The 68,802-nt window shown below is 43.8% G+C and overlaps 5 protein-coding genes across 10 annotated transcripts in view; all 5 read left to right on the forward strand.

Moving 5' to 3' along the window:
* Positions 1 to 2,465: 2,465 nt before the first annotated feature.
* Positions 2,466 to 5,930, forward strand: ANKRD65 (ankyrin repeat domain 65). Its single transcript, XM_026681540.2, has 4 exons — positions 2,466 to 2,814; positions 3,542 to 3,770; positions 4,140 to 4,689; positions 5,425 to 5,930. The coding sequence occupies exons 1-4, from the start codon at positions 2,808 to 2,810 to the stop codon at positions 5,875 to 5,877; spliced, it is 1,239 nt and encodes a 412-aa protein (XP_026537325.2). The 5' UTR covers positions 2,466 to 2,807; the 3' UTR covers positions 5,878 to 5,930.
* Positions 5,931 to 7,732: 1,802 nt separating this feature from the next.
* MRPL20 (mitochondrial ribosomal protein L20) lies at positions 7,733 to 11,584 on the forward strand. Its single transcript, XM_026681565.2, has 4 exons — positions 7,733 to 7,994; positions 10,016 to 10,126; positions 10,810 to 10,887; positions 11,340 to 11,584. Exons 1-4 carry the CDS (start codon positions 7,908 to 7,910, stop codon positions 11,511 to 11,513), a joined length of 450 nt encoding a protein of 149 aa, XP_026537350.1. The 5' UTR covers positions 7,733 to 7,907; the 3' UTR covers positions 11,514 to 11,584.
* A 1,324-nt stretch (positions 11,585 to 12,908) lies between these two features.
* CCNL2 (cyclin L2) lies at positions 12,909 to 29,274 on the forward strand. Of its 4 annotated transcripts, XM_026681560.2 has the most exons (11): positions 12,909 to 13,340; positions 16,670 to 16,744; positions 17,795 to 17,904; positions 18,941 to 19,061; positions 20,408 to 20,472; positions 24,574 to 24,673; positions 25,480 to 25,584; positions 26,212 to 26,350; positions 26,573 to 26,693; positions 27,399 to 27,491; positions 27,777 to 29,274. In XM_026681560.2, exons 1-11 carry the CDS (start codon positions 12,972 to 12,974, stop codon positions 28,138 to 28,140), a joined length of 1,662 nt encoding a protein of 553 aa, XP_026537345.1. In that variant the 5' UTR covers positions 12,909 to 12,971; the 3' UTR covers positions 28,141 to 29,274. The 4 variants fall into 4 exon arrangements, with proteins under 4 accessions (XP_026537345.1, XP_087800728.1, XP_087800729.1 ...); XM_087944602.1 differs by lacking the exons at positions 12,909 to 13,340; positions 16,670 to 16,744; positions 17,795 to 17,904 and adding an exon at positions 21,404 to 21,532 and having other exon boundaries at positions 18,987 to 19,061; positions 20,408 to 20,473; XM_087944603.1 differs by lacking the exons at positions 12,909 to 13,340; positions 16,670 to 16,744; positions 17,795 to 17,904 and adding an exon at positions 21,408 to 21,532 and having other exon boundaries at positions 19,008 to 19,061.
* Positions 29,275 to 38,376: 9,102 nt separating this feature from the next.
* On the forward strand, positions 38,377 to 40,814 carry AURKAIP1 (aurora kinase A interacting protein 1). Of its 3 annotated transcripts, none has more exons than XM_026681564.2 (4): positions 38,377 to 38,557; positions 38,794 to 38,856; positions 39,495 to 39,967; positions 40,360 to 40,814. In XM_026681564.2, the coding sequence occupies exons 2-4, from the start codon at positions 38,805 to 38,807 to the stop codon at positions 40,465 to 40,467; spliced, it is 633 nt and encodes a 210-aa protein (XP_026537349.1). In that variant the 5' UTR covers positions 38,377 to 38,557; positions 38,794 to 38,804; the 3' UTR covers positions 40,468 to 40,814. The 3 variants fall into 3 exon arrangements, with proteins under 3 accessions (XP_026537349.1, XP_087800732.1, XP_087800730.1); XM_087944606.1 differs by lacking the exon at positions 38,377 to 38,557 and adding an exon at positions 38,567 to 38,585; XM_087944604.1 differs by lacking the exon at positions 38,377 to 38,557 and having other exon boundaries at positions 38,604 to 38,856.
* An 11,513-nt stretch (positions 40,815 to 52,327) lies between these two features.
* MXRA8 (matrix remodeling associated 8) overlaps positions 52,328 to 68,802 on the forward strand; it is a 19,077-nt gene continuing 2,602 nt past the window's right edge. Inside the window, exons 1-9 of the mRNA XM_026681523.2 lie at positions 52,328 to 52,717; positions 57,305 to 57,328; positions 57,623 to 57,922; positions 58,898 to 58,999; positions 61,263 to 61,721; positions 65,575 to 65,733; positions 66,887 to 66,917; positions 67,227 to 67,303; positions 67,982 to 68,059. Coding sequence (XP_026537308.1) covers positions 52,669 to 52,717; positions 57,305 to 57,328; positions 57,623 to 57,922; positions 58,898 to 58,999; positions 61,263 to 61,721; positions 65,575 to 65,733; positions 66,887 to 66,917; positions 67,227 to 67,303; positions 67,982 to 68,059 — 1,279 coding nt within the window. The 5' untranslated portion in view covers positions 52,328 to 52,668. The remainder of the gene's footprint in view (positions 52,718 to 57,304; positions 57,329 to 57,622; positions 57,923 to 58,897; positions 59,000 to 61,262; positions 61,722 to 65,574; positions 65,734 to 66,886; positions 66,918 to 67,226; positions 67,304 to 67,981; positions 68,060 to 68,802) is intronic.

The following is a 68,802-nucleotide window of genomic DNA, read 5'->3' on the forward strand; positions in this document are numbered from 1 at the left end:
GTGTGTCAGGCTTTGGCAGCCGTTTCTGTTTTGAATTTGGTGCTAGCCTTGTGCTTTGTTAGAATGGTTTTTTTCTTCATCCTGATTGGTTGGGAGTCTCGGTCTGTGTTTATTGGTCTTGGAGTTTGCTGTGTTCTGCTTGATTGGTGTTTCTAATATCTTCTGTCTGTCTACAAAACGCTATAAAACAGACAGAATACCCGAACAAAGCTGAATACCATATATATAGATATAGATAGATGGATGGATGGATGGATGGATAGATAGATAGATGGATGGATGGATGGATGGATGGATAGATAGATAGATAGATAGATAGATAGATAGATAGATAGATAGATAGATAGAGATAGAGATAGATATTTATTTACTTATTTACATTGTTTATGTAGTATCCTAGTATGATTTATGTTGATCTCTTATTTAGTATCCAGGACTATCACCAAGTGTTGTATCTAATGTTTTATGATGAAGGTATTTTTATAATGATTATGATCTATCACTATTGTTGTATGTGCAGTGAGAGCTTATGCACGGGAGACAAATCCATTGTGTGTCTAATCTCACTTGGCCAATAAAGAATATTAATTCTAATTCTAATATTTCTGCACTGCGATCTTTTGTACATGCCAGTTGCCCCAGTCTGCCTCTCCTCCTTCTGTTCCCCCAAGGTCATTCCTGCAGACCATTACAGTGGCTTACAAAATGATTTGTTTTTTTTTAAAAAAAGGACCTTTCCAGATTTTGGATCCCTAGGCAGTTCTGGTGCCCGTGGTGATTAATTCCTGGACATCTGTGCAACCTTTACCTCTCAGGCCCGTAAAGAGCTTGGGTCCAGGGAACTGTTTGCATCCTTTTAAAAAATTCATGGTGTCATTTACAAGCAGGCAGATAATGATTCAGAATGTCGAAGTGTCAAAGGCCAGCTGGCGAGACCCACCGCAGAGAAGCCAAGTTAATGATCGGTTTTTACTCTGCTCGAAATAAATTTCAAGACCCGGCTCTGGGCACCAAGCATAATCGTATTTATTTATGTTTAAAAATTCATGAGTATTCGGCATAGACTCGTTTCTTTGGGTCGTGTTGTTTTTAACGAGTAACATTCATTTAATATATTTTTTAAAGGAATTCCAGGCTTGAGTAACAAAAGAAAACAGGGCATTAAGTAACAGAAGTAACCTCAGAAAGGAGACGTGTCAGAGCATGCCAGATTCCAGAAAATTGCCCACTTGTCTTGTGGTTTTTCTTCCCCTGTGGTGCTTCCAAGGTTAAGTGTCCCTTTGCCGCTAAGCTACCCACTTCAGGGTGGTTTTTTCTTTTCTTTTCCAGAAGCCTCCGGGGCAACCAGCAGCCTGGCCCTGAGTCCAACTGGGATGCTCACGAAGGAGCCTTCCATTCTTCTTTCCCTTCCCCTTAAAACGGTGAAGGATGAGCGAGGATTTGGTTCAACTTATATTTTAAAGGTTTTGTTTTGTTTTGTTTTTAAAGAATCCAGCAATGCAGACCTTTCTGTCTGGATTTGCTGAGGATTTGTAAAAACTGGATCTGATTTTTCAAAACATTACCTGATGGAGAACTTCACACCCTTCTTCAAATCCCAAACAGTGGGATTTCATCTGGGAGGCAGGGCATCTTGGCCTACACCCCCCATCTCCTCTTCCTCCTCTTCCTCCTTTTCTTCTTCTTCTTCTTCTTCTTCTTCTTCTTCTTCTTCTTCTTCTTCTTCTTCTTCTTCTTCTTCTTCTTCTTCTTCTTCTTCTTCTTCTTCTTCTTCTTCTTCTTCTTCCTTCCTCCTCCTCCTCCTCCTCCTCCTCCTCCTCCTCTTCCTCTTCCTCTTCCTCCTCCCCCTCCCCTTCCTCCTCCTCCTCCTCCTCTTCTTCCTCCTCTTCCTCTTCCTCCCCTCCCCCCCTCCCCTCCCCTCCCCTTCTCCTCCTCCTCCTCCTCCTCCTCCTCCTCCTCCCCTCCTCCTCCTCCTCCTCCTCCTCCTCCTCCTCCTCCTCCTCCTCCTCCTCCTCCTCCTCCTCCTCCTCCTCCTCCTCCTCCTCCTCCCAAGTTCTGGCTCTTGCTCTTCCAGCAGCCTCAACCATTGTTCATTGGTGTTGTCGTACTACACCTTTAATATTGCCTCTCCATCTTCTTCTGGGCCTGCCTCGCATCTTTTGATCTTCCCCTCTTTTTATATATGCCTCCCACCCCCCCATCACTACAACATTATTTTCCTAGCTGCCTTCCCAAGCCTAAAAGTCCATGCCTGTGTTGGACTACAAAGCCCCACGTTCCTCAAACATCAGGCTGCTTCAAACCCATACAGGCTTCAAAAGCGTTTCCGTCAGGGTGTCTCCCGTCTGTATGTATACACACAAAAGGGAGACAAACAGCCCAGGTGACATCCAATCACCGATACGTAGGCACGTCTCCTTCCCTCCTTAGGTCTGTACTTAGTTATTAAGTAAACAGCTCTTTGCACACTCAAGCATAGATTTGCAAGGAGCAACCTGCCGGACGCAGCTCCCTTCCTGGACTGACTGGAATATTTCTGGAGCAAATATTGTCAGAATATTTGTTTAGGTCTGATCCTTCTTGCCTTTCTCTCTGTTCCCTTTCTTTGCAGAGCTGCTTTGGAAATTCTGCTTTGTGTATACCAAGAGTAGTTCCAGGCAGTAAAATAAACTCTGGAGAACAGATTTGCCAAGCTTTGCAGCAGCCCCTGAAAAGGAGCAAGTCAAAAGGTGTGAACCCACCTTTCCTACTCACCCTTCGAAAAGCAGCATTGTGCGGCAATCGAAAGTCGACAGCCGAGGAGAAAAATGACTGGTAAGGAAATCAAAATGTCTCAGCCTGCTTTTTAGAAGGAAGCCCAAAAACTCAAGTTTGGATAAGATGAGGGATGTCCTACCTTGGCCATGGTAAGACTCGTGGACTTCAACTCCCAGAATTCCCCAGCCAGCTATGCTTTTTTTTACTATCATGCCAAGGTTGAACAACAGTGGTGGGATTCAATTTTTTTTTACTACAGGTTCTATGGGCATGGCTGAGTGGGCATGGCAAGGGAAGGATACTGCAAAATCCCCCTCCCCTCCTCCCCTCCCCCACAACCTGCTTTCCAGCTCAGTTCTCCTGTGCAGGGCAACCCAAGGAGACCCAGCCGATCAGCTGGGACTCAATGGGAGGTGGAGAATAGATGGGGTTGGTGGGGCCAGTCAGAGGTGGGATTGGCCAGTTCTCCCAACTACTCAAATTTCCACTGCCGGTTCTCAAAACTGGTCAGAACTGCCAAAGACCACCTCTGTTCAAAAGTCACCTTTTCTCAGGGCAGGGGCTGAAAAAAAAGGAGAGAGGCTGAAATTCATGTGGATGGGAGTTAGACGCAGGAGTAGGTGGAGCTTCCCAAAGTGGGCGGGGTCTTCCCCTTTTCGAAACCTTCCTTTCTTCCCATCTTTCTCTCTCGATCTCATTTTTTTTATTGTTTTGGGTTTTTTGCCGGCGCGCAGACTCTAACGTTGATCTGGGTTTTTTTCCCCCCCCATCCTTCCTTCAACAGCAGCAAAAACCCAGGCTGAGCTGGTGAGAAAATGGATGGTGTTGGCCGAAACCCCCGTTGAGGGACTCCAAAAAGAGGATGGCTTGGAACCTGTCACAAAGGGTACCGATAATGGTTTTTTCCCGACAGCCAAGGCACCAGGGTGGAGGGAGCTCCATCAGGCAGCCAGGAATGGAGACCTGAGGCTGGTAAAAGAGCTGTTGAAGCGAGGGGCATCTACGAACAGCAGGTAAGGCCTGGGGGCACCGGTAGAAACTTCCGGCTGTTGCTTTGGTTTGGTCTGTTGTTTTAAAAAATCATGATTGCATTTATAGCCTTCTTTTTTTCCTCTTGGAAACCCCAACTAATAGGGTAGGAGTTGAAACACTTTATGTCCGGGATGTGAGGGGTCTGTAGATATTTTCCCAGCCCTCTTTTTGACTCCTGCAGGATATACAGGTCCTCCATGGAAGGCAGGTTGGTAGTAATAGTTTTTTCTGCAATTTACTACCAGCCTGCCTTCCATCGAGGGCCTGTATACTGCACTTCCCAGCATTCCTTGCTTTCCATCCAAGGCTTTCTTATCTTTTTTTAAAAAAAAAATTAAACCCTTTTTTAGAGACAAAAACGGCTGGACTCCCCTGCACGTCGCTTCCTTGCACAGTTACCTCCCCTTGGTGAAGTTCCTTATCCAGCGTGGAGCAACGATCCAGACCGACAACAGGGCCGGTTACACACCTCTCCACCATGCTGCCTGGAGTGGCCATACCCAGGTTGCGGATCTCCTCTTGGCTCGGGGGGCGCTGGCAATGGGCACCACCCAAGGGGGCCTTACCCCATTTCACTGTGCGGCCGCCAACGGCCACACCCTGATGATGCCGTTGCTTCTACGGCACGGGGCCGATCCCAACGCTGGCGACTGTAACCAGTGGACTTCCTTGCACTGGGCCACAGCTGGCCGCCAGCTTCACATAGTGAATGGGTTGATTTCCCAAGGGGCCAACCCCAATCTCCAAGGCAAGGGAGGCATCGCACCTTTACACATAGCTGCCGAGATGGGGAGAGCTGGAACGATACGTCTCTTGCTGGCCAAAGGGGCCGACGTGGATCTCCAAGACGACTACGGAAGGACGGCACTCTCGATCGCGTCCAGGAACAGCCATCATGAGGTGGTCTTACTTTTTTAGATCAGACTATACTAAGATCAGTGTTATCATCCATCGTGATAATTAATATTGGTATAATGAAGCTGTGGAGGGGTGGTTGTTGACTCAGGGCTGTTTTTTAAAAAACAATCGGTTCTGTGGGCGTGGCTTAGTTGGTGGGCGTGGCTTGGTGGTCATGTTATTGGCTGGGTGTAGCCAACTCAATATCACTCACATTGAGGCACGCATCTCCTCGCCTCCTCTCGTGACTGTGGGGATGCTGGAACAGTTGTTAAGTGTGAAAAATGGTCATAAGTCACTTTTTTCAGTGCCATTGTAACTTTGACTGGTCACTCCATACAAGCAAAGTACCAGCAAAGGAGGGGGAAAAAACTCCAGAGAAGTTCCTGAGTCAGGAAGTCTAGTCCTGCCAAGAACGTAATAAGGGTTAACGGAGAGGCAGTTTCTATAAGCAACACCAGAATGTTTCCTTCTTGCCTTCCTTACAGGATTAGCCCAGTAATTTCTTCTAACAACCGGTTCTCCGAACTGCTTAGAATGTTAACAACCGGTTCTAGCGAATAGGTGCGAACTGGTAAAATCCCACCCCTGCTCTGGAGTGCAGACCTATCTGCCATGGTGCAATTGGCAAACCAGACACAGGTTTAGCACAAAACCTGAGCTGTCTGATTCTTCCATTGGGGTGTTTGTGTGACTTCTGTTGCTTTCTCAAGCTTTTCCTATCTCTCCCCCCTTCAGATTGTGAAGCTGTTGCTCCAGAACCAAGCGGATGGGAACTTAGCAGATTCCCGCGGCTGCACCCCGCTCCACAAGGCCGCGGCTGCCGGGAGCCTGCCGTCTGTCTACCTTTTGCTCCAAGGAAGCTCCCCTGCCAGCGTTACTCGGAGAGATGGCCTCCTGCTTACGCCACTTCACCACGCGGTCCTCTGCGGTCACGCCGACGTCGCCGGCTGTCTCTTGGCGGACGGCGCGGACGTGAACGCGGCTGGGTGGCTGGGCAAAACCGCTCTGCATTTGGCGGCGGAGATGAAATCCGTTCCCCTGATGGAACTTTTGATAGCAAAGGGTGCAGACCTTAGCCGGAAGACTTGGTGGAAGGAGACCGCTGAAGACCTGGCATTGGTGAAGAAGCCGGAAACCAGAATTTTCTCTAGCTGTGCTCTACCTGGGTGCCAGCAAATGTGTAGGTAGTCTTTGACTTACGACCGTCATTGAAGTTCTGTTGCTCAGTAAAACGGCAGTTGAAGTGAGCCTGGCCCTATTTTGCGACTGTGATAAAAATCAGCCATTCAGATATTCAGACCGGAGACCCGTGAACAATATATAAGAGCTTTATTATGAAGCTTTTGCAAAAGGGAATTCTGCCCTTGGGCAGAAGACCTGGTTCTCAGGAGGGCTGGGGTTTATATACAGGTTCAAATATACAGTCTCTGCCCCTTTCCTGGGTTCGCAATCTATCCAACTACGTATCCTCCTATGCAACCCCCCTGTTATTATGGTAGCGTAACATCTGTTTCCTTGTCCTGTTTTTCTCTTTTTCTCTTAACACTACCAAAAATCTTATCTCTTGGAAACCCCCATTCTCAAGGCTTCTTCTTCCTGTTTTGAACATTTGGGTTTTTTTTAAATCCAATAGATCATTAACCAATTCTGTTTAGGTCAGGATGACCCATAATCTTTTCACATATAATTATTGCCAAAAATATTAACATTTCCACGTTCTAGCCAAAAAGTTGACATTTCTACAGCACATATTTTGATAGTTATATAACAATCCAGTATTATTCCAATAATCATTGCATAGTTCGGACATCGGATAAATATGGCGTTACTTAGGTTCCTCAATTTCACAGGTATAATCCTTAATATGTAATTCTTACATATCACCGCAACCTTTCCTTGCCACAGCCGCTCAGTGGGTCACTGCACTTGATACGTGAGGAACCCAGTTGTTAAGTGAATCAGGCTTCCCCTTATCTTCATTAAGATTTAGATGAGGGAATAGAAGGGGAACTTACCAAATCTGCAGATGATACAAAGCTGGCAGGAATAGCTAACACCCAAAAAGATAAGCTTAAGATCCAGGTGGATCTTGACAGACTTTGAACACTGGGCCATATCTAACAAGATGAATTTCAATGTAGAGAAAAGTAAAGTCTTGCACTTAAGGGAAGAAAAACCAAAAGGACCCATACAGACTGGGTGAAACCAGGCTCAATAGCAGGAACTGTGAGAGGGATCTTGGAGTCTTAGTGGACAACCAGCTAAATAGGAGCCAGCCATGTACAGCAGCAGCCAAAAAAGCCAATGCAATCCTAAATTGTATTAACAGAGGGATACAATCAAGATCAAGGAAGGTACTAATACCACTCTATAAAGCCTGAGTAAGGCCACACCTAGAGTCCTGCATCCAGTTTTGGTCACCACACTATGAAAAACATGTTGAGACTCTAGAAAAAGTCCAGAGAAGAGCAACCAGGAGGATTAGGGGACTGGAGGTTAAAACATATGAAGAATGGAATTGCAGGAACTGGGCTTGGCGAGTCGAGTGAAGAGAAGGACCAGGGGAGATAGGAGAGCATCTTCCAATATTTGAGGGGCTGCCCCAGAGAGGAGGAAGGGGTCAAGCTATTCTCCAAAGCACCCAAAGGCCAGACAAGGAACAATGGATGGAAACTGACCAAGGAGAGATTCAACCTGGAAAGAAGGAGAAACTTTCTGACAGTGAGAACAATCAACCCATCAGAACCGCAACTGCCTTTGCTCCGTGTTCGGCCTTTCCTCTTTCCTTCTTTGAGGGGCGACTCCCATTGAAATGGACGGGGAAATAGACGGGACGACGACCGCACGGCGGTGGGTCTCCCGTGCAAAGAAGCAACAACCGCTCTCTTATCTCCCCCCACCCCGACCCCAAGTCCCCACATCTGAACACGGCGTCGCCGCTTCGATCTTCCTCTTTCCCCACTCCTCTCCACTCAAATGGCGAGTTTCTCCCCCCACCCAACCGCACCAGCGCCGGAAATGCGGGGCTGCGGTCGGTGCGCTCTTTCCCCTTTGCGCCCGGGCACTTTTTTTTTTTTTTGCAGCAGTTTGCAAGCCGAGTCTCGGCGGGGAAAGGACGGGAATTGCACCGCGTGGCTCGGTCACCTCCAGCTCGGCGACCCTCCCCATCCTCACCCCCTTCCGCAGCTTCTTTTGCAAAGCGACCAGGGTCGCTGGCAATGGTTTTCCTCACTTTGTCGCTTTGGCTCCGCAGCCGAGTGACCGACCGATTCTGGCGCAAGCAGCAGATCCTCAAGCATGCCCGGGTAAGGCGACAGGGTCTCCAACCCCCTTCCCCACCCTTAGTCTTCCTTCCTGCCCCCCTTCCCTCCTTTTAGGCTCCCGAGCGGGTCAGTAACTTGGATGTTTGGGGAGCCTAGGCGGCCTGGGAGCCGGGGATGGGAGACCACGAGGAAAGGACGATGCTAGAGGTTAAAGAAATACCCTGGGAGAAGGCAAGGGCAGCCCACTTCCGTGTTGTTGATGTTGCCCGCAACGCAACGTGAACATCAGAAGTTGAGCTCCCCTGAAGGGCATAGTTACTTAAAAACTGCTGGGAATTTACTCCTGGTAGATGGTAGAATTATTTTATTGGCCCAGTGTGATTGGATACACAAGGAATTTGTCTCGTGCAAATGCTCTCAGTGTACGTAAAAAAGTTACAGTCATCAAGAGTCAAGAATCATCAGGCACAACACTTAATAATAGTCATAGGGTTATATACTCAGAATATATAGTAAATAGAATATAGTCATAGAGTGCAATAAGCAATCAAATCATACTAGGAAACAGTCAATATAAATCGTAAGGATGCGACAAAGTTATAGTCATACAGTCACAAGTGGGAGGGGATGGGTGATAAGGAGTGATGAGAAGATTCATAGTAATAGTGCAGAGTTTGTAATAGTTGGACAGTGTTGAGGGAATTAGTTGTTTAAGCAGAGTGATGGCGTTCAGGAAAAAACTGTCCTTGTGTCTAGTTGTTCTTGTTGTGCAGTGCTCTGTAGTGTCGTTTTGAGGGTAGGAGTTGTAGTAGTTGTACAGCCCACCAACTAGAAGTCAATGGCTGGCTACCTGGAGGCTTTCAAGAAGAGACTGGACTGCATTTGTCAGAAATGGTGTAGTAGGGTCTCCTGCTTGGCCGGGGGGTTTGGTCCCTTCCAACTCTGGTTAGTCTGTCTGTCTGACCTTGCTGGCGTCCGAAACAGAGATGGCAAGACACCATCAACAAAGGCATGCAAGCTGAGGGCCTGCGCCCCGGAGATGCAGCTGACCCTTCAAAGAATAGAATAGAATAAGAATTAGAATTATCAGAATTAGAATTAGAATTATTAGAAATAGAAATAATAGAATTCTTTATTGGCCAAGTGTGATTGGACACACAAGGAATTTGTCTTGGTGCAAATGCTCTCAGTGTACATAAAAGAAAAGATACACTCATCAAGAATCATCAGGTACCACACTTAGGGATAGTCCTAGGCTACTAATAAGCAATCAATTCATACATAGGTTACTAATACGCAATCGAACATACTAGGAAAATAAATAAAACAATAGAAATTGTATAGATACAAGCAACACGGTTATAGTCATGTGGGAAGAGATAGGTAATAGGAAGGATAAGAAGAATAATAGTAATAAGTGGTGTTCAATGATCCGAAAAGCAGACCTTGCATCTGCGGAATATGGTAGGAACAGGAGGAGGAGGAGGAAGAGGAAGGAGAAGAAGAAGAGGAGAGGAAGGAAGAGAAGGAGAAGGGGAAGAGAAGAAGGGGGGAGGAGGAGGAAGGAAAAGAAGAGGAGGAGGAAGGAGAAGAAACAAGAGGAGAGTACAGCTATTGTACTACTTGTTGCTCCTAGTACTAATAGGATGGCTCTTAGTACTGCATTCGGCTTAGTCTGTTATTGCTGATTATTCTTGGTCTTGCAAACTAAGTCATTTGCTTTCACAGGGTGGGTGGCTTTGCTTAAATTCCCCCACCAGGTGTTTAGAACTACAGCTCCCAGTATTCCCTATTTTCAGCAGCCCGATCTGTTGAATGGGACGTCTTACTACATATGCCCATCTTAGATGGTGCCAGTGCACGATGGGTGGGCTGAAGGGACAGGGTAACAATTTCAGGCTCGGCACAATGATGCCAACTTCCAGTTGTGCAATGTATAATGTCTTAACACACCAAGCCACCTTCAAGGGTGGGCTTTTGTGAGTTGGGAGTTTCTTGTAACAAGAAAGACTGGAAATATTTTTGTTTGCCATCTTTTGTGTCGTTCTTTCCTTTCTCTCCAGCATTTTCGTGGACGGAAGAACCGCTGCTATAGCTTGGCATACCGAGCTGTTCGGAGGGCCTTTGTGTATGCCACCAAGGCCAGGTATCTCAAAAAGAGAGATATGAGGACGGTAAGGAAGAGCCAAAGACATTTGAGATATTTATAAAATATTGTGCATCCTGCAGTGCCAATCTTTTGCTGGGTTTCTGCCTTGTATAATTGCTGGGTGCTCATTTAAGAAAATGTGCTTTATTTATTTACTAGAGCAGGACAAAGTTGAATAACCAACAGAGAAAAGCAAGCAACAATGCAATTACAACAATATTAAATTGTACCCTTAAATGCTTCTTGTACAGTCAAGCACTAGTCAAGGCTAAAAACAGGTATTACAAACTTTTAGAGGAGATGTGAAATATCCCTTATTAAAAGTAAAGGTCCCCCTCGCACATACGTGCTAGACGTTTCCGGCTCTAGGGAGCACTAACTCATCTCCGTCACAAAGCCGAAGAACCAGCGCTATCCGAAAACTTCTCCGTGGTCATGTGGCCAGCATGACTGACCACCGAAGGCACACAGAACGCTGTTACCTTCCCACCAAAGGGGTCCCTATTTTTCTACTTGCATTTTTACATACTTTCGCACTGCTAGCTGGCAGAAGCTGGGACAAGTAACAGGAGCTCCCTCAGTTACGTGGTGCTAAGGAGCCGAACTGCTGACCTTTCTGATCTGCTAGGGATGGCCCGCAGCTATGCAAACATCTTAACTCCCATGTTCTTTCCCAAAATCTTACGAATATTGCACTTTTTCTTTCAGCTTTGGGAAACTAGGATTGAAGCGGCATCACTGGAGCATGGTGTGAAGTACCATAATTTCATAAGTGGCCTTTATAAGGTAATTGGCTTAATTTTTTTTCTTCCTGTTTTAAATTTCCAGGTGCTTTTCAACATTGTATTCTTCCAGATAGCCTATAAGCGATGAAATGACACCAATTTATCATTACTGTTGTTAGTATCGCTTTATTTTATCCTTTTAAATTTATATTTTGAATGTTTTATTATACTTTAAGGTGATTTTTTTTTTTGCCTCATTGATGGCCATAGGGCTGCGGTTCATCACTGTAGGCATGAGTGACTTTAAATCTATTTTTTTTTTAAATGGGGAAGGATTGCAGCAGGCTGTCAAAGTTTACGGATGATTTTCTTTTTTTTGTACAAAGTTTACATCTGATTTTTTTGAGCTTTCTTGAGCTTTTCATGGTTGGATAGGATGAAAGTACAAGAAATGCACATCCAGAATCAGACCAACTCGTATCTCTTTTGTCTTTATTTCTTCTCACATCGCAGTGTCAAGTGGAACTGAACCGGAAATCATTAGCCGATCTAGCCATCTATGAACCAAAGACATTCAAATCTTTAGCTGCTTTAGCCAAAAGAAGAGGGGAAGAAGGACTCCTTGCAGCCCAGGGAGAAGGAAAGGAACCCGAAGGAATATTTTCCCGCCTGTTGAAACATCCGTGAAGGGGTTGCGCTCCCAATGAGCTCTGCTCAAATTAAAAAGAGACATTTTTAAAATAAAAATATTGATTTTTTTTCTCTCTCTCTCTCTTTCCCTGCTTGAGCCAAAGCAATGATTTCTGAAAGTGATCCAGTTTGATCTATGGCTTGTGGCTATTCAACTTGGGGCATATATCCAAGTATGTCTCATCTGCATTAGGTTGTTGGGTAAAATCTAGCTCAGAGACTTCATTTTTTCTAGGTTTTTTATTCAATAAAACAACGGAAACAAAACAAAGGGGAAAGAATACTATATATACATAAAATGAACTTTACAGCAGAGCAAAGGGTGACATGAAAGGGTGTGGTAGATTAACATTTCTCTGAAGCCAAGTTCTCGCACGAAAAAATTCAGAGTAACCATACCAGGACGAATTACACATTGTGAAGATAGCTTGGAGGTGGGAGACCCTTCCAATGTAATCTATTGGATCTCCTGCATGTATATTTGCCTTCATTTTCAGGTGAAGGGTTAGTTTTAACCAGGTTGGGCACATGGTGACTTGGAGACAACCCCCCTCCCCAGTAAATTCACTGATCAGGCCCTGTGCCATCACAACCAGTGCAAGGACCATATAAGGAAATTCACTTTTGATTATGAGCACAACACTTTGTAAAGTTTTTATATGTCAGAAATAATAGGAAATGCTAAAGTAGATCATGGGACCCCTGGATGATTGGGTTCATTCCTGGGAAAGGGGAAAGAGGACTACAATCCCCATAGCTCTGAGCTAGCACGGGAATTATCATCAGAGTGTGTGTCTGTGTGTGTGTTTAATAACCACCAGCATAGATTTAATTCTGCCATTTTGGCAGCAAATCAATGGAAACTGGGAATTCAGAACTTTGCCTTGTATCTGGGTTATACCATTAGAAGGCTTGGGGGGAGCTGATGCAGAAGTTTTCCCCCCTCTTCAAAGGTTAAAAATTACTAAAGATTACCAAAAAGCCTTCCCTTGCCGTGTTACTTCTTCCCTTACGGATATTTGCCGAAACGAAAAGCCGCCAATTCTCCGGAACGGATACACCCCGCCCGTCCCGCCCCCCCCCCCGCATTTTGAAGTGGTAGAACCCAACGTTTCCCGATAAGTTAAAAGAAGCTGTGCGCGCGTTGCATGCTGGGAAGGTTCGATTGTGACGCTTCGCCTCTCCAACCCCCGTTCCCCCGCCGCCGCCTTCGTGCGAAACTTCCGCCGAGAAAAGAAAAATTGAAAATTTCCTGCGTTGCGTCACGCGAGGAATGTTCTTTGGCGCTGGCCAGTCGGAAAGCCGAAGCCTGCTGACGGCGGGCCAATGGGAGACGCCGACGCCTCAAGGCGGGGCCAGGAGCCGGGCGCGAGCAGGAAGCCGGGCGCGAGGAGGCCGGAAGTGGGGTGGAATCCGTCGGAGAGGGAGCGGAGGTGGCGACGTCGTCCGGACAAGATGGCGGCGATGTTGGCTCCCGCTTCGGCCGCAGCGGCCCCGACCGGCTTCGGAGTCGGCTCGGCTCGGATGGCCGTCGCTTCGGCCGGCTGCTCGTCGTCGTCCTCCTCCTCGTCGTCGTCTTCTAGCGGCGGTCCGGGCCCGCTCCCGCCGCCGCCTCCCGCGCCGCCTCCGCCGGGGGCGCTCCGCATCGGCGACCGGCTCTACTCGGGAGTGCTGATCACCTTGGAGAACTGCCTCCTGCCTGAGGAGACGCTTCGCTTTACGCCTTCCATGAGCAACGGCCTCGACGCCGAGACCGAGGCGCCGCTCCGGATCACGGGCTGTGAGCTCATCCAGTCGGCCGGCATCCTCCTCCGGATTCCTCAGGTGAGGAGAAGGCCTCGTTCGAAACCCCCGGGGCCGTTGGAAAGGCGGTTAAAAACAAGGGGGGGGGGCTTCGAATGGTTGGGTGGGGGGGGTCGAGAGAAAGAGCAGGGAACCTTAGTGAGGAAGACGTTTGGACTACAATACCCATCTTCTGGGGAAGTTAGGAGTTGTAGTCGCCCGGGATCTCAACGGATACCAAAAATTTTTTTTGAATAAATCAGGGTAAAAAAATAGAGTCAAGTCAGTGTTTCTCCACCTTGAAGGGGTGGTGGACTACAACTCCCATAATTCTCCATTTTCCAGCTTTCTGGGAGTTGTAGTCCACCCCTCTTGGAAGGGACTCGAGGTTGAGAAACACTGACTTTATTCTATTTCTACCCTGACTTATTCTATATATATTTTTTTATCCTTTATAATCCCGGCCGACTACAACTCCCAACTTCCCCAGAAGATGGGTGTTGTAGTCCAAACGTCTTGCTCACTGAGGTTCTCTGCTCTTTCCTTCAAGCCCATTCAAAGCCCCCTTTTAAATGCCTTCCAAGGTTGCTGTTTATTGGAGTTACTGCTTATACTTTCAGATCATGAAGATGCTTCTGTGACCGTTTGATTTTATTCAGAATGTCAAAACTCTGCTCTTTTATTACTCTTTATAATAATTATAATATAATATAATGTCATCATCTTTTAAGTAGAGAGGGGGGGAGCCCCTGAGAGGTCCTATAGTTGTTTTCTTCCTCTTTGCCACCTTATCTGTTGTAAGGGACAATAGTCCCCATTAGCATTTTAAAGGAGGATTTAAGGCTGCCTTAAAACCTGTATGCAGATGTTCTTAAACAACCTGGCTAGGATCAAGGAGAAAGAGGGGAAAAACAGTGCCTCTTGGGCACATGATCCACCCTCACCTTGTGTGGGTTGTGCTGGGTGGAGATGGAAGGCACAGCCAAGCATTGTGTTGTCATTGTAACCTAATCTCAAATATGCAAAATCTGCTCTTCTCGGGGAATGGAGGAAAACTTAGATTCTCTAAGCTTATTAGTTGTACAAAAAGTAGATGTAAATTAAGGTAGGGTGCTCCTCTTTGTAGGAAGTTAGTGTTAGATAACGATTTGTCCAAATTTGTGAAGGAAGAGAGGCTATCATGAATTTTATTTAATTTATATTGCTGCCTATTCACCCATGGCGACTCAAGATGGCTTACACAATGTAAAACCATATTTTAAACAAAAAAATAGAAAAACAATAAAGACTAACAAAAATTTAGTAAAGTAGAATAGAACAAAATCTGAAGAAAAAAAAAATCACACACACCCCAAACTCCCATTCCCCGCCCCGACAACAGCAGATCACACTAACCATTTGATGGGCTGAATTGTGGACATTTACCACCTTAGCTCATTTTTAATAATAATTTTGTAGCCTCTGGTACTTTTTCGGAACTAATTCCAAAATTTGGATTTTGAGGATATTGCCAATTTGAATCTGTACAAATCCAGACCAGTACTGAACAATACGGAAACTTTAGATAAGGCTCAAAATGGAGACAATACAAGATTATGACATGTACTATTATGACATCAATGGTACTGACCTATATAGCACTAATCTAATTCTCCTATATGATAGTCCTGTAGTAATTCAAAGGTCTTTTTCTTTGCTCAGATAACTGAAATATAATACTGGTGATAATCTTAACATGTGTTCCTCAAGTTTTGTTTCAGTCTGAATGGTTCATCCTTCCAAAATACTTTGGATGTCTGTCACTGGGCGATACTGATCATAGGATATTTGTGAGCCTTCTATGTACAAATGGGGTTGTGGAATTCTTGTTAGTATTTAGTCTTGGTAGGCAACTTTTTTACGCAGTCTCCATATGAATTGGAATAGGGTTTCCTGTTTGGACTAGAAGGCCTCCAGGGTCCCTTCCAACTTCGTTATTGATAGTCCCAAAGGTGCTTTTTGGAGAGGCAACTGGACTTTCTGCTTTTTCTCTGAAGACGTTTCGCTTCTCATCCAAGAAGCTTCTTCAGCTCCCAGAAGGTCCAGTTGCCTCTTGAAAAAGCACCATTGAGGACAACCCTGACCTAAATGACTGAAAATCTCCGTAGACATTGCTGTTGGTATCATTAGGATTGTGGGGAGAGTCTTTCCCCTTGAAGCCAAATAAGGAAAGGGACTTTATACACTTATAACTGTAAAGTTATATTTAAACTGGAAGATGAAACAACACGGAATTCTCTTCTTAGGACAAAAGCTAGTTATTTTAAAGTATTCAAAAACCAGGTCTTGTAGAGAATCTCTGCAGCATGCAGTGTTCTAAATCCAAGAAGTATTTAGGAACTCCCTTACAAACAGGTTGTCTCTGGATCAGTTGTTTCTACTTTCTTTTGTTTTCCAGGCTGATTAAAACTGAGGGCTTTATTTTTTAATCCAACCCAGGCTTGTAAAAATAAAAACTTAAGGGGGAGTCCTGATAAGGAAGTGGGGTGGGAGAGAGAGAGGGAGAGGGAGGGAGAGAGAGAGTGAATACTGGAAGTTTTGTAACACAGCCAGGGCAAGCCGGCATTCTGTTCCAGGAAATGTGTGACGCAACAGCCCTTTGGCCTGGAATGACGGTGATTCCCTCCCTTGCAAGTTCTTTATTGTTTGCCAAGGAAACCAGCTGATGACTGCTCTTTTGAGGGTAGTCTGGATGACAGTATTATGGAGCTACAGTTCCGACTGGCGCTCTGGCTGATTCATCTCCAAATTCCCTTCCCATTGTTGAGGAATCTTGTCTTGGTTTCTCCTCCAGAACTGTCTTTTTAGACAGTGGGTTGTTTTAAATTGCCCCTTAGTTGTTTTTTAATTGCATCTTTTGAGCAATAAAGAACCGCCTGGCCCTTTCATTTTTCAGATGAAGTGGGCGGAAGGCCCTTGAGTGTCTCCCACCTTAGAATCCTTTTAAGTTGTCTGTCGACACCAAACAAACAATGCACTTTTCTCACTTGTCTGCTATTAGAAACCAGGAGTGAAGAGGACACATCCTTTCAAACAAATAGTCTCTCTCTACATCATTTCCTTGGGCACTGGGAAGTTTAGCCTGTGCAGTGTGTGTGTGATTGCCAAAAAAAAATTGTTTTTAAGTTACTTCCCTTAAATAAGGAAAAACCTGGTTACTTTGGAAGTGTTTTTCCCAAGTCGAGCTAGGTATAACACACACATCTAGGAGAAGTTGTCGATGATGGGGAACAGCTGCGGATTCTTTATAGATCCTGAGCTCATAGTCCATTTAAGTTTTTTATTGGAAGAGTATTAATATATATCCTGGCTTTGCTTTTTTTATTTTCCAGGTGGCCATGGCTACAGGGCAGGTGCTGTTCCAGCGTTTCTTTTATACAAAATCATTTGTGAAGCATTCCATGCAGGTACGTAGTTTAATTTTTGAAACGGGGTGGGGAGGCTATAAACTCAGTTGCCGTTTTGATACATCAGACTACTGAAGTTTCTCTGCTTGACATCCCAAGCTGACATTCCTTGCCTGTTGATCTCGAATACAAATGTTCCCAGGCTTTCAGTGTTCGATATGAATCGATATGTCTTATCGATATATCCATAATGTATCACGTTGACTCTAAATTTGGGGTTGATTGAAACATGGGCTCCTTTTCCCTCATTGCTGACATTTAAGCAACTTGTAAAAGATCGAGAAATTCTACCTTCTGCGTCAGAAAAAGATGATTCACCGAAAACATTTGGGAAAGATGTTTTCTTTCTTTCAAAAATTAAAATGAAAGTAAAGTTGAGGTCATTTGGAAAGACCTTTTTTGGAGTTGCACTGGGAGGAGCTTAATGATAAAGCCCCTTCCTGAATCTCCTGTGTGTGTGTGTGTGTGTGAAAAGTTAACATTCCAGATCCCATAATGGCAGAGCCTTTTTAAAAGTGCAGGTAGTCCTTGACTGACAGCCACAGTTGACCCCAAGTTTCCATTGTTATGCTAGAGAGTCATTAGGTGAATTTTGCCTCATTTTATGACCTTTCTTGCCACCGTTGCTATTTGAGTCACTGCAGTTAAGTTAGTAACATGGTTGTTAAGCGAATCTGGCTTCCCCCATTGGCTTTGTTTGTCAGAAGGTCACAAAAGGGAATGGCATGATCCTGGGACATTGCAACGGTCATAAATAGTAGCCAGTTGCCAAGCGTCTGACTTGTGATCATGGAGATGCTGAAATGGCCATAAGTGTGAAAAACAGTCATAAGTCCCCCCTTTCCAGTGACATAGTATAAGTTTTATAAGTTATATAGTAAAAGTTGAGGATTACTTGTGGGGGGGGGGGAGATTGTTTTGGATTGAGTTCAGAAACAAAAAGAGGCAGCTCGGTGAGATTGGATGTGCTGTGTGAAGACCGACTCAAAAGTCAGTCCTCCAAATTGTTCTCTCCCAGCTCAGAATGAAATTTCCGTTGTCTCTTTCCAGCATGTGTCGATGGCCTGTCTTCATTTGGCTTCCAAAATTGAAGAAGCCCCACGGCGTATAAGAGACGTGATCAATGTATTCCACAGACTTCGGTTACTAAGAGAGAAAAAGTAAGTCTGAAATGCGATGGGCTTGGGGGTGGGGGGGGGGTCAGTTTGCGCTGTTTCTAGTTCGGCCTTCTTGCAAGAATTCTTGTAAGCCTCGGTCATGCCCCCACCCCCACCCCACCCACACATCCACTTGCCTTCCCTTTCATGCTCTGGCCACGTTTTTGGGGTGTTTTAAGGATCCTGTCTTTCCTGGATTGTGGAGTCCATCCCATCTGGAAAGGGGGTGCGTAGCAATCCCCCCCCCCCCAATTCACAAAGGAGATCGTCCCTGGGGTTCTTATCTCCAGGTGATCTTGGCAAGAGGGAAGCATCATGTGGCTGAAGGATCTGTTAAAGGGTGAATTCTGTTAAAGGGTGAATTCGGGCTTGCCTGGCAAAAGGATCTTGTGGGTTCCAGGTGGAAATTTTAAACCTTTCTCGATCTGGTTCCCTTCAACTGTTTTGGATTGCACCAAAGGATGAGGTGTTGTGGCCTGCCGGCCTCTTCGGCAGCCGGAGGAGGAGGATGTGTGAGAGGTTCGGCATCAGGGCAACCTGGGAGCTCCGAGGGGAAAGAGGGAAGGGAGCTGACAGAAAGAGAGACAAAGGCAGAGCCTGCGCTGTCTGTCAGCCCTCAGATGGAGAGTCCACAGCACCCAGGAGGTGGCTGATGAGAAAGAGGAGGAACAGCTGGGAACAGTGCAGAGAGGAGAGGAGAGCAGTGGAAATCTATGGGCCGGTCCTTGGGAGGGAAGAAGCCAGCCCCCACCCTAGCTCTGGGGATAAAAGGCAGGGGGCAGAGATGGATAGGTGTGGCAAACAACTGTTCATTTCCCTGCTGGACGGGCTCCTTAGCCTGCGGTGACAGAGCCTTTTCTCTGTGGCTGCCGGTCACGGCAGAGGGTTGGTTGTGGCTGGGCCAGAACATAAGAGCGGTGGCTTCAATTGAGCTGATTTTTCCATTCAGACCGTACAAAAGCTGGCACTAAGACTCCCACTGTGGCGTTAGGCTGTTGAGGTTTCAGCCAAGACCTCCCTCCTTCCCTCCTTCACGCAGGAAACCTGTACCCCTAATACTGGACCAAGAATACGTGAACTTGAAGAACCAAATCATCAAGGCAGAGAGGAGAGTTTTGAAAGAGCTTGGATTTTGCGTGCACGTGAAGCATCCTCACAAGGTTCGTATTGGGTTTCCTGTTTTTCTTTCCTGTATACCTGTTGACGGGGCTCAGACCAAAGAGTTGGGGTTTCTCCCCCCCCCAATCATTTGAAGGAATCCCTTTTAAGGCCCACTGTTTCACGTGTGACTGAACGGATGGCTTCCCGTTTTAAGCGCTGATTACGTTTCTGTGTGAAGGATTGCTCGTTGCAATCAGCGTGACAGGAGTGCCTTTTGTATATCCAGGTAACCGTCCATTTTCTGCATCAAAGCAAATCTCAGTTGTGCATCAAGTCTTCCCATATGCTCACATCCTTGTGCCAGGGAGCGTGTTCTCTGTCTTCCTCTCTGCTTTGCTGTATGGCTTCCTTTTTTTTTTTTTTTTGGACTCAACAACATTGAAGTACTGTCCCTTTGAGAGTGAAACAAGCTGGCAACCCTGGGGGGTGGAAAAACTGCATCTCCTCAAGTGCTTTGAATCTGTAGCCTCTTTGGCAAGGGTGTCCCATCAGAGGCGCTTGAATTGCACTGCACCTCACAAAGAGCTTGGCTTTGGTCTCTGGTTGCGCCAGGAAAAAGAGCACGAGACTTTCCCATTCAGCTTCCCAACCAAATTGCATCCCTCTCTCTCTCTCTCATCTTTATGATCGGAGCATCTTAATAATAAAGTAAATTATTGTCAGTAGAGTCCTGGTAGTTTTTTCGGAAGGGGAGCACGGTGAGTGGACTATTCGTCCTAAACTTGCTGCCTGTCCCTCACTTAAACCCGAACTCAAGTAGAATAGAGGGGAGTGGGGGAAAACCCCGAGGATCCAGATTGTTGGGGGCAAGAGGCTGACTCTGTAAACTGCTCCGAGAAGGCTGTAAAGCACTGTAAAGCGGTATATAAGTGCTATTGCTTTTCTTCTTGGAATATAAGCTACAGCTTCTGGATCAGTTTGAGTGCCTTAAGCCTTCTCCTTCTCTCCCTGGGCAGCTACTCATTTGCAGCCCAAAATAAGATAGATTAGTTCTTTTTTTTTTTCAGCTCTTCAGCAATTTTCAGCTCTTCAGCTCTTCACAGTTTTTGAGGTGGATACTGAAGCACCCCTCCAGTTTTAACTTCCTTTGGGACAGGAAGGCCCAAATTTGAGCAGGCTGGAGAGAGCCAGGGCAGGAAACGTTAAATGCTTTGTGTTACGTCTCTGTCCTCCTGAAGTCTCCCTTCTCTGCTGCTGGAGGGCATACATATCTAGAATTAGCTGTGGCTCAAGACAGCAGCTTGACAAAGAGGACAAGTTAGTTTCAGCTGGCCTCCTCTCTAAATTAAAATACCTCTCTCCGCCGCTTGGCCACGTGTATAACTCCGTCACCCGTATCTTCCAGATAATCGTTATGTACCTTCAGGTATTAGAATGTGAACGTAACCAGCACCTGGTCCAGACCTCATGGTAAGTTGACGCTTCTTGTTTCTCTTGAGGCCAGCGGGGCAGTGGCAGGAGTGTGTCATAGTTGGGGGCTGTGCGTGCACGTTTGCTCCACTGCCGTGTGTTCGTGGCCTTTTTTTTGTTTAATTTAACCCCGGAGCGCCACCTCTTGTCCCTTCGAGGGGACGGGACTCTTTGTTAAAAGAGTCAGACACACACACTGTCTCTTAAATGGTAAGAGGGGGGATTTTCCCCCAACCACCCCATTTTGCTCTTCCTTTTTCTCTCCTGGGGCTTTGAGGGGAATTTCCGGCCGAGGGTTTGGAGGGGGAACATCTGTGCTTGGAATGGGGACGTCCCCCGTCCCCCCCAAAAAAGAAATCCATTTTGCATAGGGGAAGCAGGAGGAAAATAAACTTTGAAGGGCATGAAAGCACATTGCCCTGTGTGGGTCTTATTGTAGGTGTGGGGTGGCAGGCTTAGCACAGGGCTTTAGGCCAGGTCGTGGAATTGGGTCACACCAGCGGTTGGCTGGTGCACACAAGCAGCCTGTACATGAGTGTGCAACAGGCTGGTGGACACTTGTGTGGCCCAGTTCCCCTCTCCCACCCACCCCTCACCACCAGGCCGCCAAGCCACAACCGTTGGGGGAACCTCTGTTTTATAGCCCATGGCTTTTGGGTCCCCTTGCACAACAGTCCCCGTTTCCAGCTTCCAGGTTTTAGATCCTTCAAATGTCTCTTGTTCTATTCCACATTGGTGTTTTCTGAGCCTCGGTCCTGGCTCTCCCCCGACCACCCCGCAGTAGGAAAGGTAGCAGCTAACCCCGTGAACCTCCCAGGGTGTAAAGGTTGATCTCAAAAAGCGATTGTGATAAAAACTGTCTTGGTGTGGTTTTGAAAGAGAACCTGTTTTGACTTTTTGTTTTTTCTCTGTACTCTTTTGATCGAAGGGTGTAGCCTCTGAGGGTAAGTGACTAAGACCTCCTCTGCTGCCCACGAACAATGGTGCAGGGAATACTGGCGTCTTCAGTCAAACCCCAAGCAGGCTCCAACAGAGAGGAGGCTGACTCTCTAGACAGGTGGTATGCGTCCGCTAGTAGAGTTAAACACTGGCCGAACTGCTGCTTGTTGATTTTATTTTTAGTTTTCCCCTTTGTTTCCAATCTCTTTTTCCGTTTTGTTTGCACCCTTTTCCCAGACGAGCCTGTGTTACTTACTGTCCAGGTGCTCTGATGCTGTCATGTTTGATATCTTATAGTTCAATGCAAATGTTTTGATACAAGTTGGCTATTATTATTATTTTCTCTTCTTAAATTGTCGCTGAGGTTTGGGCTGGCAGGGAGGGAGGGAGGGAGGGAATGGGGCTGTAAAACACTGGTCATTGCATCTGTAAACCTATTATGCTTTTGTATTGTATTGTAATTATATATTATTTTTTTAAAAAAAGATGTAAATTTTCCTGACTATCATGCACATCAAAAGGCCCAGGTCTTTTGTTTGGACTTTCAAAAGTTGGATCTTCACCATTGCCTTCCAGAACAAAATGCCTTCAATTGTTGTTGAATTAGAATGTTTAATTCTCTGCTGGAATTATTGCTGTCTGATAAAAGTGGGGAAGTTGGGGGGAGGGAAAAGTCCAAGATCTTATATTGCATAACCACACTTTTCAGTTGTTTCCAGATGCTGTCCTTGATCATTTTAGCTCTTGTAACTCTGGGATGCCACCACAATTAGTTCATTTTGGTGTGTCTTCTAACCTAAACTGAAGTAGCTCCATTCAAAGGTTAGTTGGACAACGGGTCCTTATCGTCTTCGTGGCTCTTAGACTGCCATCATCCAAGAATGGTTATTATTAAGCCCTTCCTTTCATGCCCTGGACTGGTTTTTCCATGCCCCAAAGGCAGTTGATTGGGTCAAAGATGCCATTCAGGTGGGTATAAATACAGGCAGTCCTCGACATACAACAATTCATTTAGCGACTGTGTGAACTTACGATGGCACTGACCATTTTTCACATATTTATGACAGTCACCGTGTCCAGAAGTCACGTGATTCCTCTTTTGCGACCTTCAACCGGGAAGCCAGATTTCAGGATTCCGGCAGTTACACACACACACACACACACACACACACACACCATTTAAATCATGAGTCTCGAGCCAAACTTCCAAAACTCCAAAAGGATTTATTGGGAGTTAACGTGTCTGGCACTGCCTAGGAGTAGCCAACTCTGAGACACATCATTCATTGTCACCCTTGACCCTGGTTTTCCCCCACCCCCTGGATGTATTGTAATTCATATCCTCCAATGGGACACCTCCACAGCCCAGAGTCATCAGTCATGCTCTCCAGTTAGAATTCTGCGGGGCAGAAACTTCAGTTACCTAGTTACTATCTTTGAAAACATTTATGGAATGCACTTTCGGTTTTGCAAGCTGCTACACTGCTCCCCTCTTCCCTTTCTGCTGGCAACTCTAAAAAGACTAGAGAAATATTTTATGAGTTGACACCAGATTCACTTAATGGCCGTGTTACTAACTGAACAACTGCAGGGATTCACTTAAACAACCGGGGCAAGGAAGGTTGTAAAACGGGATGAAATTCACTTGACGTCTCACTTAGCAACAAATTTTAGGACCCGTTGGGTTTGTAAGTCAAGGACTACTTGTACTTGGGAAGAGAAAAGGCATTCCTGTTAAATAATGTTTGGTTTGCCTTTTTTTTTTTTGCTTTGTTCTTCCAGTTTTGCCTCTGTAACTCGTGACAAAACGAATGTAGTTCAGAAATTAAAATTGCCCCGTGTGCAAAATCTTCACCAGAAATAGGTGTCAGCCTTGGAAGCCATTTGGTTTGTTTCTTGGAAGTTTCGAGGCTGCCCCCATTCCAGGCCTGGGAATTTGGGAAGGGGGGATTTCATAATGGGGTCGAAAAACAGACACGACAATATTCTCACAGAATCGAGGACATGTTGCCCTGCACCTGGGGATGTGGGAGTGTCTCCATTTGGGACAACGATTTGGTTGGGCCATATGATGGGGACTGATAGGTGCAGGGGATGGATCTTGGATTTCTCTTTTGGGAAGGGAAAACTCTGAACGCTCAGATTCAACCTGTGCCAGTATGACAACTCTAATCAAACGGACCTTTGAAGAATGGATCGTTTCGGAGTTTATTGGTTTGGAGTTGGTTAGTGGGAACGCTGACATTTAACCCGAATCCGAGAGCTCCGGCTTTTCCCTTCCCCAAAGAGAAATCCAAGATCCACCCAAGACGCCGACCATAGGTGCCCATAGCGTAATACAGCCTTGTCTTCTAGGCTGGTCGACCCCATCCAGTGGACGACAACTTGGGAGGAAAAAAAAATGGAGGTGGTGAAAATGTGCTGTGTTGCTTTGCATATTGCCCTTCGTGTTCCAGTATGTGCAAAACAGAGGTCACCGTGCTGTGTATTTCTACTTCATTCTGTGAACATTTGTTTTGAGAGACCTTGTTACAGCGCCGGGTGGCTAAGAACAGCCCAAGGAGAAACCAAAGCCACGTTCGACTCGACTCTTGCACCCACCCACCCCCTGTTGGCAAAAGGATGGACGTTGTTTTTTTCCCCGGCTGGTTCCCTCACGACGGATTTGGGCCCAATGGTTTTCCCCAATTGGAGAATCTCCCCGATGGAAGAGGCCGGCGGTTGGAAAAGCTCTGGATTTCTGCTCCCCCTCTTCTCCTCCTCCTCCTCCTCCAAAACCGTTGAACTCTTTTTGTCTTTGCATTGGACGCGTTGTGGCAGCAGAGTCTCCGGACCGCTACGACTTGATCGCTGTAACCTTGTGCTTGCCGTAAGAGCAGGCCGGTAGATTGTAGCCAAAGGAAAGTTAAAAACAGGTTCTCATTCGCTAAAAAATGCCCACGTGCGCTGGGTAACGTTCCAGAGATTCTGCGAGACGGAAGCCGCTCGTTCCCTTTCCATCTTGTTGGGGTTCACAGGGTTAGCTAGCGTTAGCTCCGTTAGATTGCAAGAGGAGGCTTAGTTCTGTACAGGAAGTAAAAAAAAATTTTTTTTCGGGGTGGGTGGGGAGCAGGTTAGCAACTCCTTCCACCCCTTTCTCTTTTTTTTCTCCAATTATCTCAGGAATTACATGAACGACAGCCTGCGGACGGATGTTTTTTTGCGATATCAACCGGAGACGATAGCTTGTGCCTGCATTTACCTCGCTGCTCGGACTCTTCAGGTTGGTGTTTGTTTTTGTTTTTAAAAAAAGAATAGACTTTTTGAGAAGGTGGGGAGGGCGTGTGTGTGTCAGCCTATTCGCCAAAGCACCAGAAGTCCAGGCAAGTGGATGGAAACGAAGCAAGGAGACAACCAACTAAGGAGAAATTTAATGACAGGACAGTTAGCCAGTGGAACGGCTGGCTACCAGAAGTTGTGGGGGCTCTTTTAACACTGGAGGTTTTTTAAGAAGAGACTGGACATCCATTTGTTTGAAATAGCATAGGGTTTCCTGCAGTGATGGGATTCAAAAAATTTTTTTTACTACCAGTTCTGTGGTCGTGGCAGGGGAAGGATATACTGCAAACTCCCCCTTCCCTCCCCACCCCACTAGCCTGCTTTCCAGCTCCGTTCTCCTGTTCAGGGCAACCCAAGGAGACCCAGCCAATCAGCTGGGACTCAATGGGAGGCAGAGAAGAGATGGGGTTGGTGGGGCCAGTCAGAGGTGGGATTGGCCGGTTCTCTGAACGACTCAAAATTTCCTCTGCCAGTTCTCCAGAACCAGTCAGAACCTGCTGAAGACCCACCTCTGGTTTCCTGCCTGAGCTGGGTGTTGGGTTAGAAGCCATCCAAGGCCCCTTCCAATTTTGTTAATTCTGTTATTTTTCCTGTATTGAGCATTGAGTGACTTTTTCTTCTTCTCACAGAAGAGGAAAGAAATGTAGAAAAGTAGGCTAGGATATAAAAGGTTTTTCAGGCCTGGGTTCCTACGAAAATCATGCCGATTCCCCCCCTCACCTCACCCCCTTCCATCCCGATTGATTGCAGATTCCTCTCCCAAATCGTCCTCACTGGTTTCTTCTCTTCGGGGCTACCGAGGAGGAAATTCAAGAAGTCTGCCTGAAAATTTTGAAACTCTACACAGTGAAGAAGGTCAGTAGCTGCCTCTGAAGTGGGAGGCCACGGTGGTCGGTTGGCAGGCTCTCGTCTCTCTCCTTGGTCCACTTGGTGGCTGGGAAGGGTACGGAGAGCCAGCTTCTCCGTCCATCCAGCTGTCCTTCTCCAGCCTGCGACCCGGGAACCCTCCTCTTGATTTCCGTAGGGAGGGGGGGAGGAATACAGGTCATCCTCGGCTTAGGCCCCCGAGCCTGAAATTTATGTTGCTAAGCGAGACCGTTTGTGAAGTGAGCTTGGGCCCGTTGTACGACCAGCCTTTCCTGCCACTGTTTAAGGGAATCCCTGCAGTTGTTACAAAGTGAAGCTGGCTTCCTCGTTGACTTTGCTTTGGTCAGAAGGTTACTGCAACCGTCATAAATACGAGTCAGTTGCCAAGCACCTGAAGTTTGATCGCATGACCCTGGGGATGCTGCAGCAGTGTAGAAAATGCCCCCCCCCCCAGTGCTGTGGTAACTTATGGTCACTAAACAAACTTGTAAGTCGAGGACTACCTGTACTTCCTATTCCTGGGTCCTTTTCCTCCCCATCGACCTGCCTTTCCCTTCAGGTAAGCAAAGGTTGCCCTAAAGCCTCGTGTCTCTCTCTCTCTCTTTGGCTTCTCAGATGGACCTGGCCATCCTGGAAAACCGGGTTGAGCAGCGGAGGCTGGCCATGGAAGAGGAAAAAGCCCAGGCCAAGGGCCTCGTGCCAGAGGGAACGCCCCATCTTTCAGTGTCTGGTTTTTCTCCCGTCCCCAAACCAGGTGGGTGTCCCTTGCATTAGAACAGGGGTCCCCAAACCTGACAACTTTTAAGACTTGTGAGCTTCAGCTCCCAGGTTTCTCCAGCCAGCTTGGCCTAGACTTCAACTCTGTGCCTGCTTACTCTCTTGCAATCCCTTGCCTACGCTTGCAGCGCTTGCCTACATTTGGAACGTTCCCGGATTGGCTGCGTTTCCTGACCTTCTGTCACTTCTCCCTCTCTAGAATCTCCAAAAGACACCAAAGGCAGCATTAAGCCTTCTCCGCTGGCTGCGCAGGTGGTCAAAAACGCAAAGAGGAAGACTGAAGGGACGAAGAGATTGAGGTCAAAAAGTCCGATTAATGGGTAAGGTTTGCATCCAGATACTTTCCTCTCTCTGTCCCATGCAGTCTTTCCCAACCTGGGCCACTCTTAAGATGTCTGAACTTCAACTCCCAGAATTCCCTGGCCAACCATGGGGAATTCTGGGAGTTGAAGTCCACACCGTCAACTCATAAAATATTTCTCTGGTCTTTTTAGAGTTGCCAACAGAAAGGGAGGGGGGAGCAGAGCAGCAGCTTGCAAAACTGAAAGTGCATTCCATAAATGTTTTGAAAGATAGTAACTAGGTGACTGAAGTTTCTGCCCCGCAGAATTCTAACTGGAGAGCATGATTGATGACTCTGGGCTATGGATGTGTCCCATTGGAGGATATGATTTATGACACACCCAGGGGGTGGGGGGAAAACCCGGGTCAAGGGTGACAATGAATTGTGTGTCTCAAGAGTCGGCTACACCCAGGCAGTGCCGGACACATTAACTCTCAATAAACCCTTTTGAAGTTTTGGAAGTTTAGCTCGAGACTCACGATTTAATTGGGGGAACTGCTGGAATCCTGATGCACACACCTTAAAGGGGCCCAGGTTGGGGGAACCTTGCTGTAGTGAGACCCTATTTTTAAGATTGCCCTCTGCCGTGAAAGTTCATTGTTTACCTGTGCAAAAAGAAGAGGGATAGAAAAAAAAAAAAAAGGAAACGTATCCACACTTCCCTTATTCTTCGAATTTGCAGGGTTCAGAAAGGCCGCGACAGCAGGAGTCGCAGTCGAAGCAGAGAGCAGAGCTATTCTCGATCCACGTCGCACTCCCCTTCCCCCAAAAAGAGGTAGGCTGCCAAAAGCTGCGAGCGTTGCTTCTACTGGTAGTTGCTTTTTAGCGACGACAACAATCGAAAGGGTCTTTTTAAATCAATGTATCAAGCTGTATTAACCCGGGGAATGGAAAGCCACTCCCTGACTGGTCCCCGTTCTTCCCCACCTTCCGATGCTGTTGCCGCCTGCACAGGCTGCCGGTGAGCCACAACATAGCAAATTGTTCAAAGTTTAAAATATGCCCCTGGCGGGACAACGACAGGTAACCTGTCTTCTTCTTATCTCCTTTCCCCTCCAAGGAAAAGTGAAAGCTATTCCACCTCCAGCTGCTCCAAGTCGCACAGCCGTTCGAGGAGCCGCAGCGATTCGCCTCCCCGCCAGTTCGGCCACACGGCCTCCTGCAGTTACCAAAGCTCCAAGCTGCGAAACTACAAGAAGGAGAAGGAATACAACAAGTACGGCTCTCCCAAAGCCCGGCGGTCCCGCAGCCGCAGCTCCTCGAGGTCCCGCAGTCGTTCGCGGGAACGCTCTGAGCACACCGGCAAGTACCGGAAGAAGAGCCACTACTGCAGGGATCAACGGCCCGAGCGGCACCACCCGTACGACAGGCCGAGCCATCACTACGATAGAGATCACCCCAGCCACAACCGACACCGGAGATGAAGTCAGACAACACAGCCAAAGCTCTGTATACTCTCCCGGCCTCAGCCAAGCCCCCCTTTTGCCTAAGGCCGGACTCTGGAGCCTTACATACACCTTCACTTAAGGGCATGGACCTTTTGCAAGGGCGAACGAGGAGGATTGAGGCGGGACCCTCTTTGGCTGCTTCCACCCTTGTCTCGATATAGGGCTGTTCCTTGTCTGCTGGGTTTTGTGTCTGCTTCCTGCTGGTGTGATGTCCCTTTGAGCTGTCGAAGCAGGGATTGTGACCTGCGTCGGATCCTATGGAGGGGAAACCTCAGGACACTGTTCAGAGGGTTGAGATTCCCTTTCTCCTCCCTTCCCAACTTTTTATGAAATATTTCTTTCTCTCTCACCACAGAGGATCTTGGAAGGTCAAACACCACCACCCACCTACCCAAAAAAACCACCAAAACAAACCATTTTTTTTGCTTGGTGCTAACAGCGTTTTCCTTTCTCTCTTTTTTTCCCCTGTTCTCTTTTTTTTTCTTACAGTGAACCTGTTTGCATTGTTCTTACAGAAAAGGTGATTTCCGGATTCTTAAAATCTAGTGCCTATATTAGGCCGTCTCGGAGGGAAGAAGCATCTGATGATGAAATGGGAAGGATGGAGAAAAAGCTTTAACCCCTTTCAAAGTGCAGATCTGTTTCAAGTAATCTTTGGAACTAGGAACCCGCATCCTGAGAATGCAAATGTTTATGTTCCTTAACTGGAGGTTTTTTTCTCTCCCCCCCACCGGCCTACTACTACTTATTATTGTTATTATTTTTTATCCCCAGCAGAAAGAACAATGGAATAGTATTTAAATTCCACCTGTTGAAAGTGTGTTTTTTTAAAAAGGAAAAAAAAAATCCTGGTGCTGGCCACCAATTCAAAGCTGCGGATGATTTCATAGAGCTTAACCTTTTACGTGGTTTAATTAAATAAAAATTTACTCAGGATCTTTTCCAAAAGTCTGAAGAAATGATTGTTTTTGTCTGTTCTTAGCTTGCTGAAGAAAAAGTGTTTATATTAAGAGAGAAATGTGTGCAGCACAAGAATATCCGTTTTAGTGGTATATCTGAGCTGTCTTCCTGTTCCTTAATTTCATTAAAGTATTTGATTTTGTATTTAAATGGTTGGACTCGGACTCTTCAACCTGTGTTGAATGGCTGTTTCCGTTTTTGACACGTTTTCTTTCTCTTCAATATAACAGTGCACTTTGCCTTAAATGTTTCATTATCCAAAAACTCCACACTCCGAATGGTTTTCTGCACAAAGCACATAACAGTTCATAACAGGTAGTTGGTCTTGGCTGATGCCAAAAACTAAACAAGTGGTTTGGTTTTATTTTTACTTTTTTTATATATTGTTGAGGATGAAACCTGTGTGAATGGAGCAAAGGGCAGAAAGAAGAGCCGTCGTTGAGGGAAAAGATAGAAGAATGAGAGTTTAGTGTTGTGTACGAAGTTGGCGTGACAGCTTCCAGGCATTTTGGTGGAAAAATTGCCCTATAATAGCCCAGTGGGATAACAGCCTTTTTGAAAATACACAGACCGTTTCCAAGCAGCAGGCCAGACATCTTCGGCAGTGCCCTTTGAAGATGAAACTCAATCTCAAGATTCTTGACTGGAGCAGACAGTGTGAAAATAATTTATTCTACTATTAAAGACTCGGTTATTTTCTAGCTCATTTTTAATCTCTTAATAAACTTCATTTGGTTTAAAGAAGCATTTCAATGTGAATTCTACAAAATGACCTTTAAATCCCTATTTTCCCTAGACATCGCTAGGGCAAACAGAACTAGTTTCTAACCCATGAGTATTATTGCTGTCTAGTTGTCAACTATTGAATAGCAATTACTACCCCCACCCAAATGCTATTCGTTTCAAGAAAGATTTGCCACACAGTTGTGAACTCCAACGGATGGAGAGATCTCATACTGTTTTCTCTCTAGTGATGATTTTATAACCTGCAATTTAAAGCCTGTGTCCATTAGAAACTCCCCAATGGGGAAATAGCACATTGAAAGCGTTTGCTGGACTAATAGCTCATCTCACCCCTCACCCCCCCAATACATGCTGCGCCCTCTCCATCTTTCAATCAGAACCTGTATCTTTATTGCACTTAAATATATATTTCAATGCTTTTTATTATTCGTATGCAAGCCGCCCAGGGTCTCCTCATGGCAAGTGGGTGGCAAATAAAACAAACAGGAGTGCCACAATTCAAGTGTTGGAATAGCACCCAGGAAAAAAAAATGGAAGCTCATCAGCTGACTTTGGGCCAGTCCCCACCCCAAGCCATAGCAAAGGGAATAAAAACAGTGCCCTCCGGTGGCCATTCAGGGTATTTTTGCATTGCAGGCAATAAATACACCACCCATAGCCACAGGACCTTAGAGGTCTTATAGTCCAACCCTCCTCAAGCCAGAGACCTTAAGTACTAGAAGTAAAAAGTAGAAGCTTAAAGAAGTACTATCTTAATCTTCGGGTGTGTGGGGAGAAATACAAATAATGTATTAATATGGCAATATTAGGAAATAATTACACAACACTGGAGACCCTTATTGCGAAAACCTCTTTTAGTAATATAACTGGGATTTCCCCTCTCGTCGTCATCAACCTGCGCCATTCGACCGCGAGAGGGAAGCGGAGACAATAGAGGAGAGGAACCTTTCCTTTTAAGCCCGCGTTTCCGGGAGGGATTCTTAAGACAGCCGGACCGAAGCGCCTGACCGGAAGTGCGCGTGCATTGCAGGAAATAAAAAGACCATAACAAAGGAAATAAAAACAGTGCCCTCCGGTGGCCATTCAGGGTATTTTTGCCTGGCAGGCAATAGACCATCCATAGGAAAGGGAATAAAAACAGTGCCCTCCGGTGGCCATTCAGGGTATTTTTGCATTGCAGGCAATAAATACACCACCCATAGCCACAGGACCTTAGAGGTCTTATAGTCCAACCCTCCTCAAGCCAGAGACCTTAAGTACTAGAAGTAAAAAAGACCATCCATAGCAAAGGGAATAAAAACAGTGCCCTCTGGTGGCCATTCAGGGTATTTTTGCATTGCAGGCAATAAAAACACCATCCATAACAAAGGAATAAAACAGTGCCCTCCGGTGGCCATTCAGGGTATTTTTGCATTGCAGGCAATAAAAAGACCATCCATAGGAAAATAAAAATGAAAACAGTGCCCTCCGGTGGCCATTAAGGGTATTTTTGCATTGCAGGCAATAAAAAGACCATCCATAGGAAAAAGAATAAAAACAGTGCCCTCCGGTGGCCATTCAGGGTATTTTTGCATTGCAGGCAATAAAAAGAGCATCTATAGCCACAGGACCTTAGAGGTCTTATAGTCCAACCCTCCTCAAGCCAGAGACCTTAAGTACTAGAAGTAAAAAAGTAGAAGCTTAAAGAAGTACTATCTTAATCTTCGAGTGTGTGGGAAGAAATACAAATAATGTATTAATATGGCAATATTAGGAAATAATTACACAACACTGGAGATCCTTATTGCGAAAACCTCTTTTAGTAATATAACTGGGATTTCCCCCTCTGTCATCATCAACCTGCGCCATTCGACCGCGAGAGGAAGCGGGGACAATAGAGGAGAGGAACCTTTCCTTTTAAGCCCGCGTTTCCGGGAGGATTCTTAAGACAGCCGGACCGAAGCGCCTGACCGGAAGTGCGCGTGCATTGCAGGCAATAGAAAGGCCATCTGTAGCAAAGGGAATAAAAACAGTGCCCTCCGGTGGCCATTCAGGGGTATTTTTGCATTGCAGGCAATAAAAAGACCATTCATAGAAAAGGGAATAAAAACAGTGCCCTCCGGTGGACATTCAGGGTATTTTTTCCATTGCAGGCAATAAATACACCATCCATAGCAAAGGAATAAGAACAGTGCCCTCCGGTGGCCATTCAGGGTATTTTTGCATTACAGGCAATAAAGACACCATCTATAGCAAAGGGAACAAAAACAGTGCCCTCCGGTGGTCATTCAGGGTATTTTTGCATTGCAGGCAATAAATATACCATCCATAGCAAAGGGAATAAAAACAGTGCCCTCCGGTGGCCATTCAGGGTATTTTTGCATTGCAGGCAATAAAAAGACCATCCATAGCAAAGGGAATAAAAACAGTGCCCTCCGGTGGCCATTCAGGGTATTTTTGCATTGCAGGCAATAAATACACCATCCATAGCAAAGGAAATAAAAACAGTGCCCTCGGGAGGCCATTCAGGGTATTTTTGCATTGCAGGCAATAAAAAGACCATCCATAGGAAAATAAAAATGAAAACAGTGCCCTCCGGTGGCCATTAAGGGTATTTTTGCATTGCAGGCAATAAAAAGACCATCCATAGGAAAAAGAATAAAAACAGTGCCCTCCGGTGGCCATTCAGGGTATTTTTGCATTGCAGGCAATAAAAAGAGCATCTATAGCCACAGGACCTTAGAGGTCTTATAGTCCAACCCTCCTCAAGCCAGAGACCTTAAGTACTAGAAGTAAAAAAGTAGAAGCTTAAAGAAGTACTATCTTAATCTTCGAGTGTGTGGGAAGAAATACAAATAATGTATTAATATGGCAATATTAGGAAATAATTACACAACACTGGAGATCCTTATTGCGAAAACCTCTTTTAGTAATATAACTGGGATTTCCCCCTCTGTCATCATCAACCTGCGCCATTCGACCGCGAGAGGGAAGCGGGGACAATAGAGGAGAGGAACCTTTCCTTTTAAGCCCGCGTTTCCGGGAGGGATTCTTAAGACAGCCGGACCGAAGCGCCTGACCGGAAGTGCGCGTGCATTGCAGGCAATAGAAAGGCCATCTGTAGCAAAGGGAATAAAAACAGTGCCCTCCGGTGGCCATTCAGGGTATTTTTGCATTGCAGGCAATAAAAAGACCATTCATAGAAAAGGGAATAAAAACAGTGCCCTCCGGTGGACATTCAGGGTATTTTTTCCATTGCAGGCAATAAATACACCATCCATAGCAAAGGGAATAAGAACAGTGCCCTCCGGTGGCCATTCAGGGTATTTTTGCATTACAGGCAATAAAGACACCATCTATAGCAAAGGGAACAAAAACAGTGCCCTCCGGTGGTCATTCAGGGTATTTTTGCATTGCAGGCAATAAATATACCATCCATAGCAAAGGGAATAAAAACAGTGCCCTCCGGTGGCCATTCAGGGTATTTTTGCATTGCAGGCAATAAAAAGACCATCCATAGCAAAGGGAATAAAAACAGTGCCCTCCGGTGGCCATTCAGGGTATTTTTGCATTGCAGGCAATAAATACACCATCCATAGCAAAGGAAATAAAAACAGTGCCCTCGGGAGGCCATTCAGGGTATTTTTGCATTGCAGGCAATAAAAAGACCATCCATAGGAAAAAGAATAAAAACAGTGCCCTCCGGTGGCCATTCAAGGTATTTTTGCATTTCAGGCAATAAATACACCATCCATAGCAAAGGGAATAAAAACAGTGCCCTCCGGTGGCCATTAAGGGTATTTTTGCATTGCAGGCAATAAATACACCATCCATAGCAAAGGGAATGAAAACAGTGCCCTCCGGTGGCCATTCAGGGTATTTTTGCATTGCAGGCAATAAATATACCATCCATAGCAAAGGGAATAAAAACAGTGCCCTCTGGTGGCCATTCAGGGTATTTTTGCATTGCAGGCAATAAAAAGACCATCCATAGGAAAAAGAATAAAAACAGTGCCCTCCGGTGGCCATTCAGGGTATTTTTGCATTTCAGGCAATAAATACACCATCCATAGCAAAGGGAATAAAAACAGTGCCCTCCGGTGGCCATTAAGGGTATTTTTGCATTGCAGGCAATAAATACACCATCCATAGCAAAGGAATGAAAACAGTGCCCTCCGGTGGCCATTCAGGGTATTTTTGCATTGCAGGCAATAAATATACCATCCATAGCAAAGGGAATAAAAACAGTGCCCTCCGGTGGCCATTCAGGGTATTTTTGCATTGCAGGCAATAAAAAGAGCATCTATAGCCACAGGACCTAGAGGTCTTATAGTCCAACCCTCCTCAAGCCAGAGACCTTAAGTACTAGAAGTAAAAAGTAGAAGCTTAAAGAAGTACTATCTTAATCTTCGAGTGTGTGGGAAGAAATACAAATAATGTATTAATATGGCAATATTAGGAAATAATTACACAACACTGGAGATCCTTATTGCGAAAACCTCTTTTAGTAATATAACTGGGATTTCCCCCTCTGTCGTCATCAACCTGCGCCATTCGACCGCGAGAGGGAAGCGGGGACAATAGAGGAGAGGAACCTTTCCTTTTAAGCCCGCGTTTCCGGGAGGGATTCTTAAGACAGCCGGACCGAAGCGCCTGACCGGAAGTGCGCGTGCATTGCAGGCAATAGAAAGGCCATCTGTAGCAAAGGGAATAAAAACAGTGCCCTCCGGTGGCCATTCAGGGTATTTTTGCATTGCAGGCAATAAAAAGACCATTCATAGGAAAGGGAATAAAAACAGTGCCCTCCGGTGGACATTCAGGGTATTTTTTCCATTGCAGGCAATAAATACACCATCCATAGCAAAGGAATAAGAACAGTGCCCTCCGGTGGCCATTCAGGGTATTTTTGCATTACAGGCAATAAAGACACCATCTATAGCAAAGGAACAAAAACAGTGCCCTCCGGTGGTCATTCAGGGTATTTTTGCATTGCAGGCAATAAATATACCATCCATAGCAAAGGAATAAAAACAGTGCCCTCCGGTGGCCATTCAGGGTATTTTTGCATTGCAGGCAATAAAAAGACCATCCATAGCAAAGGGAATAAAAACAGTGCCCTCCGGTGGCCATTCAGGGTATTTTTGCATTGCAGGCAATAAATACACCATCCATAACAAAGGAAATAAAAACAGTGCCCTCGGGAGGCCATTCAGGGTATTTTTGCATTGCAGGCAATAAAAAGACCATCCATAGGAAAAAGAATAAAAACAGTGCCCTCCGGTGGCCATTCAAGGTATTTTTGCATTTCAGGCAATAAATACACCATCCATAGCAAAGGGAATAAAAACAGTGCCCTCCGGTGGCCATTAAGGGTATTTTTGCATTGCAGGCAATAAATACACCATCCATAACAAAGGGAATGAAAACAGTGCCCTCCGGTGGCCATTCAGGGTATTTTTGCATTGCAGGCAATAAATATACCATCCATAGCAAAGGGAATAAAAACAGTGCCCTCTGGTGGCCATTCAGGGTATTTTTGCATTGCAGGCAATAAAAAGACCATCCATAGGAAAAAGAATAAAAACAGTGCCCTCCGGTGGCCATTCAGGGTATTTTTGCATTTCAGGCAATAAATACACCATCCATAACAAAGGGAATAAAAACAGTGCCCTCCGGTGGCCATTAAGGGTATTTTTGCATTGCAGGCAATAAATACACCATCCATAGCAAAGGGAATGAAAACAGTGCCCTCCGGTGGCCATTCAGGGTATTTTGCATTGCAGGCAATAAATATACCATCCATAGCAAAGGGAATAAAAACAGTGCCCTCCGGTGGCCATTCAGGGTATTTTTGCATTGCAGGCAATAAATACACCATCCATAGCAAAGGAATGAAAACAGTGCCCTCCGGTGGCCATTCAGGGTATTTTTGCATTGCAGGCAATAAATATACCATCCATAGCAAAGGGAATGAAAACAGTGCCCTCCGGTGGCCATTCAGGGTATTTTTGCATTGCAGGCAATAAATATACCATCCATAGCAAAGGAATAAAAACAGTGCCCTCCGGTGGCCATTCAGGGTATTTTTGCATCGCAGGCAATAAAAAGACCATCCATAGCAAAGGAATAAAAACAGTGCCCTCCGGTGGCCATTCAGGGTATTTTTGCATTGCAGGCAATAAAAAGACCATCCATAGCAAAAAGGGAATAAAAACAGTGCCCTCCGGTGGCCATTCAGGGTATTTTTGCATTGCAGGCAATAAAAAGAGCATCTATAGCCACAGGACCTTAGAGGTCTTATAGTCCAACCCTCCTCAAGCCAGAGACCTTAAGTACTAGAAAGTAAAAGTAGAAGCTTAAAGAAGTACTATCTTAATCTTCGAGTGTGTGGGAGAAATACAAATAATGTATTAATATGGCAATATTAGGAAATAATTACACAACACTGGAGACCCTTATTGCGAAAACCTCTTTTAGTAATATAACTGGGATTTCCCCCTCTGTCGTCATCAACCTGCGCCATTCGACCGCGAGAGGAAAGCGGGGACAATAGAGGAGAGGAACCTTTCCTTTTTTCCCGCGTTTCCGGGAGGGATTCTTAAGACAGCCGGACCGAAGCGCCTGACCGGAAGTGCGCGTGCATTGCAGGCAATAGAAAGACCATCTGTAGCAAAGGGAATAAAAACAGTGCCCTCCGGTGGCCATTCAGGGTATTTTTGCATTGCAGGCAATAAATACACCATCCATAACAAAGGGAATAAAAACAGTGCCCTCCGGTGGCCATTCAGGGTATTTTTGCATTGCAGGCAATAAATACACCATCCATAGCAAAGGGAATAAAAACAGTGCCCTCCGGTGGCCATTCAGGGTATTTTTGCATTGCAGGCAATAAAAAGACCATCCATAGCAAAAAGGGAATAAAAACAGTGCCCTCCGGTGGCCATTCAGGGTATTTTTGCATTGCAGGCAATAAAAAGACCATCCATAGCAAAGGGAATAAAAACAGTGCCCTCCGGTGGCCATTCAGGGTATTTTTGCATTGCAGGCAATAAAAAGACCATCCATAGCAAAAGGGAATAAAAACAGTGCCCTCCGGTGGCCATTCAGGGTATTTTTGCATTGCAGGCAATAAAAAGAGCATCTATAGCCACAGGACCTTAGAGGTCTTATAGTCCAACCCTCCTCAAGCCAGAGACCTTAAGTACTAGAAAGTAAAAAGTAGAAGCTTAAAGAAGTACTATCTTAATCTTCGAGTGTGTGGGGAGAAATACAAATAATGTATTAATATGGCAATATTAGGAAATAATTACACAACACTGGAGATCCTTATTGCGAAAACCTCTTTTAGTAATATAACTGGGATTTCCCCCTCTGTCGTCATCAACCTGCGCCATTCGACCGCGAGAGGGAAGCGGGGACAATAGAGGAGAGGAACCTTTCCTTTTAAGCCCGCGTTTCCGGGAGGGATTCTTAAGACAGCCGGACCGAAGCGCCTGACCGGAAGTGCGCGTGCATTGCAGGCAATAGAAAGACCATCTGTAGCAAAGGGAATAAAAACAGTGCCCTCCGGTGGCCATTCAGGGTATTTTTGCATTGCAGGCAATAAATACACCATCCATAGCAAAGGGAATAAAAACAGTGCCCTCCGGTGGCCATTCAGGGTATTTTTGCATCGCAGGCAATAAAAAGACCATCCATAGCAAAGGGAATAAAAACAGTGCCCTCCGGTGGCCATTCAGGGTATTTTTGCATTGCAGGCAATAAAAAGACCATCCATAGCAAAAAGGAATAAAAACAGTGCCCTCCGGTGGCCATTCAGGGTATTTTTGCATTGCAGGCAATAAAAAGAGCATCTATAGCCACAGGACCTTAGAGGTCTTATAGTCCAACCCTCCTCAAGCCAGAGACCTTAAGTACTAGAAAGTAAAAAGTAGAAGCTTAAAGAAGTACTATCTTAATCTTCGAGTGTGTGGGGAGAAATACAAATAATGTATTAATATGGCAATATTAGGAAATAATTACACAACACTGGAGACCCTTATTGCGAAAACCTCTTTTAGTAATATAACTGGGATTTCCCCCTCTGTCGTCATCAACCTGCGCCATTCGACCGCGAGAGGGAAGCGGGGACAATAGAGGAGAGGAACCTTTCCTTTTTTCCCGCGTTTCCGGGAGGGATTCTTAAGACAGCCGGACCGAAGCGCCTGACCGGAAGTGCGCGTGCATTGCAGGCAATAGAAAGACCATCTGTAGCAAAGGGAATAAAAACAGTGCCCTCCGGTGGCCATTCAGGGTATTTTTGCATTGCAGGCAATAAATACACCATCCATAGCAAAGGGAATAAAAACAGTGCCCTCCGGTGGCCATTCAGGGTAATTTTGCATTGCAGGCAATAAATACACCATCCATAGCAAAGGGAATAAAAACAGTGCCCTCCGGTGGCCATTCAGGGTATTTTTGCATTGCAGGCAATAAATATACCATCCATAGGAAAAAGAATAAAAACAGTGCCCTCCGGTGGCCATTCAGGGATTTCCCCCTCTGTCGTCATCAACCTGCGCCATTCGACCGCGAGAGGGAAGCGGAGACAATAGAGGAGAGGAACCTTTCCTTTTAAGCCCGCGTTTCCGGGAGGGATTCTTAAGACAGCCGGACCGAAGCGCCTGACCGGAAGTGTGCGTTGTAACGTTTTCCCGGCTTCAAGCTGAAGGTAAAACTCCTCGGTTGTGTGTGTGTATGTGTGCGTATTTACATCATTGTGTGAATGTGTGTGTGTGTAAGAGCGCGCGCGCGGTGCTTCCTGCCTCTTTCAAAACGAGGCCCGGCCCTTCCGAAGCCCTTTTTCCTTTGGGCCTCGAATAGGGGGGCCCTTTACTCGAGGGGCCTGTCCGGTTTTGGGCCTCCTCGCTTATCTGACGACCCTGCATCCTTTCTCCTTTTCACTAGCCGGCCTCGACATGCTGGTGTCTCGGCTGACGGCTTCCCTCGTGAGGACATCGCGCTGTGCAGGTAAAGGGCGGCCTTTGCTAGGGGTGGAGGGTGGGTGATGGCCAGGCGTTTGGGGCTAAAAAAAAAAAAAGGAGAGAGAGAGAGAGAGCCTTTCCCATTGTAGAAAATTAGCATCCACCCCTCTCCTAGAAGAATGAAATATTTTAGGAAATATTAAAAAGGCAGAATACTTCCCCCAAAAGAGAAATAGAAATCTTAAGGGACATAGAAACAGCCCCGGCAGATATTTTGGTGCCAGCTTATCTACAAGACAAAAGACGTTCAGCTCCAGGGTGATAGGATTAGCCCTCCTCACTCAAAACCCAATCTCACAAGGCAGAGTGGGGTGGCGATGTAGAGGTGGAACTCTTGCCTTACAATCAGAGGCAGATATTTTTCTGGGCACACTGAGAATATATCTGCTGAACCAAACTCCGCATTGGTGACAGGAAGGGCATCCAGCCATTCAACGCTTTGCTATCTCCATTCAGTTGCCCAGACTCCACCCCGCAAGGGATTATGGGGTCATTAAATGATGATGATGATGAATGTTTTAATGCAAGCCAGCCAGCCCATGAGCAGCCAAGAAATAAACAGGAGTTTATTCTCACATTCTCACAAATACCTGTTTACAAATTTCTTTCCCACTTTGTCCATAGGGTGCTTTCTTTTGAGGCCATCTGTTGTCCTCCCACCTCCTAGAGCAACCGTTGTGGCAAGTTACAGCACACATCCGTCAAGCAAAAATGGAACCCGGCCTCACCAGTGGCTTACATTTGACCCTGAACTGGAAGAAATGTTGGTGCCTCGTAAGATGTCCATCTCACCTCTGGAAAGCTGGCTGACAGTTCAATATTTCCTCCCTAAAAATGGAGGCATCATAAACGTTCATGAGAGGAATGCTCCCCGACCGTTCCAACAGTACGATCTCCCTGCTCCTTCCAGGGGCACTGAGGCAGAGGAAGAAGAGGAGGCAGAGCAAAAAGGGGAGATGAACCTGCCCAGAATGGAATGCAGAAACATTTTGAAGATCCGGAGGAGGAAGATGAATAGGCACAAGTACAAGAAGCTGATGAAACGTACAAAATTTTCACGGAGAAAAGTCTTGGAAAGACGGATGTGGCAGAAACAGGTGAGTTGGGCAGGTAATGCCCCTCGACCTCTAGGGGAAGAGTGTGAGAAGCAGACTCGCCAGTCACAAATTTGACAAGAGTCATAAAGTGAAGCAGCAAGCAGTTTATTGCATGTAAAATATGTTCTTGCAAGAGCAGGTGGCTAACAGGTAGGCACACCAAGGAATCAAATAGTCCTTGACTTACAATGATCTGTTTACTGACCAAAAGTTACAGTGACACGACCATTTTTCACGTTAGAGCAACCCTGATCATATGAATTAGTTGTTCTATCCAAGCGATACAAAATTGTAACCTAAGCTCAGACTATGTGCCGTGAATTCTGTAGTTTAGAGGGAATTCTGTAATTCCCAAGTTGGACTTTCATTTTCTGTTTTTCCTTTCTTTATAGAAAAAATTTGAATATGAACTGAAAAGGATGTGGAAAAAAGCCGGCTTAAAAAAACCCCCAGAGGGGTGGGTAACCCCGAAGATTTATCTCAGAAATGTGAAATCTTGATAACTGCTTTGAGTAGAAATGTCTTTAATTAAAAACATTATTTAAAAGGCAAAGGTAATTGTAAAAATTCTGCCATGATTTTTTAAAAAGTACAGAGGAAATACAGGAATGGCTTGCCTTGTGCGTGCCAGTTCTTAATTCTTTATGCCGTCAGGAAATACCAAGTATCAAATTATTTTTCCTCAAACACTTTGGGAATGAGAGAAAATAACTGGGTCTCTCCCAGACAATAACCTGTAGTGACACCATAATAATGCAAGAAAAAGAGTGTTTCAGTGCTTCTTAAAACTGATTTTTCTGCTTCCAGCTGGTCTCTTTCTTGAATTAAAATCTAAAAATGTTGACAATTGGGCATCGCCAACCTCTGTCTCCAGTTTGTGCCATGTGAATTCACTCTCTGTGGCTTTAGTCAGCCACAATTCTATTTATGCAACCTATTTAAGGTGCCCTCAGCATGAAATGGAAATTTTCAGCTGATCCATCAAGGCATTGTCTTGCTCTAGAAAAAGTGCAGAGAAGAGCAACCAGGATGATTAGGGGATTGGAGGATAAAACATACTATGAACGGTCGCAGGAACTGGGCCTGGCTAGTCTAGGGAAGAGAAGGACCAGGGGAGACAGGAGAGCATCTTCCAATATCTGAGGGGCTGCCCCAGAGAGGAGGAGGGGGTCAAGCTACTTTCCAAAGCACCCGAAGGCCAGACAAGGAATAATGGATGGAAACTTATCAAGGAGAGATTCAACCTGGAAATAAGGAGATATTTAATGACAGGGAGAACAATCAACCGATGGAACAGAAGTTGCTCTCGGAAGTTGTGGGAGCTTCATCCCTGGAGGCTTTCAAGAAGAGACTGGACTGCCATCTGTCAGAAATGGTGTAGGGTCTGCTTGGGCGGGGGGTTGGACTTGATGACCTACAAGGTCCCTTCCAACTCTGTTAATCAGTATCTGTATCTGCTCTCCTCTTTTTTTTCCTGTCCCAATTTTGAGAAGTGTTAGATTGTAAAGGTTGAGGGTGACCTCAGCACCTCTGCCAAACTAGAAGGCCAAGGCTTGGTGCAGGAAACCCCATTGGGGATGTGGGGACCAGGTTTTCTCACCCAACCAGGCTAGCTTTGAAGATCAGTTGCAAGGGTTTTTATTTAGGGGGGAATATATTTTGGGTTACTTTTAAGAGCTTAGTTTTGGGGGCCAGATATCAAAACGGCCAGGAATGCTAATTGCAAAAATGCATCACAGGATCTTCCCCAAACCCAGCTTCTCGTTTCTCTCCCACCTAGCCAGAGGGGAGGGGTGGTTGTTTTCCCTATGCTTTGCAACCTCCAACATGCCTTGATATTTGGGACTACAAGCTCTCTGCTGAACTTTTGGTACTCTGGTGCAAAAGCATTCTCTCCCCACCCACCCACACTTTATGGGTGACTCCTGATGGGGGTGCCGGCCCAGCTCCGGATCTTCTGGCCCAGCCTCGAAGTCGACCCCATTCCTCTCCAAGCAATCGCATCTGCAGAAAAGCAAAGCAACGCTCCTGGCAAGCGGAGCATCCGGCGGCGTCGCTTTCTCTTGTGCGCGTGCGCGAGGCTCCGGCCGAGTGGCACCAGCGCCGCCTACCGTTCCGAAGCTTGCATTTCCGTTTCTGACACACACACGCGCGCGCGCCCCTCCTCGGTTGGCGCGCTTTGAGCGCCTCCGCCTTGGCACGCGCACGCGCAGTCGCTGCCTGTGGCCTGAGCGCGCGCTTTGATTTAGGTAATTCAGCGTCTGAGGGGATTAATTATTATTATTATTTGCGGTTTTTGTGTGGTTTTTTTGTGTGTGTTTTTGAGTTTAAACGCCAAGGGGATGACATTGCACTGGGATGGCTTGGATTTTATTTTATTTTTAAGTGTGAAATAGCTAAATGGACTTTTTAATAGCAATAGCAGGAAAAAGTGAAGCATTTTGATAAGATGGTTTTTAAGGCTATAAAATTTTGGGGCGTCCTTTTTTGAGCCATGATTTTTTCCCAGAGTGGAAAAAAAAAGTATGTGCCCCGTTCTTGTTAAACATTACCAACATTTTGGGGATTGATTTTTATACATCTTAGCCAGCCTGGCTGGTGAGAGGTGCCATCGGTAAAACATTTTAAATAAATTCTCCTTATATGCTGTGGCAAGCGTAATCTTTTTATCCCTTTCCCATAATATTTGCCATTTATCCCATTTTATATTATACCCGTGTCACCATCATCTCTTTTACTTGTTCTTCCTCCAATTTATATGCCAATAAAAATCTATAGGTTTTCCTTATGAATTTGTCCTCTGGCCCCAAGAGAATTTTATCTAATACCATTTCTTGGCCAGTGAGACAATAAGCCAATCTTAATGGCCCTTGCTTTGAGGCCTATTGTGGACTTCAACTCCCAGAATTCCTGAGCTAGCATGACTGGAGGAGGAATTCTGGGAGTTGAAGTCCCCATGTCTTAAAGCTGTCAAGTTTGAAGACCCCCTGGACTAAGGGATTTTTATTAAGGTTTAGCTGAGGGGATTAGCAGGAGAAAGACAACATTTACAAGCAGTGGCCACTGCAAAAGTCTAATGGAGAGGCTGGCTGTAACAAAATCTGAACTGTAAACCACCCAGAAGCGTTGATTGAGATAGGTGGCTATAGAAATTGAATGAATAAATAAATATACAAAATTCACTGATTTGAGTTTAAACGCCAAGGGGATGACATTGCACTGGGATGGCTTGGATTTTATTTTATTTTTAAGTGTGAAATAGCTAAATGGACTTTTTAATAGCAATAGCAGGAAAAAGTGAAGCATTTTGATAAGATTTAGGAGAATGTCATTCTCCGGCTGGAAAACTACATCGTATAAAGAATGACTCCCGTTTTTTGGACCAAAGCATCCCTAATCGTCAATGGGAGTTTTTATCCCAGGCAGCAGCTGCCTGAGTCAGCTGAGTCCTGCATATAAAAGCTGTGGAGTACCAGTTAGGACTGGTTAGAGTTGGTGCACCTAAGCCAGTTTTTGTGCCTGAAGATGTCCCCTTCTGATCTTGACTCCAAAAAGCTGAGCTTTCGGGCTCCACCACTTCTGAGGAGGCTACTGCTGTTTTGGTGGTCAATGGATGGTGGGTTGACTGGCTGGAAGAAAACACGACTTGACAGATTCTCTCTTCAATCCAAGGGACCTTCAAAGGTAAGCCCTTGTTAGCATTTTGGAAAAAATAGAGGCAGTAGTTCTTCAAGGTGGAGATAGTCATTAAATTCCTTCCATTTAGTATGGGTGCAGTTTCCCAAGATCAAAATATCTTTATTCAGCCATCATTTATATACTGGATTCTATAAGTATTTATCAAATTCTATCTAGATGAAAGTGGCATTGTTTATGGATGGAATGCTAAAGTTGCATAGACAAAAAGGATAAATGATACTCTTTGGTTAGCTTTGATAAGCAGACAGTACGGTGTATACAATAATATTTTTTGTTGGGCAAATAGTTATTTTCATTTCCTTAATATTTTTATTTAATCAGATCTTTTATTTCTTTGAATGTTAAATGCAGAAATACACTCACCCACTCACATCTACGTAGGAAAAGTTCATGGATTGCTTGCATTATTTAACATTAGCCATGGTTTAACTGCTGGGAACAGTAGGGGGAGCCCCCACACAAGGAATTTCTAAGCGAAAGGCTGTCAGACATTCTGAGCTGGGCTGCAGATGAAGTTCTATTAATTCCTGGCGAATACATGGATATCTACACAAAATGTTATTTATATTAATAGTTTACAGCACTGTCGCTTTCTGAGATGCTTTCCCTTTCTTGTCTGTAGCCTTGAACATTCCTGTTGCTTTCCCTTTCCCACCCAAGCACTACCCAGATGTGACCTTGTTGAATTTTTAAGATTAGCCAAGGGTGGCTTGGCTTTCGTCACACAAGGATGAGCCCATCACACAAGTCTTTCTGTCTGTTGCAATTATATAAGGCCCAATTCTCTTTTAATAGTTATATAAATGCTTAAGTTTGCAACCATTCTTCACATGGTGAGCACGCTTGGAACAATGTATTCCCCTCCCCCCCCCCCTGTAAAGCTGGGAAATTTGGGCAACGTATAGAAATTATTTTATTCCCTCTTGTAATATATTTGGAGATTTGGAATGTAGTTGTCTTGACCTTTAATCCAGCATTTTTCAATCTTGGCAACTTTAAGATGTGTGGTGGACTTGGAACTCCTAGAATTCTCCAGCCATCAGGCATTGCTATAATCTTTTAAATTGGTTGCACAAGTGTTGTAGAGAAACTGAACTGTAGATATTCTTACATTTTGCTGATCACTTTTGTACTGGATATTCCCCCCCACTTTTCCCCCTTACAAGCACCTGATGTACAAAACAGCCTGTCAACAAAATAAACAGATGGACTCAGTTTGTCAACTCTTGGCTGGAAATTTACAAACAACCCAAGAGTTCTAATTGCTCAATAATCTGTTAATAGAACAAAAGGCATTTAGATTGGTGACCTTTTAAAAACTACTCATAATATATTATGATAATTCTCTAAGAAGTATATGCTGCCCTTTTCATTAAATTTCTTGAATATATTTAACGCAGTCTGATAGGTGGGCATAGAACTCACATTTACTAGAATAGCAATTGCAGCTTTCTGTGCTTAGATCTAACTAAATCTTCCACCAAACAACCCTCTATGAAATTAGCAGAGAATCCAGTTTTTATGAATGTATGGAGTCTTTTCCAAGCATGTATTTAAAGCTGTTGTCAATCCTAAAATAGCGCCTTAGGGTGACTAGTCTTAGAAGAATCAATAATTAAAAGAAAAGACAGGGAGGTCTTTTCATCTTACTGAAGAATATGATAGGAATAGTTAAATAGGTAAAGGCAGAGCAATCGGGTTTTTTAGATGGCTAAAGTGGGATTGTTTTTATCAAGAAAGTGTCCAATTTTCTCATCTTAAACTTCTATACAATTTGTAACAATTCCAAGAGGGTTTTCTTAGAAAAATGCCACAGTGTAACTGATTTGACTTGGAATGTTGCTTTTTTGATAAACTGCAACCATTCTTGAAATTTATTTCTCCTAGTGAAGGCATATCAGCAGCACAATGGACTTGGATCACTCCATGTCCTCTTAAAACCTAATCCTAATTTTGCTGGGCATCATTTCAGCAGGAACTGAATTTTGATGAGAACATCAGCAAAAGGGATGTTCTTGCAGGAATAATTTTTCTATTTCCTGTCCAAAGACACCAAGAAAGCCATCAGCTGTTTGTAAACCTTCTGCCACCATTTATGTTGAATGCATAAGCTTAAAGTTTTACTGACTTACCCCCAACCTTCAGATTGTTTCTGAGACCCCCCTAGGGTACATATACACTGGTTGAGGTTGATTGCTTTAAAGCATGTGGTAGCTGGCAGTAAAGGATAAGGGAATTAACATGGTCATCTCCAGCTCTGCCAAGAATTGACTTTTCTCCTTTAAGTATTTCTATTTATGTCAATTGACTTCCAGATAATGGTAACATGCCTACATTTACATTTTTCATCCGCTCTTGGTACTTTTCCTCTGGGTCTTTTAGAGAGCAAGTTAAATTGTACTGACAGTTTTGCATTCATTGCTTTGGCCAAATGTGGGATACAAACAATTGCTGTGAATAAATAGAAAGAGTGCAGTTGTATGAGATGCAAGTCTTCCTTGCAAATTGAGGCCTACCAGCCTTAGGGCAAGGAAGCTGTGAATTCAGTACTCTTCTTTGGTTGTTGAACTCCAATCCATGATAATCAATTATCTTTTGCATGTGAGGGATTCCCTATCAAAGGGCACTGATTGATCTCTTTTCCAATGGCTTAGTAAGCCTTTCATAATCTTTTTCTTCCCTCCCATTAAAAATGGCTTTTGTAGGAACTAACAATTCATCAAATTCCGGAAACAAATGAGGATATCATAAAGGATGATGGTGTGGAAACTTTGGCTCAAACTTTAAGGCTGTATGGCTTCTCTTAAAAGAAAGCTGATCAAAGAGGAAGAGTCACCAGCAAAGTGTGTACAGGGAATTGGAAAAACAGGGAGAAAGCCAAAAGCAATGTGGTTATGGACTTAGCCTTCGTCTTCATGGCAATTAGTTACTTTAATATTTCTGAGTCAAGTCCATTTCCTTTCTCATCACCCTGGTGATTTCATCCTGGGTGGGTGTAAAAGATACAGTCTGCAAAAGTGCAGGCAAAGTTGTTGTACTGGACCAGCACTTTGAACTCAAGTCATCTTGCCTGAGACGAAAAAGGAGGAGGATTAATTGCTGAGGAAAAGGCAGCTGGATACTCCATTGAGTTTGTCTTCCTGACTGGCCACAGAACTGGTCAGGCTTCTTAGTTCTTCCTTCCACCATCATACTGCCATTTATCATATGTAGCCTAAGACCATTGTAAAAGGTACTAGGTCCAAATCTGAATTGAAACCAAATACTAGGTTGTGGAATAATTTGTGAACCTATTCCTTAAACCTTCCTCTTCAAAATCTAGAATGTCTGGGCTTAGATGATTAGAAACCACAAGATGTTTTGCCAACATTCCAGTCTAGTTATGAGCCTGGAATTTCCTGATATTTTCCTTCCAAGTATGAGCCAACCCTGCCTAGTCTTCTAAGATCAGATAAGTGCAGCCACCAGAGGTGGATAGGAATGAAAAATGTGCCACCTGTGCCTTTTTCTCATGAATTCTTAAGTAAGCTGTAAGGAAGAATATTCTAAAAATGTGTCTAAAAGGCAGCAAAGTTTTGGCTGGAATTCTGAGATATTCTAGCTTCAATTACACTGTTGGTTTGGGGCACTTCTCCTTACCCATCCTCAACTTACTGGACTTGTCCAGCCATCTGCCTCTTTGATTCAACATCTTGAACTTGGAGTCACACAGCTAAGAGATATTTATTCTCAAGATGAAACTTGCTAATTTCAGGGTTAAAACGGTATCCTGGTGGTGGTCCCCTCAATTCATTAGCAGTTTTGGGATCAGAAAAAAAAAACCTGGCTGTATTCCATCTCAAGGGCTCTACAATTGGTACTGGAATTCTTCTACCAACTGAACCATGCGTGGCCTTTTTTTGCAGCCCAGAGATCTATTTTGATCTTATTTTTTTTTTATAAAAGTGGTTTGGAAAGCCTAGGCAACTGTTAAAAACAATATTTTTAGGAGAGGTGTAACTTCTAACACAGCCACCGAAAAATAATTCTTTGATCTTGTGGGTGGTTTGGGACCTCCTTCATTTTTTTTTTTTTTGGCTTTCCAGTAGGCTGTGATAATGGGCAGGGTTGCAAGGTGGAGAGTAATTTAAAAGGGAACAGACATGCTCTTTCAAAGGACAGAGATACCCCATGTGGTTTCTGAATGGAGGAGGTAGAGAGGCTGTGGTTTAAAGCATTGGCAAAGCTTCCCCAAATCTGCTGATCCAGAGTTTTCATAATTTCCAGCAAGTGGCTGGGAATACAATATGTCCTACATATTGGCAAAAACAATCAGAAAATAAAATACAGGCTGAATAGTCAAGACCTTGTTGATGATCTAAACTCTGTCAAGGATCTTGGAGTACTCATCTCTAATGACCTAAGTGCTAGAGCCCACTGTAACTGCATAGCCAAAAAGGTGTTAAGAGTTGTTAACCTAATGTTACATAGCTTTTTCTCTGGTAATATTACACTAATAACTAGAGCATACAAAACATTTGCTAGACCAGTACTCAAATACAGCTCATCAGTCTGGAACCCACATTACGTATCTGATATTAACACAGTTGAGAAAGTCCAGAAATATTTCACAAGAAGAGTTCTACACTCCTCTACTCGTTGCAGAATACCTTATGCCACCAGACTTGAAATTCTAGACCTAGACAACCTAGAACTACGCCGCCTTCGGTCCGATCTAAGTATGGTATATAAAAAAATCATACATTGCAATGTCCTACCTGTCAATGAATACTTCAGCTTCAACCATAACAACACAAGAGCAAACAATAGATACAAACTCAAGGTTAACCGCACCAAACTTGATTGCAGGAAATACGACTTCAGCAACAGAGTGGTCAATGTCTGGAATACTCTACCTGACTGTGGTTTCTTCCCCAAACCCCAAAAACTTTAACCTTAGACTGTCTACTATTGACCTCACCCCTTTCCTAAGAGGTCTGTAGGGGGCGTGCATAAGCGCACCAATGTGCCTACTGTCCCTGTCCTATTGTTTCTTTTTTTAATTTTTTTTATATGTATCCATGTATTCATAACATTTTTTACTTATACTTATTATCTTGTAAGCAATTGACAAAAATAAATAAATAGATGAAATGAAATAAATAAATTGTGGGACTTGATACCCAGCACATTTGGAAACCCCCAGCTTGAGTAAAACTGGACCACATGGGTTGTTCTCACACAAAGCATCTTGGCAACTGAATTAAATTCATTTTCTGGCTTTACGCAGCAGGTTGACTCATAAGGTAAACCAAAAGGTTGGATTGCGTAACTCCCTAACCACAAAAATACTAATCATGTTTAGTATGTCCTGCACATCAAGTGCCACTATTGACTTCAACTGGGGAAGTGTATGAACAAAGCCTTGGTGGCAATCTGGTTTTTCAAAATTTCTGGTAAACAGCATATTTCTTTAAAAAAATACTTGATTGACTTATTTTTGAAACATTATCTCCAAAACTGCTGGACATAGATGAGTAACCAAGCATTGGAATTTTACTTTCTGACTGTTAGGGAGATTTTGGAAGCAAAACTGGTGGGATGAGGCCTCAATGATGCTGATTTGATTGCTCTGTTATTTCCTCCCGGTTCTCTGTGTCTAATTTATTCAAAGAGGAGATGTTTTTCCTCAAAAAAGAAGAATCGGAAACATAAGAAATGACCTTTTATTGAGTCAATCTGTCTTGTTCTACCCAGATTAGCAATTGCTCTCCAGGGTTCCATGCAAAATCTTTCCAGGAAATTGAATCTGACTTTTGGCATACAAAATGACTCCTCGATCTCATGTAGAATCTGATTGCAAGAATGGTGAGAGCCCATGTGGCCCTTTTCTACTTGTGGTCAAAGGAGTTCCTTCAGCAGCGAAACTTAGCCAGTTCCCTTAAATAGGAGGAATCAGCATGTATGTTAATGTCTGCTCTTGAATTCATGCCAGGTTAGGCTGCTGTACACCTTCAAAGGATGTTTTTTATATTGATTTGTAGTCTTTAAAAAGATGCAAAACAGAAAGTAGTTAAAGAAGGACAGAAGAGAAACAACTTTTTTTTAAAATTTTCCTTTTCCTTTCCTTGGGTAATACTTTTGTATTATTGTTTTGGAACATTAAAAAAAATCCTGGGTGAAGCGGGTGTTTTTGTAAATGGTTCCTATTATTGCTGTTTTTATGAATTCCAGGAATTAAAACTGTAATGCCTGCCAGAAGTGAAAAGCTGAGTTTTGAATGTGTTACTCCATCCCATAGGAAGTAATACGGAATATAGGGGGAAAATTTATGTGAACATTGAAAGCCATAATCTGCATAAAGCCTATCATTAACTAGTGCGTATAGTCAAGGCTTTGGTTTTCCCAGTTGCAATGTATGGCTGTGAAAGTTGGACCATAAGAAAGGCTGAGCGCCAAAGAATGGAGGCCTTTGAACTCTGATGCTGGAGAAGACTCCTGCGAGTCCCTTGGACTGCAAGGCGATCCAACCGGTCAGTCCTCGAGGAGACCAACCCTGGCTGCTCTTGAGAAGGCCAGATCCTGAAGATGAAGCTCAAAGACTTTGGCCACCTCATGAGAAGGAAGGACTCACTGGAGAAGAGCCGAATGCTGGGAATGATTGGAGGCAAAAGAAGAAGAAGAAGAAGAAGGGGAGGGCAGAGAAGGAGGGGGCTGGACGGAGTCACTGAAGCAATCATCGTGAGCTTAAATGGACTCTGGAGGATGGTAGAGGACAGGAAGGCCTGGAGGAATGTTGCCCATGGGGTCGCGATGGGTTGGACACAATTTCGCAACTAACAACAACAACAAATAGGAAGAGATCTCTGCTACTTAAAGCCTCATAACTTCTCTGGCTAATTTCAAGTCTGCTTTCCTGACTAGGATACAAACTAAGAAACTCTGGGAATCCCAATACATTAAATTGCCCAAGTCCAATTCCTAGAAGTTTTTGGAGACAACAACCATGATCAAATCTTGTTATTGAGTCCATAGCAGGCATGCTGGGAGATAAAGTCTCCTTTGAGTCCAAACTGTGATAGACATTATAAATAAAAGGGTATTGGAAAGGCACCCTAAAGGGAGATGCAAAATTTGGATTCTGACCAAGAGTCACGGCTTAATTTAACAACATAATAAGGCTTTAGCCTCTGACAGAGATGGAAAAGCCACAGGTGGCCACCCAGCAACAATTTCAAGCTTTCTACATGACAGAATGCCTCTGACTGTGCACAGACTTCTCACCTTTGGATAGCAGCAAGCAGTTAATCACATGAAATGCAGCACAGAAGCTGTCAGCTGAGTTTTCTTTTGATTCGGTGAGAATTTTCTGAGGAGACCTTAGATTTGCATTATTGCTTCTGTTCAGGTTCAGGTGGGCAGCCTTCCACAGGGGTGGAGCCCCCGAGTGTCAATTTGTAGGGTTGGGGGAAACCAGGCGCCGGAGTAGAGAACAATTAGAGCACAGAAAGACTTCTATAAGACAACGTCCCCGATAGATTCCAGGATGGGTGAAGTCATGGGAGTAATAGCAGATTATGTCTGGCAGGCCTATAATTGTGGCTACATTTCAAGGGATGCCTTTATTGCACAAGAAACCTGCCCTGCCAGCAGCAAAACTTTATTAACCCTGTTAGCTGGATTCCTTTTAGATGCCCAACTGAAGGTTCGGGATACTAAACAGGTGCCAATAGAACATTGTTAGACCATATCACAGTTGTTATTTGGTGAAGAATTTCCTCTTATCAAGAAACCTTGATCCTTTCTGCATAAAGGATTCTGCATGGGGGAAAAAAATCTCCTTTGAGTCCAAGGTCAACTCCTGCAAGCTTTGTGGCTATGTCCATGCTGTCTTCAATATGTGAATGGAAAGAGCTAAAGCAAAGTATTTTTTTTGAAAGGTTCCAAGGATATGTTTTGGGGAAAATATTTCTGCTATACAGCCCCTACCTATAATAAAGCATTGATCCTCCTGCTTCTGATGTATAAATAAATTGGAACTCCATTATCTTAATGTCTTCAGTTCTTAAATGTTGTGATGTATTTAATCCATTATTGGATTATCAGATCCAATCATGGGAATGATAGAGAAAGATGCCAATAAAATGCTGAAATCCAAGAGAGTTTGTTTACAAAAAATGGCACTCATTAGGACATGCATCACAACCTGCATGTTGGCAAAAGCTGCAGAAGAAAATCTGTTTTGGATTATAATGAAGTTCTGTTTGTGTTAGTTTACAAACTGCCATAGAAATCTGAAAATATGAATTTATGAGTGAAAATAGATGGAACTAAGACACACTGAATACTTAACGAAGTCACCTATCCCTGGAAGGTACAAAGACTAAGTCCAAATGTTTTATTCCTATAGAAATGTGGTCTAATAAGGATGTGTGGGTAATATTAATTTGACCTTGTTTCATCCGTGTTTTTTCTGAACTGTTTTGAAGCTGACATAAAGCCATCTAGAGTTGAGATGGACAAATCAAAAGAATAAACTTTTAAGAAAAGGAGGGAAATGGGGATAATGAAAAGATATATAGACAACATCTGGCAGAAAGTCAGCCTAAGCAGGAAAAGAAGAAAACTGGATTCTGTAAATGCCCAGAAAATTAATACCATATATCCAAAAGAGGAGGAGGGTGGGCGGAACTGTCTTTGAAACTTGGAGCTGTGAGGAGCGGAGCCAGCAAAACGTTACTAGATTTTTAAAAATCACTGTTACATCAAAAGTCATTTTGGCTGTGTAAGGCTGCGGAAAGTTCAGATAGTATGTATGTTATGTAGAAGTTGAGCCATAGGATTGGACAGAGGTGGGAGGGCTGGCAAGCCAGAGAAAGAAAGAAGGAGACAGGAGGGAAAGGGTTGTGCTATGGAAAGAGGTTTGCTGTATATCCATGTTTTGGGGCTGTAAACGGATGAGATCATAAGTGTTTTCAAGCAAGCAGCAAGGGGAAGATTTGAAGAAAAGAAGAAAGAGAGACATGGAGCAAGCTAGCAAATTCCTTTTAGCTCTCTTGTTGGTTCTCCAGGGTAAGTTTGAAAAACAGGGATTAATTTTCTTTGTGTGTCCGTGCACAGCCCTCTTTCTTCCTCTTTTCTGCAAATGTTAGATATTGCACATCCTTTGGGAATGATATATGTAAATATGGGGGAGGTGCATTATCTTGGTTATTTTGAGGAGTGTCCCATCTATAGCGCTTTCATGGGTTCCTCCGTTGGAATGAAAATACGTTTTGTGAGTTTTGCACCGCTGAGAGGAAGAGTAAAATACATCTTTGCTTGGATAGAATTTTATTGATTGGTTGGCCAGTTGGTTTTGGCAAAGAAGACCCTTAGCCACAATCTGGCTAAAAAAATCAAGCTTGGCTTGAGTTTATTTTGGCCACTTTTGATGTATTAGATCTATTTTTTAATGGCAGCATGAAGCATATACTTTTATTAGATGCTGTCTTTCTGGTACAGCACATATGATAAGCAAAAGTTTGTGTGGTGCATGTCTCTCAGCAAGCATAAGCAGAGGAACAGAATCAGTAAGGAAAAGTTAATGTTATATTAGCATAGTTCTTCCTGCTGCCATCCTGAGAGACTCGTTGGGAAAACTTAGAACCTTACTTTTTTTATCAGTGAATGTAATTCCTCTAGCTACAGCTGTCTGTTTGCAAAATGGAGCTATCCACCAAGTAACTATGCTTCGCCAGAGGAAAGAAGTTTTTTCCAAATAAATGTGAAGTATTGGTGAAAAAAGCAGCATATAACAAAGGGGAGAGAGGAAGTGTTAAAATAACTTTTAAAAACAAGGCTCTTTAAATATTAAATAATAGCAGTGGTAGTCAAAGTGAATTTAGTTAAGTAACTGGAGATAGCTAATTTTGATTGATTAGATTGCTATTTAATAATCCCTGTCCTTTTGTTTTTTTTATTTTTCTTATAAATATCTATCTCATGTATTCAAAACTATATTTATTCTTATACCTGTACCTTGTAAGTGATTGACAAATCAAATAAATACTAAATACTAAAATGTGATATATTGACTGTAAACCGGATAAAATCTTACATTTTAAAAAAAATGGTGAAGGAGCTACTTCAGAAAGATTTATTTATTCGATGCCTTTAGCTGTCCATCTTAATCAATTATTCTGGGCAGTTTACAATTCCAAAACTATAAAAACACCCAAAATATACACAGCAGCTGAGATAGTTACCAATTAACATTAAAGCCAAGATATGGGAAGACTGGAATCTGCCAATGCAAGCAGATGTATATTTTTGGATATACTGAATTCTTCCTTAAGTAAACAAAGAATTTGGTGACATTAAAAAAAACCCTTCTCATAACTTCTGCCTTTTCTGCAACACAGATCCAGAACAAAAGACTTTGCAGTCTTTGTTTTTATTTCTCAAAGAGACTTTTACATTTGCTAGGGAGTACTTAAATCAAAGTTTGACTTGTGATTAAGGATTTGAATCTGTCGTAAACCAACAAAAACCTTTTATATTCAGCCGTGGAAATTATTTGTATTTTCTTCTTTCTAAGACAAAGTATTGTGTTTGTTTTGTTTTAAAAGAGGTTTGTGATCCTATTTAAAGAAAAATATTTTAAAAGAATAGAAAAGTGGTTGTTATGGTTGTACTTTCCCCCTCATCCTAAGCACTTTTGCTTTCACCAAATATTATTTATTTTTATATAATAAGAGAAATATGCAACTATTCAAACAGGAGATTCCATTCAGTAGTGGTCTGATCACATCTCACAATTAAATTTACTTTTTGGGCTGAACTGAAAAGTCAAGTCTGGTTGTCAAATTCTATCAGAGACCTCCTCCAAATTGATTTGACCAATTGCTTCAAAAATTCAGATCAACCCAATTGGACAGTTCGATCTGAATGTCTGAATTGGATCAAATAGTTTTTCTAAATCACACAGGATGGCACCAATTGTCTGAATCACATCAATGGTGCAAAACTGATTTTACCTGCTTCATGCAGACCTGACAGGTCAAAACGTCTGACCCGGAAGCCCTTAGAAAGCTCCATACATATAAATGTACATGTAGTCCTCAACATACAACCATTCGTTTAGTGACTATTTCGAGTCACAACTGCACTGAAAAAAAGGACGCTTGCAGTGTCTTGGAGTCACATTATCCTCTTTTGCGACCTTCCGACAAAGGAAAACCAGGTTCACTTTACAACCGTGCTACTAACTTAACAGTCGCAGTGATTCACTTAACAACTATGGCAACAAAGGTTGAAAAATGGGGCAAGGCTCACTTAACAACTGCCTCACTTAGCAGTGAAAATGTTGCCCTCCATTGTGGTTGTAAAGCCAAGGACTACCTGTAACGTTCAGGTGTTTCCTGTGGCCTTCCAGGTGTGGGTCAAAAAACTAAGGCAGGGGCTCCCTTGAATCTGTGGAATCCAATCTTTACTTTTCCTTAGCGCTGCGCCTTAGCCACATCAGTTGTATATTTTGGGCTAGATTGTCTAGCTGCACGGCATCCTGTTTCCAATAAGTGCGAAGTAGGGCATGAAAAAAGGGTTTCCTTTTCTACGCTGGGCCTGCATAGCAAACGGAATTCTGAGGTAGACTGCCAATAAAACCTGGGTTCTATTGCTCTAAGAACCACAAAACAGCAGGCAAGAAGGTAGAAAGTTGGTAACCTGATGCCTTCCCGGCAGGAGTTGTGGGGGGAAAAAGGTTGCCCACTTTGTTTTATAAACACCTGAGTGCATTTTTTTTTTAAAAATTACATTTACAGTCATAGACCAAACACACACTGTTTGCTTAGATCTCCAACTAAGGTTAGCCATGCCAGCAGGTCTTGGGGGGTGGGGGAGTTGTCTGTTCCCTCTGCCGCTAAATTTGGCAGAAAGAAGGAAAAAAAGGGTTAAAGGGATCTGTGCAGTTCTGAGCCATGGCACATCTGGTGTGTTTCCTGCTTTCTTTGGAAGAACAACCAATCTCTATTTTTTTCCCCCCCAAATGAATTTGTCTGCAGTTGAATCATTGCAATACGCAAGTATATTCTTTACGTTAAGCTGGGATGCACAAAGGGTGAAAATTCCTCCCCAACCCCACAAATAGAGATACCATCAAAAAGGTGTGTCCCAGGGCCATCAAGTTCCATCAGATTAATCTTGCTAAACAGGAGTGAGAGCTCTTAGCCAGGGAATGTCCTCCCTGATATTCGTAACAGCACCCGTTTAGCAAATCTCTTAAGAAATCACTGGGGTTATGTAGTCAAGGAGAGCATGAAATTCATGCTTCGATGCTGGAATTCAGGCTGGTCACATCTTCTCTTTTAAAGAATAAGGAAAAAAAGGTTTCCTAATTGTCCTTTTGCTTCCAGTCTTTGGGATGGAGACTTCAAGGATCTGCAGGGTTCTTAATAGCAACTAGACTGATGGTTAAGGTTTACTTAAGGTGTCACAGAAAGCATCACCACAGATAGATGTCCAGCTTCAGTTTGAACCTCTTCAGTGCTGAGTCCATTGCCCCCACCCCTTAGTTCTTGTCAAGACTACAGCTTAGTTAATGAGTAACAGTAGCAAGACAAGAAGGGAATTAGATGCTGTGCTGTTGCTGCCTGGCACCACCACAGCAATGCCAAGGGTGCAATTTGGCCTCTGTGGAACATTCATGGAAGAGGGGAACTTTTTTTCCTTTTAAATAAAGTTGTGTTTTTTTTTAAACACAAACATACACATACAAAAACATGAAAACATAAAATCCTCTTCAGAGACCACCAATTATGAGAAATGGGGGGAGAGCTTCATCTAGCCTCTGACAGGCCTTTTTAGTTGAGTTTACTTTATTGTCCTTGCACCTCATACAAGGAAATCAGACACCATCTTCAGTGCACATCATGACCATGAAAATAAACACAAACACACATCCTTCACACTCCACACATTGAACCGGAAACCTCAGACACCGCACCAACTCTGCACTATACAGCAGAATTCAAAAGAGCTCCTGCCCTGGGATAGAAGCTGTTTTTCAGCCTATTTATCCTCGTTTTTATTATTCTGTACCGTCTGCCAGATGGTAATAGTTCAAAAAAAGGGTTCCCAGGATGAGATGGATCTTTGAGAATGTTTTGAACTTTCTTAAGGCAGCGGGAGCTATAAAGCTCTTCCAGGCAACAGGATCCTCTGGGGAATGAACTCTGGAGTGACATCCTATCTGCCCTGTGATTGGCAAACCTACACAGGTGTGCAGCTCTCTGGTGCAGCGGTAGAAGGCAGTTTTTATTTTATTTTGCTTTGGAACAGCCACTGGGGTTGGGGGTGCACTAGGTTGAAAAACTGCGGCAACTGTAAAAAACAATTTGGCTTTTGAAAATCCCAGCGGATGGGCCCTTTGAATGGTCTCCTGAGATGAAAGATCTACAACCAAATGTTGCAGTAGGAGATCTAGTTCTTTAGGCCTGACAGATAGCCCCAGACCTACATCTAAAGAACTTCATCCCTTGGCTTTCTCTGAAATATACCTTCTATTCTGTATAGGACTTGGCACTGGTGTAGGACTTGGCACCAGTATCAACTGGCGGTTGATACTGTTACTTTAAATTGGCCTCGGACACTAAAAACTTTTCTTTTCTCCCATTTTAGAAGCTGCCGTTCATCCATATTCTGGTAAGTGAGAATAAGACTCTAGCTTTACACTCCTGCATTTTGGAAATAAGGCATGTATTCCATACAACAACCCAGCCAGCCAGTGATGGGATCAGGGAGGCGCAGCAGAGGGCCGAAAGAGCCGCATGTGGCTCCAGAGCCGCAGGTTGCAGACCCCTGGGCTAGAGGGAACAGAGAGTCCATCTCCTCCCTGACTTTCGTTAGGCTTTCGGTTCAATATGTAGATGGATGCTACCCATTCTCAATTGAAGACCTCCCTTATTCTACATCTCCTTTCCTTTCCTCCTGCTGCAGTCCCAGCAGATGCACCTAATCTAGAAAGCATGGTGGTGTCCGTAGTAAACATCACCGCCAAGGAAGGTTCCCGGACGGTTCTCACTTGCAAGAGCTACCGCATGGTCTGGACTCAGGACAGTCTGAACGATCGCCAGCGGGTGGTTCATTGGGATCTCTACCGAAGCCAGCAGGCGGCGGAGAGGCTGTGCGACATGTACTCCGCCGGGGATCGGCGTGTCTACCACACGTACAACCAGGGGCGGATCTCCATGCCTGAAAACGCATTTACGGAAGGCAACTTTTCACTGATGGTCCAAGGTAGCTGCTGCCCTGCATGCATCCATTGATCTGCCTTTTTTTTTTTTTTTTTCTGAAAGAGAAGTGTGGATTTATTCATCAACCGAACTTATTTCTCCTCCTGCTTTAAAACAAAAAGTGGTTCCCACAAGGGCTTGCCCAAGGACTAGCTATCGTAATCACAAAATCCATAGGAATTTGTAGAAGATAGATTAATGAAAAATAAAAATGCAGCAGGGTGAGCTGTTCTCAGATGCCAAATAGTTTCACTTCCTCCTTCGGGGTTCCTTCTTCCAAATGTGCCCACTGAAGAACCTCATTGCCACGGAAGGAAAATATTGTCCCTCTCTCTGGTACAGTACATACCAATGGGTTCCTTATAAACACTGAGTTTATTAATACTGAGGTTAGTGGTGGGTTTAAAAGTTAAAAAGTTTCTCAAGTTGAGTTTGACTCTTATTGACTATGGCAGGTTAATTTCCTTAGCCACAGTAGTGCCACAATGTTTCTCTTTTCCTTCCCAATTTTGCCTACAGCTGTGATCTCTTGGTGGCGCCCTATCTAAGGACCAATTAGCTCCGACCTTGCTTATCTTTTTTTCAAGTTCTGCCAAGATCACTGCCCAATTCACTAGCCTCATAACCCGAAACATCAGTTTAGCTTTTCCCTTTTAGTTTGTTGCTTTGTTTTGCGTTACAGATAGTTCTCTCCCTTCAAGTTGCTCATTCTCTAAAATGGCAGAAAAGGGGGTTTGTAACCAGAAGGAGGTATTTTCCTAACGTTTCACTGTAGAAGAGACTTTCTGGAGAGGTGGCAAGTTTTCCCTCCCTTACAGGTGTTTAAAATCAGATGTTTTGAATACTTACAGTTGCACTGGATTCCTGCACTGTTATAGATTGGACTTCCAACAGTGATACATGTGTCATTTACCTTCTTCCTGTCATTCTAATATCTAGTGGTCTAAATTATCTCCTTCTCTTTATTCCTCTAATGAAGATGTTGCTGAGAGCGACCAAGGAATTTATTCCTGTAACCTCCACCACCATTACTGCCATCTGTATGAAACAGTGCAGCTGCAGCTTGAGGTCACTGAAGAAGGTAAGCAGTTGGGGGAGTTGGGGGGAACCTCTTGAGTGGGAGTGAATAGGAGGAATGTGCGAATGGGAATCAACAGGAGGAGGAATGTGTGTGCACGTGGCTTGTTTCTGCAACTTTATTTTTGCTCTCTTTCGGTGTTTCTCAGTCATTAAATCATGTAGCCTTGTTTGGAGCAATTTTGGAAGGGGCCTTTCTGCTGTTCAGCATGGAGCAAATGAGAAGTCTAGGGAGTTGTAATTGAGATGTTTGTGGCCAACCAAGCATTTCCCGTCACAAGGCTGCAGAGAAAAGGCCTGGAGAACTAAGATGCGCTTTTTGTTAGTGAAGAAAATGGGATTTGCAATTTTTTTTGGAAGAAAACCTTTCCTTTCAATCTCTGAGGACAAGCAATCTTGCTCTGATTGAGAAAATAGAAATATATCAGTGCCTGAGCACTGATTCTTACCAAGCAATGTCATTTGTTGAGGGGAGGGTGTGGGGTTTTTTTTGGAAAAAAAAGTTATCCCCACCTACCCACTCCACAAAAATTTGTAGGACATTTTTAAAAGAACTTTCCAAGAGCTTCAATACAAGGAAGCAAAGAAAATTTTCAATTTCCCTGTTTTGGAAACGCTGGAACATTTTTTGACAGTTTATAGTACCTTATATTGGAATAGGATACATCTCATTAGAAAGATAGAATACTTCCTAAAAAGTGCATTTTATTTAAACAACAAGCCTGCGAAGTAAGTTCAGCTGAGAGTTAAGAGACCCATCAGCTACATGGGATTGGAACCCGATTTTCCTTTTTGCATTTGATACACTGAATGAGTCAGATTTTTATTTATTAGATGTTTATTAGATATTTTGCAGCAATTCATTCTTATGTCAAAGTTACAACACACTATTTGTACAGTCCCTCTGTTCTTCTGTGCAAAGCAGAAAAAACAAGGCAGATGATCACCATCTGGGTTTTGTCCTAACGTAGCAGAGATGGAGATTAAGATACCACTTAATGGACAATTTGGCTTGGGTGGCTAATATCTAAAGCCAGCTTCAGAATGTACAGTATCTTGACTCCCACATCTTCCACACAAAGAATCGGTGGAGAGAATTGGGAAACCGTGATGTATCTAGATTTTGTAAAGACTAAGAAAATCCATTCTGCCTTTGTACTTGCTTTTGCATTCTCCTTGACATCCGATTATTTATTTATTAAAATTGTATGTCACCTGTTTCTCTACTGAGTGACACTGGGCCGCTTATTATTGTAGAAAACCATGGGTATGAAGGGTTCTAATGCTCTATGAGAATTGCTGTGATGACCCGGGTTGTGGCACAAAGGAATAAGAAGATTCCCTTTAGTACCTCCAACTTTGCCCCCAATGTCCAGGTTACCTTCAGCTGGAGAAAAAAAACTCTCCCAGGAACAATCTTTAAGTGAAGGAAATTCAGTCCGAAAACAAAGTACATACAAACTGTAACTAAAAAACCACATAAACCAAGCTGCAGTAATTAACTTGACAGGGCAGGAGAAGGAATTGCAGACTGGAAAGACCAGCAAAATACACACAGTTGGGAAGACGCCAGGAATACAGACAAGCCTTGACAATACCAGATAATTCACAATTTGCTCTCAACAGTTTGCTGTGCACAACTTCTCTTTTAAAATACTGTGTTCCCAGCTGCAGCTAATGAAGGGAATCAGGGCCCTTTCCTCCCTGTAAGCCGCACAACCCATGTTGCTCCCTTCTCCATTCCTCCCTGCATGTCCTAGGATGAAGGGGGGGCTGGATCTTTCTCCAAATTCCCTCTGCCTTGCTCTACCTCTCCCCTGCTCTGCCCAGCTGGACTTTGCCCTTCCCCAGTTTCTTCCACAGCCAGTGGAGCCACACTCCCACTTCCTGTCAGCTGCTCAGCTTCCCCCTCCGAATCAGATTCCGACAGGGGCATGACAATTGCCCTTTGGAGGGAACTGTATGAAATGGCATTGTAGGAGATGACCAGGCTGAGCCCAAGGGAGGGATCAATTATTTCAATCGGGAGTCCCTTCGTTAGCAGATTAACAGAGTTGGAAGGGGACCACAAGAGATCTAGGTCCAGCCCACCTTGAATTCCTTCGAGTCTTATCTACTGCCAATTTGCATTCAGATTCTTGTAGAGAGCTTAAGTTTGCAATAAATCTTTATATTCCCTTGAACTGCCTGATTTCACACTTCCCTAGCGCACGACAAGCCTCCCTGGAAGCCAATTTATTCTTTGCTCTTGTGTGCAATTTCTGCAGCCGGGGAAGTCCAGAGATACTGGGACGGAGAGAAAGTGGTGATCGTTGCCCTGAAAGGGAGTGCGGTGATACTTCCTTGCATCAACCGGAACCAGGTTTGGACCGGACGAGATGAGGAGGAGGATCAACAAGTCGTCCACTGGGACAGGCAGCCCCCAGGAGTGCCTCACGACCGGGCCGATCGGCTCATTGACCTGTATGCCTCTGGCGAAGGCCGCCTGTACGGGCCTCTCTTCCTCCAGCAAAAGATGAACATCACCGACAAGGCCTTTGCCCTGGGCGACTTCTCGCTGAGAATCTCCTCTTTGGAGGCCGCGGATGAAGGGATCTACTCCTGTCACCTGCACCACCACTACTGCGGCCTCCACGAACGGAGGATCTTCCTGGTCTCGGTGGTGGAGCCAGAACCAGAGAAAAAAGTGGTGGTGAATCTCACGCATCCCAATCCCCCAGCACCAGGTAAGCAATTAACCCACTTAAGCAATTAACGTAAAGCAATTGATAATTGAGGTCTAAAAAAAAAAGGATGGGCTCTCTCATCTAAGAAGCAATTCTAAATTCCAGAAGCTGTCCACGTGTTACATTGCAAGGACTGATGTAAATATATATATATTTGGACTTGCTCATTCCAAGCGCTTTGGGGAATAAAAATATGTTTTAGGGCAGAGTTTTAATTGGGGTAGTAGCCAGTTTTATTGCATTGCACATTTCCTGTCTCCGAACCAAGGAGTTTGCTCTTCCATCTTTCTAAGATTTTTTTTTTTTAATCAACAGATAGATGGGGGTGGGGGGAAATCCTGAAATTTTAATAAATAAATTGCCTGGCAAATAAAAAGAACAAACCTGTCAGGCATAGTCCTTTGTTTATTAACAATCTAAAATATTTATTGCTTGTTTAATATTTATCCCCTGCTTAATAACACCCCTAGCAGCACTGCAATGAATTTTTTAAATGGCCCAGTACTGTTAGGTTTAGCTCTTCCAGGGCTTCAGAGAATTTCACCGTGAAAGGGATGCTGAGAAAATCTCAGGGACCATATGGCAGATTTTTCCAACCCAGCTCCTTCTAAACGGCTCAGGGTAACTCTCTTCACAGCATGGTGGACAGGGACAATGGGACAGGCCCTAGGTGGGAGAAAGCTATCATGGCAGCAGCGGTCTTAAAGAGCGGGCTGCACCTCTCTTTCTGGCCTCTAGATCCACGGTTTGTTGAGGGTTGCAATCAGAAAAGTAACGAACTTGGCAAAGCAAACCCGGCAATTTCCTTTATTTCCTTTACCTTGTAAATATAACTCCTAGGATCACTCTGAAGGCATTTCCTTTTCCTATTTCAATTATAAGCTGATGGTGGCTCCTTGGGCATCATCATTTAGAATTTCAAGGCAAGGCAGATGACCCTGGACCTTGGCCTGGTTTTAAGGGGACAAGTCACAAGTCTGACAGTCCAATGGTCATTTGCAAATGAGAAAGGAGAGGAATTGTTCGACCCAGTTTCTGAGTTGCTCTGCTCGTCTGTTTTCTTGCAGCTGCAACCAGGAAATTGGTCCCAGATCCCCACTTCTTTCTATCTTGTGCAAAACATCTTTTTTTCTTTTTAGCTAACTCAGACTTCCGTTGGAAAGTCCGCTCAAAGAAAACTCACTGAATCAACTCCTCCGCACTCCTCTCCCTCTCCCGGGGCCCTTATATTTGCAAGGATCTTTGTTGAACAGCAGGAGAAGTTCAGTTGGTTCCTCAACTCTCGGAGATCGAACTCTAGGAGGAGTATCTCCTTGGATCTTTTAATGTCAGGCATAGTTCCAAGGTTTGGAACCCTTTCCTAACAGGAAATTTTATTCTGCTTACAAGATCATCATGGCCTATTTATTTTTACTCTGCCTTCCATCGAGAGCTGCTGTTAACTCTTGGAGGATCTGATTTTAAGTTCACTCAGATTCCTATTCTTTTTCAGTCAGAATTTTGGTGTGGATTGAGGGATGGTATTATCACTGCTATGCTGCCTTTAAGTACATGTATGTGGCAGTTGGATCCTTGGATTGTATTATTTGCTTCTCCTCTAATGTGGCTGCTCAGCCATGGTTTGTCAGAGGTAGATTTGCTTTGTATGTGGAGGTTTTATTACAAACCCTCATAGTTTTATGAATTGCTTTCTCAAAGGACCTCTGATATAGTATCGTCTTTCTTGTTCCTGGCAACAGATAATAGTAATCTTGCTTTCTCTTGCAGTTTTTTTCTGAATGTCATTCATAGGGGGCATGAATAAGCGCACCAACATGCCTACCATCCCTGTCCTATTGTTTCTTTTTTCTTATATGTATCCATTTCATGTATTTATAACCATGCTTACCTGTTATCTTATAATCGCTTGACAAAATAAAACAATAAAAATAAAATTCAGAGGTAACAATTCCCTGCACAAGCTTCTACCATAAGATATGACCACATTTCTCCTATAGCGTTGTCAATATGCTGATAATTGAACTAGGGTTTCCCCTTGGGGAAAATCGTATATGTTTCATGTTTAATTTCAGCCTCTAGTTCTCCAGATGGTTTGTCTGAAGCTTAACATTTCTCTGCTTTCTTGATGTCCAGTGCTGAACATTCCTTCCCAGGCTGTGTGTACACGGCATTGTGGCCTTGAGAAAAAACGTGCCAATGGTTTTCAAGGAAGAAAATATCGCTGCATGCTAAAGTTCTATTTTCCTTAGAAGCTTTTGCAATCAGTTTTCTTCCAGTGTTTGGCTGTGTTGTGTTTCATCTCTTGAGGTTTCGCCAAAATTACTCAAAAATGAGTTTCTTTGAGATCTTTTGGGATCTTTCCTCCTTCTCGATTTATGCAAACTTCCCTTTTTAACCTATGAAATGCTGCCTAAAACTAAAATGCTGCTCTGAGTCCTCTGCATTTATATAACCCTTTGACTCTTTCACTCAAGTATTTCTCCAAATGTCTCTTCACACACACACACACACACACACACACACACACGCACCCCTTCATGAACTGCATTTCACACTGGCAACTTGCTCTTGCTTCCCCTTCTCTGGTTCAACCCAAAGAACTGCTACAGCTACACCCTGCATTGGAATGGATTCCTGGCTTGAAACCTGAATATTTATTTTTCTTTTGCCTGTGTGCACACATCTGTGGTTTGATTTTGTTTTATTGAAACTCATTCTTTTGGTATCTACATTCTTCTGTGACTCTACTGAACTAGACAGTTTGACAACATAAAGTAATCTTCCATCAGAGACAGTAGCAAGAGCCAATCTTGGTCGGTCATTTGGACCAGAGGTTTTCTCTTAGAAGCTTTTGGACTCCTGGGAACTTCTCTCTAATTTAGCCTCTCTCTGGGCTCCAGCAGGAGTCCGAAAGCTTGGAAGACAAAATTTCTGGTCCCAGTGACTGACCCAGATTGGCTCTTGCTACTGCAGCATTGTTCTGGGACACGTATATTTGCCTTCATTCGTGACGGTAGGGAGAATTGGACTGAAGGGCCTCCGAAGGATTGGAGTGACTCAGAAGGAGTTTCCCCTTCAAATGGCTGAAAGAGCAGAAGGGGAAACTGTTTCTTGGAGCTCTTCGTTGGTAGCCATCAACCAAGGCAGCTGCACCTTGGTATGAAAGATTGCTAGACAGGGAGGCTAGGCATTGGGGCTTCGTCTGCTAAAAGCAAACCACGCGGAAAAGCTTTTGCTTAAACATCTTGATGGGAATGTCTAAACGTTATTGGGGGTAGCTGAGGGATAGAACCCCTCCTTTCCTACCGACCAAACCTGAGGATCCTTCCTGTGATAGGAACAGTTCTTCTCTGTCCCAAATCAAAACGATTGGCTGGTGGCCAGAATGGAACAGGCACCCATTTGTGGAGAGACCCATGGAGCATGAGGGCTGTTTTTCTGCTCTAATATGGATTGGAAGGGGAACTGGGACACACACACACACACACACACAAAGAGAGTGCTTTAGAATGGCACACTGTGGAATTGATAGCTGGCACTATCAATGTCACAAGAAGGCAATACCTGGAACTCCCTGCTATCTACATCCTGCTCATAGAGGCCCGATATACTAACGGAGAAAGAGAATCTGTCGATCAAGGTTCATTAGTCATCATACCGAAATACAAGCTCCATGTTCAGAAGCAGGGTATCTCTGAATACCACATGGTGAATAAGTTATTGCTCGCATGTTCTCTTCATGGGATCTGGTTGGGTAGTAGGACTGACTCCAGGTGAATTTTCCTAATTATTTTATAGCTGTGAATCAACCCGCTGATTTAAAAAAAAACAAAAAATCTTCTATCATCTCTAGATCCTAACTCAGGCCGGAACCACAATGTGATCAATGTCATCATCCCCGAGAGTCGGGCTCATTTCTTCCACCAGCTGGGTTACGTTCTGGCTACACTCTTGCTCTTCATCCTGCTCTTGATCCTTGCAGTTCTCGTGACTCGCCAGCACCGCAGGAGAGGTGAGCTCAGGCCTCTGTTACTCCTTCCCTACTCCAAGGGATGACTTCCTCCTCATTTTATAGGACCCCGTTTGCTCCTGGGAAGACAGAACTGTAGTTATTACATAATTTCTCCTTTACTTTTAAGCCGTGGAATGCCATTTCCCACTGGTAGGGCTTAAGTGAGCCTGTGAATTTATCCAGAGGTTACATAGAAAAGCTGGGTTTAAAGGAATTCTAGACAGGAACCCCTTGGGTCACCCATGTAATTAAGATACCTAAGAATCAAGTGGAGTTTGCTCCGTCCAACTTGCGTGCATTTTAAATCAAACACGAAATAAACAGTTGCCAATGACCATTCAAAAGGTGCTTTTTCAAAAGGCAACGGGCCTTTGTTTTTAAAGACATTTCTCATGTCTTCAACACTGAAGAGGCTTCTTGGATGAGAAGCGAAACTTCTTCAAGGAAAAACAAAAGTCCGCTTGCCTTTTGAAAAGAAGCTTCTTAGATGAGAAGTGAAATGTCTTCAAGGAAAAAGAAAAAAAAAAGTCCAGTTGTTTTTTGAAAAAGCATTTTTGGGACAGCCATGACCTGGATGACTGAGAATCTCCATAGACAGATGCAAATAGGTTTATTTTTAGGAATATATTTTGATCAGTTCTCATTTGGAAGTGGAGGGGGGTGAATTTTTCTCTCGTTTTTTAAAGACTCTTGGTGACTATCCCTATGTTAACATTTTATTTTCCCAGAATCCTCAAAAGCAAAATTGTTCAGCACTGGTTGATTAAAAAAAAAACACGTGTTTGTCATTGAGGAGGGTAACCCTTTTCTCCCCAAAGATTACAATGGCTGACAACGCTGGGAAGATAAAATGGCAGCTGCCAAGAGACAATTGCCAAAAAAATGAGGCCAAATGAGACAAACAAGCATCTTCTGTTGCCACAAGCAGTGGCAAAAGAAAAAAAAAATCAAATACCCATTTCACTGGGGCCTAATTTGAACATGAACGTATATCCTTCAATGAAGTTTCATCCTTTTATCATCTCAACTCTAACATGTTTATTTCCATTTAAAAAAATCCAATGTGTGACTTTACTATGCTGTTCTTATTTATCTGTGCTGGCAAGGATCTTCCTGGATATGTGTTAATATCTGTTCTTTACTCTAATTTTAGGTTTTCAATACAATGTGAAAAAATATGATGAGTAAGTAGACTCATATTCCTTGTGCTCAAAGATATAATGTGATCCCAGAGAACTTTTCTCAAAATAGCTATAATTAAATCTGATAATCTTCTGCCTTCTAGTAGCCATCCAATTCTGGGGTGCTACTCAGATATCTTTTGCTATTAACGGTATAGAATGTCCACACTCTTGTGTTCTTTGTATCTATAAATTGATAGAAGCAGTAATTGGAAACATACATGAGAAAAACTGGTTGCTGATATGCTATGCTGATAGTAATACTGCAACAATCAAAACAATACAATTATAACTTTGTATTTGTATTTCCAGGAAAGAACTGACTCTCAGGGAGGTTCCATTGGATACAACAAATTTGTCAAACTACAAAAGTGAAGATTTTAAATTGGGTAAGTCTTGGAGGATAGAAGGTTTGAGGAGGGGGTGCTTTCACATATTCCATTGCCACATACTGACCTTGCACCATGCAACAGTTTGTTTGGTTTGGCAGTAGCATGGTGTGTGAACAAACCATTGTATTGTGCAAATCCTACAGTATCACCAGTTCCTCAACAAATTCTGGTTAAAAAAGCCAAAAATGTCCACTCCATATGTGAATTCATTCACTCTAAGTGTGTCTTCACCCTGAAGCGGTGGCTTCTTCAGTCTCACATACTGCATGATTGAATAAGTTTAACCTGAAAATTTAAGATCTAAAAGAAACCCTCACTTTCTCTCCCCCCCCCCCATTCTGCTCCCTCCCTCCCCATCTGTTAACTGCATCTTCACTTGGATTGTAATTCTATTTTTATAGTTTTTAGAAAGAGAAGAAAGAAAGAAGAAAGAAAGAAAGAAAGAAAGAAAGAAAGAAAGAAAGAAAGAAAGAAAGAAAGAAAGAAAGAAAGAAAGAAAGAAAGAAAGAAAGAAGAGAGAGAGAGAGAGGAAGGGAAGGAAGGAAGGAAGTAGAAGAAAATAGAAAGAAAGAAAGAAAAAAGAAAGAAAGAGAGAAAAGGGAAGGAAGGAAGGAAAAGATTGAGTGTCTCCTTTTTCTAAATCATGTTTTCCTTAACCAATTTCTCTCCTTGCAGATTACAAAAACAATATCCTGAAGGAGAAAGCTGAACAAAATAGGATTCTCCCTGCTAAGAATATTGACTTAGATAAAGGTAAGTGGGCAGCAAGAATAGATGGTGATTCTCCCCGCCCCTGCCCCATTTCAATGTCCCGTTGTTTCACTTCTGAGAAAATGTGTGTCACCCTCCTTGTTAGCAAAGAGAGAGGGATATTTGGAAACTGCTTGATGAAACACAGCCTTGCAGAGTTGGTCCTTCCCTGGAGTCTTTCATTATCTCACACCACAACTGACTGCCAAGGGGCTTACTACAAGCCGTTCTCTGTGCGTGAGTCACCCTTTCCCTCCAGAAAAGGCCGATGGGACAGGATTTCAATGTGCCAACATTATCTTTCGGGGACCAGAGCTGTGCCTGTTTGCTTCAGGCCCAAGAATCTTTCTGCTGCTTTACAATCTCTTTTGCCATACCAGAACTCACACCCTAATTTTCAAATGCAGATTGCATTCTAAGCAAATCCATACTTCGGCCTTTAATATATAAAACTACTCTTTACTTTGTTGTGCCAAAGAAGCATATAGATTACCAATTCTAGGATAGTCCAAAACTTTAATATATTGTTTTTTAATATGTACTTCCTGGAGGCAAATTATATCTGATTTTAATTTTTCTAGTCTATTAAAAGTCTGTTTCCTTTTAATTGCCAGATTCAAGCCATTTATATTTATTAACACTAATTTTTTCTCTTCTTCCATGGTTTCATTTATAAGTAGGGTTTATTGCTCTTGTCGTTCTGAGTCCTCTTTCTTCTTTTGGTTCTACTCTTCCTCCTATCGCTC

Source organism: Notechis scutatus, chromosome 16 (genome assembly GCF_049901735.1).
Source record: "Notechis scutatus isolate UNSWTSFEM ecotype Mainland chromosome 16, rNotScu1.2, whole genome shotgun sequence".
Classification (NCBI taxonomy): domain Eukaryota; kingdom Metazoa; phylum Chordata; class Lepidosauria; order Squamata; family Elapidae; genus Notechis; species Notechis scutatus.

Bases quoted from the DNA above. Each gene is read 5' to 3' on its own strand.
- ANKRD65 (XM_026681540.2), top strand. The intron at 3,771-4,139 runs GTAAGGCCTGGG...ACCCTTTTTTAG, and splicing joins GGGGCATCTACGAACAGCAG to AGACAAAAACGGCTGGACTC. The intron at 4,690-5,424 runs GTGGTCTTACTT...TCCCCCCTTCAG, and splicing joins CCAGGAACAGCCATCATGAG to ATTGTGAAGCTGTTGCTCCA.
- MRPL20 (XM_026681565.2), top strand. From the start codon at position 7,908: ATGGTTTTCCTCACTTTGTCGCTTTGGCTCCGCAGCCGAGTGACCGAC. The intron at 7,995-10,015 runs GTAAGGCGACAG...CTTTCTCTCCAG, and splicing joins AGATCCTCAAGCATGCCCGG to CATTTTCGTGGACGGAAGAA. The intron at 10,888-11,339 runs GTAATTGGCTTA...CTCACATCGCAG, and splicing joins TCATAAGTGGCCTTTATAAG to TGTCAAGTGGAACTGAACCG.
- CCNL2 (XM_026681560.2), top strand. From the start codon at position 12,972: ATGGCGGCGATGTTGGCTCCCGCTTCGGCCGCAGCGGCCCCGACCGGC. The intron at 20,473-24,573 runs GTAAGTTGACGC...CAATTATCTCAG, and splicing joins CACCTGGTCCAGACCTCATG to GAATTACATGAACGACAGCC. The intron at 27,492-27,776 runs GTAGGCTGCCAA...TTCCCCTCCAAG, and splicing joins TCCCCTTCCCCCAAAAAGAG to GAAAAGTGAAAGCTATTCCA.
- AURKAIP1 (XM_026681564.2), top strand. From the start codon at position 38,805: ATGCTGGTGTCTCGGCTGACGGCTTCCCTCGTGAGGACATCGCGCTGT. The intron at 38,857-39,494 runs GTAAAGGGCGGC...CTTTGTCCATAG, and splicing joins GAGGACATCGCGCTGTGCAG to GGTGCTTTCTTTTGAGGCCA. The intron at 39,968-40,359 runs GTGAGTTGGGCA...CTTTCTTTATAG, and splicing joins GACGGATGTGGCAGAAACAG to AAAAAATTTGAATATGAACT.